At 44.5% G+C, this 72,089-nt stretch overlaps 1 long non-coding RNA gene across 2 annotated transcripts; it reads left to right on the top strand.

Annotated features, from left to right (window-relative positions):
* The first annotated feature begins 18,538 nt into the window (after positions 1-18,538).
* On the top strand, positions 18,539-50,649 carry LOC123333234. 2 transcript variants are annotated; one of them, XR_006550451.2, is made up of 5 exons: positions 18,539-18,729; positions 32,878-32,991; positions 34,643-34,697; positions 49,300-49,389; positions 49,730-50,649. It is a non-coding gene; the product is annotated as an uncharacterized LOC123333234 (long non-coding RNA). The 2 variants fall into 2 exon arrangements; XR_006550450.2 differs by lacking the exon at positions 49,300-49,389.
* The last annotated feature ends 21,440 nt before the right edge of the window (positions 50,650-72,089 follow it).

Below are 72,089 nucleotides of genomic sequence, written 5' to 3'. Positions count from 1 at the left end.
AACAAGTCTGTCCAGAGATTAGTGTGTCTGAGCCTTTGTTCATTCATTCTCTCATCCATCCACTTGCCTTATCTTTCTTTCTTTTTTTTTTTCATTGACTTTGAAGTTTAATGACTAGCTCAGGGACAATCACTACATTTTCATATTTATAGAAAATCAGTACCAGCTAGATTCATTGTGCATCAAGTAGCAGTTTATTTAACATAATGATTTTTCACTTATTACTTTATCTGGTATTTATCAATTTAAATTTTTAGTGAAGAGGAGGTGAGGAATTCATTAATAATGCCCCCCACTCTTCACTCTTCTTTGGTTTTTTAATTGTTTATTTTTAATTGAAGGATAATTGCTTTACACATTGGTTCCATTTCTGCCATACATCAACATGTATTAGCCATAGGTGTACATAGGTCCCTGACACATCTTTCTTGTGTACCCACTGTGTGCTGGGCACATGCTAAGCATTCCTGTTACCATGGAGAACAAGGTGAACATCATCCCTGCCCCTTGCAGCTTACACTCCATCCAGATGGACATCACTATGTAAAGATAAATGTGAGAACGCTCCCAGGAGGGTTTGGGTGGGTGGAGTGAGTGCAGGGGGATGCAGGTGATGGAGGTAATGCAGGGGATGCAGGAATGCAGAGGAGACAGAAGTTGTGGCTGGTTATGGTTGCTCAGCACTTTTTCTTCATTTTCCAGTCTAGCATCCTGCTTCCCTTTAGGGGAGGAATCTCTTTCCACCCTTGTGCAATCATGGTGAATTAAACCAAAGTGCCTGCCCCTCCTCAGCCACTCAGTTCCTCCCTCTCTTGGGACTTTGAATTTTGAACCCAGTGATGCAAAAAATATAACCCAGCAGTTGGGGAGCATTCATGCCAGTGGCAGAGTCCTGCTGATGCTGTGAACCCTTTCTGCTATTTAAACCCATAGAACTCTCCTGGTTACTATGATTGAGAATAAATCGCCAGGTTTTCCTTTGATTCTGTGAATTATCTGATAAGCTTCAAGAACTTCCTTTCTTGTGTAAGCTTAGCCACAGTCAGCTCCTATTGCTTGCCACCAATGACCTCTGATTGCTTCAGTTGCCCTCTTAGGCCCTGTTCATATATTTCCTGGTGCCAAGGTCAATGGTTCTGAAAATGCTGACCCAGAGCAGGGCCTCTAAACATTCTTATTACTTCTCTCCACATGTTTTGAAAACTCCATACACTCCTCATAGGATTTTTTTTTTTTTGAATTGTGCTTTGGTGCAAGGATTAGCAAAATTTTTCTGCAAAGGGCCAGATATTATGTATTTGAGTCTGGGAGAGCTGAATGATGTTTTAGATTTCTATGCTGAGTAATAGTTTATCACAAATGTATTAGCTTTAAACAACACATATTTATTATCTCCCAGTTTCAGTTGACCAGGACCTGCGCATGGCTTAGTTGGGTCCTCTGCTGAGGGTCTCATAAGACTGCAGTCAGGTGAATGACTGGGCTTCATTCTTATCTGGGAGTTAAACTTGGAAAGAAGCTACACTCAAGTTCACATGGTTTTTGGCAGAGTTAAGTTCCTTGTGGCTGTAGGACTAAGGCTCTCAGCTCCTAAGATCACCTGCAGTTCCCTGACATGTGGCCCTTGCTATAGGCAATTCACATCATTGTTTGTTGTTTTTTCAAGACCAGTAAGAGTCTAAGTGTCTCTCTTTCTCCATTCTGTTTAGACAGAGCTTTACACAGAGTAACATAACCAAGGGAGCAATATCCTGTCACCTTGGCCTTATCAATCAAGGGAGCAGCATCCCATCACCTTTGCTGTAATTGATTGGTCTGGAAGCAAATCACAGGTTCTACCCACACTCAAGGGGAGGGGACTCTACAAGGGTATGACTCATTGAGGGGCAATATCTTTGGGTTTCTTGACTTTGTAACATCTATTAAATTCTGCCTTTATAGTACAGAAGCATCCATATACAATATGTAAACAAATGAGCACACCTATGTTCCAATAAAATTTATTTACAAAAACAAGGTGAAGGCCAAGTTTGGCTCATGAATTGAATTACTCTGATTTTTACAGTAATATTGGTCATCTTCATCAAGAGTTTTTTTTTATATATATATAAGAATATTATTCACTATTTCATTTAACATTCTTTTTGTGATAAATCTTAGAATGAATTTCTTTCTAGTAGCTGTGTTTTTCTTTAGTAATTGGCTGGTTTTAATCTTAGGAACACTATGATTTGTAAGAAACAATATTGAAGTAAAATATGATGGCAAAAATATGTGAAACACTGATTTTTGAATTTGATCAGGTTTCCTTCTTCACTGTGGTTGCTAGGAATCTCAGAGCCAAAGTACAACCTTCCATACAAAATATAAAGGACTCCACTATATGCATTTTTCTATATTTCCCTTGTTCCTAGTGCCATTTATTGTTCTAATCTTGATTTCTCTTCTTTTGCTAACATAATCTGTGTCTTCTTGCTAAGCTGTATATGTAAAAGTCTTAAATCATCTCTGTGTAAGGTGGGGAAATGTTTTATAAAAGCAAAAAGAATCATCCTTTAGTATACATGTTTCATTTAAATATGAATAATCTCTGTATCCAGACTAGGGTGAATAATAATTCAGTGGAAGGACATTCGGGTTCTCCTCTTATTGATATTAAGCCTGAGGAGAGAGTTGAAAAATTTCTTCTCCAGGGAATATTGCTGGTTTCTTCTTATTTATTCTAAGCCTTGATTTGGAGATTAATATCAGCTCATGGACAGTGCAGACTGCCCTGTGCTGCACCTGGGTGGGGCTGGGCTGAGGCAGGGATACTGGCTCTGTTTTTCTGGACCCATGAGATCACGAGCTGTATCCTACAAGGGTGCCATTGTACCTGGCGCCTCACTGGTGGTTTCACATCTGGGCCGTCTCCCTCCAAGATTTCTTGCAGCCCGGGGAAGGCAGCTGTAGAATGGTTCTCTGGTGAAATCATTGGGCCCAAATGGAAGCTATCAGCCTCCACCTGCACACTCAGGTCCCAGGCTCATCTCCTGGAGTGGAGGTACTGAAGGACAAGACGGCTGCCTCAGTCAGCAGCAGTGATGCTGGGCCTTCTGGCCCAAGAGGCCTGAGGTTACTTAGCTCACATGACCTTCCAGAGAAACCTGGCCCTTAGAACTGGATTATGAGACAAGCTTTCTGAGGCCAAAGGATTTTGACTTCCCTTACAAGCCATGAATACCCCAGAATCTTGGGATTTTTCTTGGGGGCAATGTGTGCATCCAGCAAATATGTACTGATTGCTCTAGAGAGGTAGGGTAGCATGATGGTTAGGAGAAAGTGCTCTCAAGTGTTCTCAAGCTGCATGGTTCGAACCTTACCTCTGACCCCAATAGCTATGAGGCCTGGACACATTTACCTGGCCTCTCTTTGCTTCCTTACATGGAAAATGGGGATTAACACAGATGTTGACTCTGTCTTAAGTCCATGCTTTCTCTTCCCATTTGCCTTCCCTGGGAGAAGCTAGCTGCCATGCCCTGAAGGTACTCAAGCACCCTAATGAACAAATGCATGTGGTATAAAATCTGAGCTTTCTGCCAATGGCCATGCAAGCGAACCAACTTGGACGTAGGTCCTCGAGCCCCAGGCAAGCCTTCAGATGATTCCAGCCCATGCCTGCATCTGGACCATAACCTCACGAGAGACCCTGAGCAAGAATCTCATAGTTAACACATTCCCTGTTTCCTGATTCTCAGAAACTGTGCAAGATGATGAATATTGGCTGTGTTAAGCCACGAAGTTTTGGCGATAATGTGATATGTACAGGGCTTCCCTGGTGGCTCAGGTGGTAAAAAATCTGGCTGCAATGAGGGAGAATTGAGTTTGATCCCTGGGTTGGGAAGATCCCCTGGAGAAGGGAATGGCAACCCATTCCAGTATTCTTGCCTGGAGAATCCCATGGACAGAGGAGCCTTGTGGCCTACAGTCCATGGGATTGCAAAGAATCGAACACGACTGAGCAACTAACACTTAACACTTTCACTTGATATGTACTGATAACTAACATGGATTTTTTTTTTCTATCTTCAAGGCAGACATGGTTTCTGCCATCATGGAGGTTAAGTTCTAGTTCAGTTCAGTTCACTTCAGTCACTCAGTTGTATCTGACTCTTTGCAACCCCATGAACCACAGCACGCCAGGTCTCCCTGTCCATCACCAACTCCTGGAGTCCACTCAAACCCCATGTCCATTGAGTCGGTGATGCAATCCAACCATCTCATCCTCTGTCGTTCCCTTCTCCTCCCGCCTTCAATCTTTCTCAGCATCAGGGTCTTTTCAAATGAGTCAGCTCTTCACATCAGGTGGCCAAAGTACTGGAGTTTCAGCTTCAACATCAGTCCTTCCAAAGAACACCCAGGACTGATCTCCTTTAGAATGGACTAGTTGGATCTCCTTGCAGTCCAAGGGACTCTCAAGAGTCTTCTCCAACACCACAGTTCAAAAGCATCAATTCTTCAGCGCTCAGCTTTCTTCACAGTCCAACTCACATCCATACATGACCACTGGAAAAACCATAGCCTTGACTAGACGGACCTTTGTTGGCAAAGTAATGTCTCTGCTTTTTAATATGCTGCTAGTGGGGCATAGAAATGAGAAAGCTAACAACTACATTGCAGAGTGAAAAGTGCTATAAAAGCCTAGGATGGGGTAGGAGTATATAGGAGAGCTGGATGTGGTTTGAGGCTGATGGCCATTGCGGGAGGGGCCTACAGCCAGCAACATCTAAGTTGTGTCTTGAAGAAAGAGCAGAGTTAGTCAGGTGAGCAATGGAAATGGGGAAGGGCATCTAAGGAGAAGGAACAGCATGTGCAAAGGCCTGGAGGTGAGCAATGGCAAGTAGGGGCAGGGATTGGAAAGGGGCCAGATGACATTGGTTCTGGGCTCCAGGATAATGAAGTTTGGGCTTTGAAGGGTTTTAGTCAGGATAAGATTTGCACTTCTTTCTTTCTTTGACTGCACTTGGTCTTAGTTGCAGCACTTGGGATCCTCAGTCTTCGTTGTGCATGTGAAATCTTCAGCTGTGGCATGTGAACTCTTAGCTGCAGCATGTGGGATCTAGTTTCCTGACCAGGGACCAAACCCAGGCTCCCTGCATTGGGAGTGCAGTTAACCACTGGACCACCAGGGGAGTTTCAAGATTTGCATTTTAAGGAATATCAGTCTTACTATGCATGAAGAATAGTTTGGAGTAGGATTAGGAAAAAAAAAAATGGAACCTAACTATTATTTCTATTTACTTGTTCTCTGATGGCATTATGAATTACCACACGTGTATAGAGTCAAAAAAAAAAAAAAGAAATCACTCTGAATACATTGAATATGACTGTCTTTATTTAAAATAATTATGTTATTCCAAAAAAAGTCTAATATGATGGCATGGTATATTTGAATGTACCATAATTGATTTAAACTATCTCCTGTTGATGGGTGGTGAGATTAGTTTTTATTTTTCACTCTTGCACATACTACTAGGGTTGATGTGAAAAGGGTCTCTAAGAATCTTGCAAAACAAGTTGTATTTTCTGGTAGTCTTGAGTAAGGAATGAAGCTGCATGTCAGAGCCAGAGTATAGAGCAGAGGTGGTAGATAGAGCCCCAACCACCCAGCATATTGGTGACATCATCTCTCGTATTTTCTGAGACATTCCTGATTCGGAACATTCCACCTCATTGGGGCCGTATATCCTGAGTTTTTGTTTGGAAAATATCATCAGCCCTCCATGCCATGAACTTCATGCTTCAGCAGCCCTTACTGGCTTCCCACATCCCACACCTGCTCTGCTGGTCTACTTCCCTGCCTTTGCTCATTCAGGGCCCTCTGCTGGGAATGCTTGCCGCTCCTCTTTGTCCATCTACTTTCTTTTCACTGTTCTTCAATATCTCCTCCAAGAAGGTTTTCCTAATCTTCTCCTACCCCAGACTGGGTTGGGATCTTCTCCTTCATGTAGTCATAGTGTCTTGTGCTTACTTCTTTCACTGAACTTATCCTTTTATGGCTCTCCCACAATCCCTCAAGGGCAAAGGATCATGGATTAAAAAACAAAGTAAAACAAACTCTTATATAGTGACTGGAATATTTGAGGCATCGAGCAAAATTTTATTGAAAGGATAAAGGAATCAATGAGTCCTGGTAGAAAAGATGAGTAGATGAATTGTTCTAGGGCCACGGTTTTGCTGGACAAAACTAGCCTCTCTGGACAAGGAAACTGAAATTGCCAAGAGGGCTGAAGTTGTTGATGAGGGAGTGTGTGCTGGACAGGAAGAAAGTGAAGGCAGAAAGGCTGGTAGATTGAACACAGAGGAACCAAGGACCAGAGGGCTCTGTGGATTTGAAGGACAGGTGTGGTGAGAGTAAAGCCAGCACTGGGTTGATTGGTAGTGGTTCTTAAACTCATCTGTGCATGAGTATCATCTAGGGAATGTGTAAAAAGTACGGATTTCTGAGTATGTCTCTTAGTGATTCTGAACCAATAGGTATGAGGTGAGGTCTGGGATCTATATGTGTAGCAAGTATCCCAAGAAGTTCTCATTTGAGTGGTATGTGCACCACCCTTGTTTAATTTCTGAAATATGAGGCTTTGGGCAGAAAGTGAGTTGTCTGATTTTTGGATTTCAGCTATGGAGCCATCCTTCTGAAGCCCGTGTTCAGGTGTGGCCACAGGAATCTGTGATTGGAGCAGGAATGCAGTGGTGTTAGGTGGAGATGAAAATCAAGGGCTGGAATAGATTATCCATGGGACAGTTACCAGGAGGGCTTAGGGAGATGAAAGACTCAGCACCTTGGACCAAAGTCTTCCATGAACGAAAGGGAGTTTCCAGAGGGGTGGGAGATGATCTCCAGGTTGGGGTGGAAATTTGACAGACTAATAACTAACTACAGTTCTTGGCTGTGAAGACCAGTGTGAGCTATGGAGAGGAGCCTGACTAGAGCTGATTGGAAGAGAGGGGGCTACACTGGAATTGTAATGACTTGTAAAATATATCCCAACCCTGTCTGCTTCTCTGTGTTGTCACTACTTCCACTCTGAGCCATACCACCTTCTCCCTTCCGCTGCAGCCGCAGTAGCCGCCTAACGGGTCTTCCTGCTTGATCCAGCCCCTCCCAGCCCATCCTTTGCTAGTAACCAAAGACGTTGCACTACGAGTGAAATCAGATCATAGCCCTCTCCAACTTTAAAACCTTCACATGGCTTCTCATTACTCTTGGAAAAAGATTCCCCACTCCGTCCTGTAGCTTCAGTGGTTCTTGAACCCGGGTCCCCACCTCTCACCTATAGCCCTCTCTTCTGCTCCTCCATCATGTCTGCGTGTTGCTGGAACAGACCGAGCTCTTCCCATCCCACAGTCTTTGCACGGGCCATTCCGCTGGCCTTAAATGCTTTCTCCCATTTTGCCATGTCTTGCTCTCCCCCTTATTCAGAGGCCGAGTGACCATGCAATCTGGAGCCAATTTGTCTCCTACCCCAGTTGCTGTCACACAAGCCTGCTTTATTTTCCTCAGAGCATGAATGTGAAGTTACATGTACATATTCACATGTTCATTCTCTGTTTATCCCCACAAGAATGTCAACTCCATGGGAGAAGCCTGCTGTCTGCTTTATCCTCTGCACTGAGAATAGTGCCAGGCACTTCACAGGTGCTCAATAAAGATTCACTGATTTGAAAAAATATCAGCAACAAAAGTAGAACATGTCTAAATGAAAATGGTAAGTCTGTGGAGAAGTGGAGAGTCAGGTAATTATGCTCCATGCAACATTTTTAATCCATTGGCTCTTAGAAGAAAGCTCGTTCTCTTCTGATAAAACTAGACTTAGAGGAAAAACTTGTTAAAAGATATGACGGCTTGATTCAGGATGGGAAGGCCTTAGAGCACACGTCTCCAATCAGGTCTCCATCAGGGAAATTAGAGGGAAGGGACATGACATATGGTGGACACTTACTAAGGGCCCAGGCTATGCTGGGGTCAGGAAATAAAGGCACTTATTGTGGACTTACAGGGTGGCACCATGCGGCTCAGGGGTAAAGAATCCACCTGCCGAGCAGGAGACGCAGGTTTGATCCCTGGGTTGGGAAGATCCCCTGGAGAAGGAAATGGCAACCTGCTCCAGTATTCTTGCCTGGGAAGTCACATGGACAGAGGAGCCTGGTGGGAGATGTCCACAGAGTTGCAAAGAGTTGGACACAGCTGAGCAGGCACCCATTATGGGTTTACTGGGTGGGAGCATTCCAGTTACACGGGACATTCTTTCCATCCTCACAGTGACCCTCCAGAGCTGGCTCTGCCGTGGACCCATAGTACAGAAGAGGAACCGAGGTCTCAAGATGAGCACCTGCCTAAGAAACCACCGCTGGAAATGACTGGAGCTCAGATTTCAATCCTTTTTTCTCCTTGATTTCAAAGCTCTATATTATATAGTCTTACATGTAACATACATAGCTGCCATGAATCGCATGTTCACAAGGACCAGGCCCAGGGCTAAGGCTTTAGGTAAAGGCATGTTTATCAACCAGGACTGAAATCCAAATCCTCAGGTGCTTCTCACCTCAGGCCACATGGCCTATTGAATAGCTTGGCCATCCTCTCCCTTTGCTTTCTGGTTTATTATCTCGGGAGCAGAGATCAGTACAGTTGTGTGACTGACTCATCTGTTACCAGCGAAATAAAGGCGCCGGAAGGTTTTTGCTGATTTGAGAGGTGTGATGCTTGTTGCTCGGCATTGGAATGCTATGTTCCGTTTACAAGGATACTTCAGATATTTATGGCTTGCCCACTAATTATTTGATGCTTGCAGTGGAGTTATTTTTGGGTCCTGGAGTCAGAGAAAAATGGGGTCAAATCCTGACTCTATCACTTACTAGCTGGGAGACAAAGCCTTTCGAGGCCTCTTTCACTGTTTCTGCGTGTGGGGAAAACAGAAGTGGCCTGTGTCACGCTAGTGGTGATTGATTGTCATCATACACTTGAAGTGGTGCCTGTAAAGTGCTCTCAGTATGTGTTAGCTATTGGTAATATTTTTATCATCATTATCATATGTAAATGAGGGCTGTCCTGGGCCAGACTGTAGGAGAGAGAGGCCTGGGAATAGGATGATGGGGAGGACATTGTGTCAACTGCATTGGAGCCTTTAAACATTTAAGACCAAGGATCCTGACTGCTCACATTTCCTACATCTATAAAATAGCAATGGCAATCCTCTGTCTTGGGTGTGAAATTTAAATGAAAATACCTACAAGGGTAAAGATAATAATGACAAAAATTTATAAACCTTTAATATGTTGTAGGCAGTGTTCTGAGACTTTCTTGTTTGTTGTTTAGTCGCTAAGTCGTGTCTGACTTTTTTGTGACCACATGGACGGTAGCCCGCCAGTCTCCTCTGTCCATGAGATTTCCCAGGCAAAATACTGGAGTGGGTTGCCATTTCCTCCTCCAGGGGATCTTCCAAACCCAGGGATGGAATCTGCACTAACAGGCAGATTCTTACGCCTGAGCCACCAGGGAAGCCTGTTCTAAGACTTTAACGTGCATTAACTCAGTAGGTCCACAAGGCAAATAGTCTGAAGTTGATGCTGTTATAATCTCCATTTTGAAGATGAGGGACTGAAGAGGAATGTTTGTCTGGGATGTCACAGGGATTCATTAACTATTTCTTAGGTATTGAGAACTTTCAGGAGAAAAAACTTTTCTTTATCCTGTCTGCCTCCTGGTACGGAATAGGTGCTCGGTATGTTTTTATTGTTGAATAAGTGATATAGATCAGAGGTTGACTGACCTTTTCTGTGAGGGCCCCATAGCAGCTATCTTGGGTTTTGTGTTTTAAACACAAACTATGTTGGGTTTTAAGTTCTAACTTCTCAACTCTCTGTTGTAGCACAAAAGTGGCCATAGACTATGTAGAAATAAATGAGCATGGCTGTGTTTTGATCAAGCTATTTCTAAAAGCAGGTGGCAGGACAGATTTGGCTGTGGGCTGTGGTTTGCCCCACCTTGATGTAGATGCTGATAAACAGTACTGTTTATTAAATGCATCGTCTTTGCTAGGCTGTTCAAAGTAGCTTCATGCTCTATCTCCTGAGATACCAGTGAGGAAAGGGGACTCACTGGGTTTAAATAAACTGTCCAGGTCTGCCAGACTGCGAATCTTAGATAAAAGAGATCATGTCAAGGATTTTAGAATGTGATCCAGATGAAAGTATAAGTCTAGATCCTTATTACTCAAAATCTGGTCCATGGCCCAACAGCCGTGGGATCAACTGGGAGCTCCTTCAAAATACACAATGTCAGCTCCTAACTCTAATCTTAACACTACTCCAACCTACTGAATTAGAACCTACATTTTCCCTGTTTCATGTGGTGGATAATAGGTTTGTCTAAAGTCAAACCGTACACTTAAGAAGACTGCTTTTTGGTATGTAAATTATAGCCCAATAAAGTGATTGAGACAAAGAAAAAAAGAATCTACATTTTCCTAAGCCTCTGAAGTAACTCTCATTCATATTCAAATTTGAGAAGTAAAACAAGACAAAGATCCAAACACTGTTCAATATCCTGAAATGTTTAGCTTTTGTAAGATAGCAAATCATCATATGGCTAAGCTTTTTATTCACCTTGCAGGTGGATGGAAACTGTTGGCGTGTGGCCGATAGAGTAAGAGGCAGAAACGCCTGTGAGGAAAGATACACTTAGACGCTGAATAGGAGCTGTATTGTCTAACAGCTTTTGGAAGCTACTTGGAAAATGTAGCCGATAATTTAATAATCTTTAAGGTAAAGACATTAGAAATATGCAAAGTGAGCTGGTTGGTTTTGCCAGATGGGGTCAGAACAAGGTTGTCTACCCCCCAGAGATGACAATTCAGGTTTAAATTGCTCAGAAGCTCCAAATCAGAGCCAAGCGTGTGGATGATCTATTTGAATTTTTTCTAGTGACTGTGACAGGCCTAGTAGCCCCTGCACGGCCTCTGCTCCCTCTGGCTTAATGTGATTGACAGTCAGGTTAGCACACAAAGGGCGGTGAGGAACCGCTCAGCTAAACAAGCTCCTCGACCTCCAGTCTCTAGAAGAATGTTGACTGACAAGGACACAATTAAAAAGGGATTGATTTATTAAGCTGGAATGCTCCGTCTCGCCTAATCTCAGCATCTCTCTGCTTTGTGTAATCACCATTTCCAAACAAGAGTCAGCCTCCACAAATGAAACCCTTGTGGTCACCAGGGAGCCAAAGATGCTCTTAGTTACCGAAGGTAGCCCAGCCCTAGACGCTCATAAAGAAAAACCACATGAAAGAAGTCCTCTCCTGCACAGGTCCTGGATAAGGATCTGGAATTCAGCAGGGAAGGACGATCTAAACAAAAAGTAAGTGGTGGTCATGAAAACTGCAAATCTTGGCTCCAGGATGGAACCTGGTTAAAAAGAGTAAATGGGCAAGGAGCCTTATTTTTGTCTTTCATATAATGAAACTGTAAATTTCTGTTAGAAATCGCAGGGTCATCAAATGTCTGGAATGTTGATGGGGATGCCCGTGGGATTCAAGGGGAAAAAATAGTCTGAGGATTTGAATTCATTGTTCCCTTTGAACTGTTTCATTGAACTGATGTGGTTGAATCTCAGTTATGCGTGTGCAAATAATTATTTCTAATTGTTGGGATTTGAGGTTCACCCCATAAATAGCACCTCTCTTTTTCACCAGAGTTATGAACTGGTTGAGGACTAAAACAAAAGTCTTGGCAGCTGGAGATTGAAATACAGCACCATCTTTGTTAGTGATGAAGTGGGAAATGTAAGTTTATAGCTGTGTGTTCTATGGACGGGTAGATTTCTTGCTACTGAGTCCCCAACCTAAAAAGACTTAACTCCTTCAGGCAGAGCAGCTCTGGACAGGCCCTTGGAAACACCATACAAAGGGGCAGAGCATGCCCCTTTGTACCAGAGCATGCTCTGGTAGACAGCCTCTCTCCCAAGAGAAAATGTAAAGAAAGGGATGGGCTGTACATTCCTAACTCCTCTTTTCAAACTGAGAATAAAAACATCACTCTTTGCTGGGTCATATGGTAGTTCTACTTTTAGTGTTTTAAGGAACCTCCATACTGTTCTCCATAGTGGCTGTATTAATCTACATTCTCACTAACAATGCCAGAGGGTTCCTTTCCTCCACACCCTCTCTTACTGTTTGTAGATTTTTTTGATGATGGCCATTCTGTTCAGAGTGAGGACATGGAAACAACCTAAATGTTCATTGACAGAGCGATGGATAAAAAACATGTGGCTCATATATACAATGGAATTTTACTCAGCCATAAAAAGGGATGAAATTGGGTCATTTGTAGAGATGTGGATAGACCTAGAGTCTGTCACACAGAGTGAAGTTATGTCAGAAGAGAAAAACAAATATTGTTTATTAACTCATGTATGTGGGATCTAGAAAAGTAGTCGAGATGTACATATTTGTAGAGCTGAAATAGAGACCCAGATGTAGGAAATAGACATGTGGAAATGGTGGGGGAGGAGGGAAGAATTGGGAGATTGGGATTGACATATATACACTACCATGTGTGAAACAGACAGCTGATAGGAAGCTGCCATATAGCACAGGGAGCTCAGCTCGGTACTCTATGATGACCTAGAGGCCTGGGATGTAGGGGGTGGGAGGGAGGTCCTAGAGGGAGGGGATATCTGTATACTTAGAGCTGATTCACTTATGTGTGCAGCAGAAACTAGCCCCACGTTGTAAAGCAACTATACCCCAATTTAAAAAAAAAAAAAAAACCACTCTCCCCTGAGAGCCAGTGAAACAGAGAGAAACCAGGAATGAAGTGGGACCTCCCCCATGTGGAAGAAATAGCTTTCAGTGAGGAAGAAGGGCAATTGAGAAAATAGGCTGAGAGGATTGCACAACTGACCTGGGACACACAGCTAGGAGGCAGGGAGGCTTCAGGGCATACCCGGCTTTCCCTGGTTCTGGAGCCTGAAATGTGGACTAGGTTCAGCTGTATTTGTTGAATGAATAAAGTGAATGGTTGAGTGAAGAAGGCGACATTTGAGAATCACAGGTTGAGAAGTATGGTCTTGATGGGGGAGTCCGTGGGGCATTGTAGATCTTTCTCCCAAATCAGGGGCTGACCCAGGGGACAGCTTGCTTGATCTCCTGCCAGGCTAGGCCAAGTGCCTAGCAAGTGGGCTCTGGAACTGGCCCTGCTGGCCCAGGAGCCAACATCAGCTGGGTGTTCTTGGCTTGTCCACTTGGCCACCCCCATCCCCATGGGGTGGTCTCTGAGTTTGTTCTAGATTGCCAGGGGATCTGCAGATTGGCCTTCCAGATGGCCAAGGGGACAAAGCCCCACCCTCTCAGGGGTGGGATAAATGTATCTCTGCCCTCTCTAGAAATCTGACTCACAGATTAGGGAAAAGCGTGGCCAAGCAAAGCTGACATTCAACTTCCCCTATCTTGGTGGGGATTTCATAGTCTCTCATACATCTGGTCACCATGGTTGCAGATATCCCTTCCACCCCGGGTATGAAACACAAAACAGAGTCCCCAGTGCCTCATTTTCCCTGACTTGCTCTTCACATCTTACCATTTATTCATCATCATTGTTGGGGCAATAGGGTTCCCTTTATCAGGGGGTCCTTCCTCCAGGAGGGGCCCTTTTGCCTGGCCCAGAGCTCTGTTTCCAGCTTATCAGCTTTGCCACCTCCTCCTGTCCCCTCTTTCTCTGTCACACCAGCCCTGGTGTGGACTTCTGTGATCTTAATCTCTTTCTTTGGAAACTTCTGTCACTTCCAATCTCCCCCAGTTTTCTCCCTCCACCTCAGCTGTTTCTCCCAGCCCCCCATCGCCTTCTCAGCTTTCTCTTCAAAGAGATTGTGTGTCATTTTCTCCTTATTTGGTCCAATGTGACCTGACGGGGCGGCTGGAGCAGAATATTGGGGGTAGAAATATGTACTTAGTTTTCCACAGATTTTCTTTGCTTTCTTTTCCGAATGGGGCATTTGCAATCAATTTATGTCATTTAGCTGAAAGGTTAAGAATTTTCCACTTAAAAATCAACCTCCCCAAATGAAAAAATTTTTGGCACTTTTTTGTATAGTAGGCAAGTCTCCACATGCCTCTGTGCAGAGAGACTGCTCTGGAGAGGGTTTCCTTAGGAATTCCTGTGGACTGAGCACTGCTTCTGTTCAGGTCTTATGAACATTGATTTTATGGAGTGGACAGGAGGTATTGTTCTATTTCTGTTTTTTTGCCATACCACAGGGCATGTGGGATCTTAGTTCCCTGACCAGGGATTGAACCTGTGCCTGCTGCATTGGAAGAACTAAGTCTTAACCACCACCGGACCAGCAGGGAAGTCTCAGATCTTGTTCTTTTGTCTCCCTTAAGATACTCTCCCAGAGAAATGACATCACCATTGAGTGCTTCCACAGGTGGGCATGAGACTAAGGCTCACCTGTACCAACCCCTTCCAGGATAGGTTTCAATGGAAAGAAATGGGAACAGAACAGAACAAGGCAAAGCAACCCTGAATTATTTGTTAAGACCCTGACTCCAAACCTAGTTACAAACCTCAGTAGACCCAGGCTCCATCTTATGAAGACTTCTTTTTCTTAAGTGGCACCAAGTATGGAATCTAAAATATGACACAAATCAACATATTTACAAAACAAGGACAGACTCACAGACATAGAGAACAGACTTATGGTGGCCAAGGGTGGGGGAAGAGGGTGGGAAAGAAAGAGAGTTTGGGATTAGTAGAGGCAAACTACTGTAAATAGGTTGGATAAACAACAAGGTTTTACTGTATAGCATGGGGACTATATTCACTATCCTCTGACGAACTATAATGGAAAAGAACATGAAAAAGAAAATATATTTATATTGAAACATGAAGAAATTAAAACAACATTGTAAGTCAACTATATTTCAATTACATTTTTAAAAAGTGGCACCAAGGAGTCTTGAGGGGTTGCTGTTCATATTCCCACCCCATTCCTGTTACCAGTCTGGTGCCCCCAGATCCCAGCTGCTCTGTGTGCTGTCTGCTAAAACTTCACAACTGCCCCTTCTCTAGAGGTTTGCCTTCATCCTTGGAGTCTCTTTACTTGGGAGAATGCAAGCTCCCCCATTTGTCTTCTTCAACCTGCATCCAATGAGTAACCAATAGGGGTTATAAAAGATGAGCCCCTGTTTCAAAGTGGGATCAACTCTGACATACAGTTCAGGCTCCAGAGCTCCCTGTGGGCATCAGGCTTCAGACAGATCCAAGCTGAGACCCTATCCTGGCTTTGCTCACTTCCTTAGTAAGACACATGTGCCCAAATCCTTGTCTCAGGCTCTGCTTCCGAAGAACCAGATGTAAAACAGATAAGCATGCCAAGTCAGCAAAAGGATTTACCCCATCAGGACCCACACCTGAATCAGTGTCTTACCATGTTGGGGAGAGGGATGGTCATACTCACAGGGAGAAGTGGGGAGACCACAGTGCCTATTCTTATTCTGGTGCCAGAGCAGAACCAGTCTAGATGGCTTGATTCAGGCTTAAATCAAGTGACAGTGGAGGGAGCGGCAGGCCTACATTGTCCCCACTGACAGGATCAAGAGAGAAAGTTTCCCAAATAGGATGCAGAATATCCAAGAGAAAGAGATGGCTCTCTCTGAGGGTGGTTGGGCTTCAGGTTCCTAACCAGCTGCTGAGAGATGGAGCACAGTGGTCCTTCATTATTGTTCAGTCCCTAAGTCATGTCCGACTCTTTGTGACCCCATGGACTGCAGCACACCAGGTTCCTCTGTCCTCCATTATCTCCCGGAGTTTGCTCAAATTCATGTCCACTGAATAACAGGCAAATTTGGTCTTGGAGTACAGAATGAAGCAGGGCAAAGGCTAAAAGAGTTTTGACAAGGGAACACACTGGTCAGAGCAAACAGCCTCGTCCAACAACATGGACATCACCAGATGGCCAACACTGAAATCAGATTGATTATATTCTTTGCAGCCAAAGATGGAGAAGCTCTATACAGACAGCAAAATCAAGACCAGGAGCTGACTGTGGCTCAGATCATGAACTCCTTATTGCCAAATTCAGACTTAAATTGAAGAAAGTAGGGAAAACCACTCGACCATTCAGATATGACCTAAATCAAATCCCTTATGATTATACAGTGGAAGTGACAAATAGATTCAAGGGATTAGATCTGATAGTGTGGCTGATGACTATGGATGGAGGTTTGGAACATTGTACAGGAGACAGGGATCAAGACCATCCCCAAGAAAAAGAAATGCAAAAAAGCAAAATGGCTATCTGAGGAGGCCTTACAAATAGATGTGACAAGGAGGGAGGTGAAAAGCAAAGGAGAAAGGGAAAGATATATCCATTTGAATGCAGAGTTCCAAAGAATAGCATGCAGAGATAAGAAAGCCTTCCTCAGTGATCACTGCAAGCCTTTCCTCAGTGTTTACAGGAAAACAATAGAATGGGAAAGACTAGAGATCTCTTCAAGAAAATTAGAGATACCAAGGGAACATTTCATGCAAAGATGGGCTCAATAAAGGACAGAAATGGTATGGACCTAACAGAAGCAGAAGATACTAAGAAGAGGTGGCAAGAATACACAGAAGAACTGTACAAAAACGATCTTCATGACCCAGATAATCAGGACGGTGTGATCACTCACCCAGAGCCAGACATCCTGGAATGTGAAGTCAAGTGGGCCTTAGGAAGCATCACTATGAACAAAACTAGTGGAGGTGATGGAATTCCAATTCAGCTATTTCAAATCCTGAAAGATGATGCTGTGAAAGTGCTGCACTCAATATGCCAGCAGACTTGGAAAACTCAGCAGTGGCCACAGGACTGGAAAATGTCCATTTTCATTCCAATCCCAAAGAAAGGCAATGCCAAAGAATGCTCAAACTACTGCACAATTGTACTCATCTCACACGCTAGTAAGTTCAGTTCAGTCCAGTCGCTCAGTCATGTCTGACTCTTTGTGACCCATGGACTGCAGCATGCCAGGCCTCCCTGTCCATTACCAACTCCTGGAGTTTACCCAAACTCATGTGCCTGGAGTCAGTGATGCCATCCAACAATCTCATCCTCTGTCAGCCCCTTCTCGTCCTGCCCTCAATCTTTCCCAGCATCAGGGTCTCTTCAGATGAGTCAGCTCTTCACATTAGGTGGCCAAAGTACTGGAGTTTCAGCTTCAACATCAGTCCTTCCAGTGAACACCCAGGACTGATCTCCTTTAGGATGTATTGGTTGGATCTCCTTGCAGTCCAAGGGACTCTCAAGAGTCTTCTCCAACACCACAGTTCAAAATAATCAATTCTTCAGTACTCTGCTTTCTTTATAGTCCAACTCTCACATCCATACATGACTACTGGAAAAACCATACATAGCCTTGACTAGATGGACCTTTGTTGACAAAGTAATGTATTTGCTTTTTAATATACTGTCTAGGTTGGCCATGACTTTCCTCCCAAGGAGTAAGCATCTTTTAATTTCATGGCTGCAATCACCATCTGCAGTGATTTTGGAGCCCAGAAAAATAAAGTCAGGCACTATTTCCAGTGTTTCCCCATCTATTTCCCATGAAGTGATGGGACCATATGCCATGATCTTAGTTTTCTGAATGTTGAGCTTTAAGCCAACTTTTTCACTCTCCTCTTTCACTTTCATCAAGAGTCCCTTTAGTTCTTCTTCACTTTCTGTCATAAGGGTGGTGTCATCTGCATATCTGAGGTTATTGATATTTCTCCTGGCAATCTTGATTCCAGCTTGTGCTTCATCCAGCCCAGAGTTTCTCATGATGCATTCTGCATATAAGTTAAATAAGCAGGGTGACAATATACAGCCTTGATGTACTCCTTTGCTTATTTGGAACCAGTCAGTTGTTCCATGTCCAGTTCTAACTATTGTTTCATGATCTGCATACAGATTTCTCAACAGGCAGGTCAGGTGGTTTTGTATTCCCATCTCTTTCAGAATTTTCCACAGTTTATTGTGACCCACACAGTCAAAGGCTTTGGCATAGTCAATAAGTCAGAAATAGATGTTTTTCTGGACCTCTCTTGCTTTTCTGATTGTTAGGTAGGTAGAATAGGGAAAAGGAGTCCAAAATGGTGGTGGCTAAAAGACAAGGAAGGTCCGAGGACCAGAGTGAAGACTTCAGGCAGAACAAACAGAACAAACAGCACTCCTGGCTAAGCCCAATTTGCATAGGGCAGCCCCAGGTGGAGGAAAAAACATATAAAAGGAGGAGCCAAAGCGCTTTCTCTCAGACTCTCTCTCCTGCGTGCATGCGCGCTCTCTCTCTCTCTCTCTCTCTCTCTTTCTTTCTCGCTCTTTCTCCCTCCCTATGCACTCCTCCACTCCCTTCTCTTCAAGTCTTGGATTTTCCTGCTATCTTCTAAATAAAATGGAGCTGTAACACTGATTTGCCTAAGAGCTGTAACACGGTTTGTCCAAGACCCGATAGCTGTGATGCGCCGAGGGCTTTAATGTCCGTTGCTCCAATTCTTTGTTGTGATGAGACAAAGAACCAAGGAACATACACTCGCGTGACATCTATGGTGCCGTGACTCGGATTTAACCTGGCTGAAACAACCTCTACGTGGAAGAGGCCAAGCACAACAGGAGCCCAACTCAACAGAAAGCTCACGGGGCCCAGTCTCAGATTCCAGAAGACCTCCAGTTAAGGTAAGAGGTCCTCGCTCCTATGGCTGGAGGGACCTTTACAATCTCGTTTCTTGTTTCCTCGAACCTCCCGCAAACAGGCGAGCGGCAGGGGCACAATTGAGGGACTCTGGAGAGGCTACTCCTCAGCATGTCCCAAAGGCGCTATCTGCTGAGCCCCAGTAGCTGTTACACAAGCTGGTAGGAATTCTTCTGTCCTTTTTCTTCTCTGTGCCAAGGATCAGACCAATGAAACTGAGCACCGGTCAGATATTTAGCAAATTTTCCGGCGGGCTACGAAGGGGATTCCTTGGCATGTTTTTCCCACTGCTTTTTCCTCCTGTCCTTTAGCTCTTTCCCGGGACTCAAGCCCGACCAAAACTAATGAAACTCAGGCTCTGATGTCTCATTGCAGAAATTCATTGAGAGACAAAGCGATTTGTTAGGATCCAGAGAGAAGCCACCCTTCAGGGTGTGAACCATTGCTGAGGGCAAGGGCTGCAACCATGGAATTAGGCCTGGCTAGGTTTTGTGAAGGGATGGAATTCATATGCTAATGAGTGAGAGGATCATCCCAGCCATTGGGGAACCACCCACTCCTCCCTCTTCTGATGTTGTGCCTTGGAGCTGTCTTGCCACCTCTGGGTGTGTCTGTTGGCTTATATATTGGGGATTAAGGTTTACTTGAAGTTTACTTGAAGTTGACTTGTCATCTTGGACCCAATTGATTTTAATTAGTTTACATTATACCCTTGTGCTATGTCATTCTTTCAAAGGTTGTGCTCTGCCCCCTTCCCTCCTGTTTCATGCTCTTTTCCTGAGCCCCATCCAGACCCACAAGGTTTCTACAATCTTCTGGAGAGACAACCAGAAAATAGCTGGCCTTGGGAGGGAAATACTCTATAATATCCAACCCTTAATCCTACCCAATACTGGTTACACTGTAGATCTTGGGGATGCCCAAACTCTAGTCCGGGGGGTCCCAGTTGGTCATCACACCTTGACCTGCCTAGGGATCGGTCTTTGAAAGGTTGTCACGCCTCAACCTGTTCGGGGATCCTCTAGTCCCAGGGGTCCCAGGAGGTCGTCACGCCTCGACCTGCCCAGGGACCCAATCCTTGGGAGGCCGTCATGCCTCGACCTGCCCAGGGATTCAATCTCTAGGAGGCTGTCACACCTCAGTCTGCCTGGGGATCTGCACCCTGACCTGGGGATGCCTGGCTCTCAGGTTGCAACAGTTCTGGGTAAGATGAACTTATATCGTATCTATTCCTGTCCACAGTGGGCAAACTAGCAATGAGTTACAAATCTCTTAATTCTACCCAGCACTGGTCACACTGGAGATCTTGGGGACGCCCAAACTCCAGTCCGGGGGGGTCCCAGGAGGTCATCACGCCTTGACCTGCCTAGGGATCGGTCTTCGAAAGGTTGTCATGCCTCAACCTGTTCGGGGATCCTCTAGTCCCAGGGGTCCCAGGAGGTCGTCACGCCTCGATCTGCCCAGGGACCCAATCCTCAGGAGGCCGTCACACCTCGACCTGCCTGGGGATTCGATCTCTAGGAGGCTGTCACACCTCAGCCTGCCTGGGGATCTGCACCCTGACCTGGGGACGCCTGGCTCCAAGGTTGCAACAGTTCTGGGTAGGATAAGCTTCAGAAAGACTCACCCCTAAGGAAGTCCACCTATGGAAACAGAAAGAAGCCTATTACTTGTGGGACTGTGCCCGGGTCTCAGCAATAACTCAGGAGCCCAATGAGAATCCCATTGCCTTTCTGGAGAGGCTAAAAGAGGCACTTCAAAAGTTTACCAACCTGGACTTAGACTCTTATGAGGGACAGGTGATTTTAAAGGACAAATTCCTGTCCCAATGTGCATCAGATATCAGAATTAAGTTACAGCAACTACAACAGCAGGACCCTGCTGCCTCTTTAGATGAGATGGTCCAGACAGCCACCAATACCTTTTATAAAAGGGAACAGGAGAAGGAGGCCAAGGCCCAGGAGAAGGAGAGAAAGAAAGAGACAAGGCATGCCCAGATTCTGGCCGCCCTCCAGAGAAGCCCTATGGCAAACCCCGAGTCCTTGAGGGACAAGGCACGAGACAGATGCCTGATCTGTAGACAGGTGGGGCATTGGGCCAAAGAGTGTCCAAACCGTGACAAGTCTCCTAGAATGGCTTGCCACAAATGCCATCCACTGGGACATTGGGCGGCACTCTGCCCTCGGGACCCAAGAGCCTCAAGGTCAAGCGCCAAGCCTACCCTCATGATGGTTCAAGAGGACTGAAGCAGCCCGCTCCAGCCAGCCCGCCTGTCACAGATAACCATCACGGGGCTGGAGCCAAGGGTGTGACTGGATGTGGCAGGTAGGTCCAAGAATTTCTTGGTTGACACAGGGCTACCTACTCTGTCTTGATCTCCTACTCCGGAGCCTTCTCCTCCCAAACCTGTACCATTTTGGGTGCTACAGGAAAAGCAACTACTAAAAGATTCACCCGAGCACTTCTTTGTTGCTGGGATGGACAAATATTTTCCCACCAGTTTCTGGTGGTCCCTGAGTGTCCTACCCCCTTATTGGGAAGAGATATACTCACTAAACTGGGGACCACCCTTGTGATGGGAAGTTTTTCAGCCCCTAGAGCTCTACAGCTCCTGGTTACTACTGAAGAACCCATTACACCTTCAATAGAGAGGGACCAAAAACTATGGGAAGACAAAATTAACCCCCAGGTGTGGGACCAGGGGATTCCTGGACGAGCCCACCAAGCTGAACTGGTCATCATTGTCCTCCGAGATCCCACTTGGTTTCCTAACTGGAAACAATATCCTCTCAAAAGAGAGGCTCGGGAGGGACTACAGACTTTAATAAATAAATTCCTTGCTTGTGGGCTATTGGTCCCCACCAGTTCGCCATGTAACACCCCAATCCTCTCAGTAAAGAAAAAAGACGGAACCTGGCGAATGGTTCAAGATCTCCGGATTATAAATGAAGTCCCCCTCCATCCCACAGTACCCAATCCCTATGTAATCTTGGGAGAAATCCCACCCAGTGCCAAGTGGTTTACAGTCTTGGATCTCAAAGATACATTTTTTTGCATACCACTGGCTAAAGAATCCCAATACCTTTTTGCCTTTGAGTGGGAGGCCCCAGGAGAAAAACACCAACAGATGACTTGGACAGTATTACCTCAGGGGTTCAGAGATAGCCCCCACCTGTTTGGACAGGCCCTTAGCTGGGATCTCCTAGATCTGGACCTGGGACCTAATGGGAAAATATTAGAATACGTAGATGACTTACTAATCTGCTCTCCAGATGAGAAAAGTGCCCAACAACATGCAATTCAGGTTCTAAACTTCTTGGCAGAAAGGGGATATAAAGTCTCCCATGCTAAGGCACAGATGGTCGAGACAAAGGTCACTTACCTGGGAGTTCAGATTACACACGGGTCCAGGAGGCTGTCCTCTGATCGGGTACAAGGAATTCTCCAGTTGCCCTCCCCCACGACTCGAAAACAATTGCGAGCTTTCCTGGGGCTAACTGGTTATTGTAGAATCTGGATACCCAACTATGGTCTAATTGCCCAACCCTTATATGAAAGCTTAAAGGGACGAGATGATTCAATCCCACTGATGTGGGGAACTCCTCAAAAGGAGGCAGAGGCTACACTAAAACAGGCCTTAATTCAGGCACCTGCCTTGATGTTGCCAGACCCAGAAAAAGCATTCCAACTTTATGTCCATGAAAGAGAGGGAATAGCCTTGGGAGTGTTAACTCAAAGGTTGGGATCTGAGCCCCAGCCTGTAGCTTACTTATCCAAGAGGCTCGATCCAACTTCCCGAGGTTGGCCCCCCTGCCTTTGGAATCTTGCAGCTATTGCAATCATGATAGAAGATGCTTTAAAACTCTCCTTTGGGGGCAAACTAACTATTTTTACCAGCCACCAAGTAAAACAACTCCTAAATGGGAGAGGCCACTTATGGATGTCTGATCAAAGAATCCTCAGATATCAAGTAATGCTGATGGAAAATCCAGGCCTCACTATATCCCCTTGTGAGGTTCTTAACCCAGCCACCCTCCTCCCTACCCCCGAGGGCTCTCTCCCCTTTCACTCTTGTCTATAAACCTTGGACCACTGGACAAAACCCCGAGAGGGATTGTCAGAAGATCCTCTGACCAATCCTGAGGAAATCTGGTACACTGATGGAAGCAGCTTTGTCTTGGATGGAAGAAGAAGAGCCGGGTATGCAGTAGTCTCCAATTTTGAGACCATAGAGGCTAAGCCTCTGCCACCAAGTACTTCAGCCCAATTAGCTGAGCTCGTAGCCCTGACTTGAGCTTTAGAGCTGGGAAAAGGAAAAAAAATAGCCATTTACGCTGACTCCAAGTATGCCTTTCTGGTGCTACATGCACATGCGGCTGTTTGGAAAGAAAGGGGCCACTTGACCATCCGAGGGTCCCCAATCAAATATGGTGATCAGATTCTTCAACTCTTGGAGGCAGTCCATCTGCCCACTGAGGTTTCAGTCTCCCACTGTAAAGGACACCAAAAAGGGAACACGGAAGTGGCACGAGGGAACCAAGCAGCTGATCAGGCAGCTAGGAGAGCAGCATTACAGAACCATGACCTAATAGGGATTGCCACCTTAGTTCCACAGACTAATTTGCCAGAAACTCCTTCATATACTGAAGGTGAGACTCTTAAAGCTAAGAGCGAGGGCTTTCAAGAAGATCATATGGGGTGGTTCCAAAAGGAGGGACTCCTTTTTCTGCCTGGAAACCTCCAATGGAAGTTGGCTAACTCCTTACATGCCACTACTCATTTAGGAGAAAAGGCCCTCCAAATATTACTAGAAAGGTCCTTCAGAGGAACAGGCTTCCAAACAACTATAAGACAGGTGGTCTCCTCTTGTCCCACTTGCCAATTAAACAACCCCCAAGGAGCTCATAGACTCCAGCTGGCCCAGCCCGTCCAACGACATGGGGCCTACCCAGGAGAGGACAGGCAGATGGACTTCACCCAGATGCCAGTTTCTCAAGGGTATAAATACCTATTAGTTATGATAGATACATTCACAGGATGGATTGAAGGCTTTCCCACCCGGACTGAGAAGGCTGAGGAGGTGGTAAAAAAAACTGCTCCATGAAATCATTCCAAGATTTGGTCTCCCCAGGTCATTACAAAGTGACAATGGGACATCATTTACTTCTAAGGTCACCCAAGGAGTCTCGAAAGCATTCAGCATTACTTATTATCTCCATTGTGCCTGGAGGCCTCAATCTGCAGGAAAAGTACAAAGAGCCAATCAATTCTTAAAATCAGCGATAAAAAATATAACCCAGGAGACCTCCCTGGGATGGAAGGAGGCTTTACCAATAGCTCTCCTCTGCACCCGCATTGCCCCTAAGGAACAGGTTGGTCTTAGTCCTTATGAGATGCTATGGGAGACCTTTTGTTTATATCAATGACCTCTTCCTAGATCCAGAGGTTCAGACCCTCCAGTCTTATACCATGGCCATTGGGCAATTCCAACAGGATATACACTTGTGGGGTATGAACCAGGACCCAAAAGATTCTAAAGAGTCACCACTATATGCTCCAGGGACTCAAGTCCTAATTAAAGTCTGGAAAGATGGGTCCCCAAAGGCTCAACTCCAGCCCACATGGACGGGCCCCTACCCTGTAATACTTTCTACCCCCACTGAAGTCAAGGTACCAGGACATGACTCCTGGATTCACTACTCACAAGTCAAGCCATGGAAGAAAACAGAAGAGGACACTCAATACACCTGTGAGCCCCTGGGAGATCTCAGATACCTATTCAGAACTACCAATGAGTGTCATTCTAATGAACACCCCCAAAATCTGGTTTCTGGGGATAAGATTTCTCAGGATAACCCTAAGGAGCCAACACAGCTTGACAGAGACTGTACTCCAAAACAGACAGGAGATAGATCTTCTGATCCCTGAACAAGGAGGGACTTGAGCCATCCTGGCGATGTGAATTTAAAATTGACTAATGTCCTTACTAGTCCTTGTTATGCTATATTGATGATGCTTATGCTTATTCCATGTACTGTCAAATGTCTAACCTGTTTTGTCTCTGCCCAAGTCAACCAGCTACAACATGCAGTGCCAGTTCAACAAAGATATAAAACTACAGATGACCATGGAAAATATCACACACCCTTGGACACCGCTATAAGGACTCTGAGGATTGAGACTAGCAAGAGGGGGAGGCCCAATACCCCTCACCGTCCCAGTTCAGCAGGAAGTAGCCAGAAAGACCTCGATGCCCCTATTCCCAAAGAATTGGGCCTCCCATCTCTTGAGGGGGGAATGTTAGGTAGGTAGAATAGGGAAAAGGAGTCCAAAATGGTGGTGTCTAAAAGACAAGGAAGGTCCGAGGGCCAGAGTGAAGACTTCAGGCAGAACAAACAGAACAAACAGCACTCCTGGCTAAGCCCAATTTACATAGGGCAGCCCCAGGTGGAGGGAAAAAACATATAAAAGGAGGAACCAAAGTGCTTTCTCTCGGACTCTTTCCCACGTGCATGTGTGCACGCTCTCTCTCTCTCTCTCTTTCTCTCTCTCTCTTTCTCCCTCCCCACGCACTCCTCCACTCTCTTCTCTTCAAGTCTTGGATTCTCCTGCTATCTTCTAAATAAAATGGAGCTGTAACACTGATTTGCCTAAGAGCTGTAACACGGTTTGTCCAAGACCCGATAGCTGTGATGCGCCGAGGGCTTTAATGTCCGTTGCTCCAATTCTTTGTTGTGACGAGACAAAGAACCGAGGAACATACATTCGCGTGACATGATGATCCAGAGGATGTTGGCAATTTGATCTCTGTTTCCTCTGCCTTTCCTAAAACAAGCTTGAACATCTGGAAGTTCACAGTTTACATATTGCTGAAGCCTGGCTTGCAGAATTCTGAGCATTACTTTTTTAGCGTGTGAGATAAGTGCAATTGTGTCATAGTTTGAGCATTCTTTGGCATTGCCTTTCTTTGGGATTGGAATGAAAATGGACATTTTCCAGTCCTGTGGCCACTGCTGAGTTTTCCAAGTCTGCTGGCATATTGAGTGCAGCACTTTCACAGCATCATCTTTCAGGATTTGAAATAGCTCAACTGGAATCCCATCACCTCCACTAGTTTTGTTCATAGTGATGCTTCCTAAGGCCCACTTGACTTCACATTCCAGGATGTCTGGCTCTGGGTGAGTGATCACACCGTCCTGATTATCTGGGTCATGAAGATCGTTTTTGTACAGTTCTTCTGTGTATTCTTGCCACCTCTTCTTAGTATCTTCTGCTTCTGTTAGGTCCATACCATTTCTGTCCTTTATTGAGCCCATCTTTGCATGAAATGTTCCCTTGGTATCTCTAATTTTCTTGAAGAGATCTCTAGTCTTTCCCATTCTATTGTTTTCCTGTAAACACTGAGGAAAGGCTTGCAGTGATCACTGAGGAAGGCTTTCTTATCTCTGCATGCTATTCTTTGGAACTCTGCATTCAAATGGATATATCTTTCCTTTTCTCCTTTGCTTTTTACCTCCCTCCTTGTCACATCTATTTGTAAGGCCTCCTCAGATAGCCATTTTGCTTTTTTGCATTTCTTTTTCTTGGGGATGGTCTTGATCCCTGTCTCCTGTACAATGTTCCAAACCTCCATCCATAGTCATCAGCCACACTATCAGATCTAATCCCTTGAATCTATTTGTCACTTCCACTGTATAATCATAAGGGATTTGATTTAGGTCATACCTGAATGGTCTAGTGATTTTCCCTACTTTCTTCAATTTAAGTCTGAATTTGGCAATAAGGAATTCATGATTTGAACCACAGTCAGCTCCTGGTCTTGTTTTTTCTGACTGCATAGAGCTTCTTCATCTTTGGCTGCAAAGAATATAATCAATCTGATTTCAGTGTTGGCCATCTGGTGATGTCCATGTGTAGAGTCTTCTCTTGTGTTGTTGGATGAGGGTGTTTGCTATGACCAGTGTGTTCTCTTGCCAAAACTCTATTAGCCTTTGCTCTGCTTCATTCTGTACTCCAAGGCCAAATTTCCCTGTTACTCCAGGTGTTTCTTGACTTCCTACTTTTTAAAAATATGTTTATTTATTTAATTGGAGACTAATTACTTTACAATATTGTATTGGTTTTGCCATACATTGACATGAATCTACCACAGGTGTACATGTGTTCTCCATCCTGAACCCCCCTCTCACCTCCCTCCCCATACTATCCCTCTGGGTCATCCCAGTGCACCAGCCCCGAGCATCCTGTATGATGCATCAAACCTGGACTGGAGATTCGTTTCACATATGATAATATATATGTTTCAATGCCATTCTCCCAAATCATCCCACTCTCGCCGTCTCCCACAGAGTCCAAAAGACTGTTCTGTACATCTGTGTCTCTTTTGCTATCTCGCATACAGGGTTATCATTCAGCTCAGTTCAGTTCAGTTGCTCAGTTGTGTCCGACTCTTTGCAACCCCATGAACTGCAGCACGCCAGACCTCCCTGTCCATCACCATCTCCCGGAGTTCACTCAAACTCATGTCCATTGAGTCGGTGATGCCATCCAGCCATCTTATCTTCTGTAGTCCCCTTCTTGTCCTGCCCTCAATCCCTCCCAGCATCAGAGTCTTTTCCAATGAGTCAACTCTTCGCATGAGGTGGCCAAAGTACTGGAGTTTCAGCTTTAGCATCAGTCCTTCCAATGAACACCCAGGACTGATCTCCTTTAGAAAGGACTGGTTGGATCTCCTTGCAGTCCAAGGGACTCTCAAGAGTCTTCTCCAACACCACAGTTCAAAAGCATCAATTCTTTGGTGCTCAGCCCTCTTCACAGTCCAACTTTCACATCCATACATGACCACTGGAAAAACCATAGCCTTGACTAGACAGACCTTTGTTGGCAAAGTAATGTCTCTGCTTTTTAATATGCTGTCTAGGTTGGTCATAACTTTCCTTCCAAGGAGTAAGTGTCTTTTAATTTCATTACTGCAATCACCATCTGCAGTGATTTTGGAGCCCAGAAAAATAAAGTCAGCCACTATTTCCATTGTTTTCCCATCTATCTTCCATGAAGTGATGGGACCAGATGCCATGATCTTAGTTTTCTGAATGTTGAGCTTAAAGCCAACTTTTTCGCTCTCCTCTTTCACTTTCATCAAGAGGCTTTTTAGATCCTCTTCACTTTCTGCCATAAGGGTGGTGTCATCTGCATATCTGAGGTTATTGGTATTTCTCCCAGCAATCTTGATTCCAGCTTGTGCTTCTTCCAGCCCAGAATTTCTCATGATGTACTTTGCATATAAGTTAAATAAGCAGGATGACAATATACAGCCTTGATGTACTCCTTTGCCTATTTGGAACCAGTCTGTTGTTCCATGTCCAGTTCTAACTGTTGCTTCCTGACCTGCATATAGGTTTCTCAAGGGTTATTGTTACCATCTTTCTAAATTCCATATATATGCATTTTTATACATATTATGTATTGATGTTTTTCTTTCTGGCTTACTTCACTCTGTATAATAGGCTCCAGTTTCATCCACCTCACTAGAACTGATTCAAATGTATTGTTTTTAATGGCTGAGTAATACTCCATTGAGTATGTGTACCACAGCTTTCTTATCCATTCATCTGCTGATGGACATCTACGTTGCTTCCATGTCCTGGCAATTATAAACAGTGCTGCAATGAACACTGGGGTACACGTGTCTCTTTAGATTCTGGTTTCCTCAGTGTGTGTGCCCAGCAGTGGGATTGCTGGGTCGTATGGCAGTTCTATTTCCAGTTTTTAAAGGAATCTCCACACTGTTCTCCATAGTGGCTGTACTAGTTTGCATTCCCACCAACAGTGTAAGAGGGTTCCCTTTTCTCCACACCCTCTCCAGCATTTATTGCTTGTAGACTTTTGGATTGCAGCCATTCTGACTGGCGTGAAATGGTACCTCATTGTGGTTTTGATTTGCATTTCTCTGATAATGAGTGATGTTGAGCATCTTTTCATGTGTTTGTTAGCCATCTATATGTCTTCTTTGGAGAAATGTCTGTTTAGTTCTTTGGCCCATTTTTTGATTGGGTCGTTTATTTTTCTGGAATTGAGCTGCAGGAGTTACTTGTATATTTTTGAGATTAATTCTTTGTCAGTTGCTTCATTTGCTATTATTTTCTCCCATTCTGAAGGCTGTCTTTTCACAATGCTTATAGTTTCCTTTGTTGTGCAGAAGCTCTTAATTTTAATTAGGTACCATTTGTTTATTTTTGCTTTTATTTCCAATATTCTGGAAGGTGGGTCATAGGGGATCCTGCTGTGATTTATGTTGGAGAGTGTTTTGCCTATGTTCTCCTCTAGGAGTTTTATAGTTTCTGGTCTTACGTTTAGATCTTTAATCCATTTTGAGTTTACTTTTGTGTATGGTGTTAGAAAGTGTTCTAGTTTCATTCTTTTACAAGTGGTTGACCAGTTTTCCCAGCAGCGCTTGTTAAAGAGATTGTCTTTTCTCCATTGCATATTTTTGCCTCCTTTGTCAAAGATAAGGTGTCCATAGGTGCATGGATTTATCTCTTGGCTTTCTATTTTGCTCCATTGATCTATATTTCTGTCTTTGTGCCAGTACCATACTGTCTTGATGACTGTGGCTTTGTAGTAGAGCCTGAAGTCAGGCAGGTTGATTCCTCCAGTTCCATTCTTTTTTCTCAAGATTGCTTTGGCTATTCGAGGTTTTTTGTATTTCCATACAGATTGTGAAATTATTTGTTCTAGCTCTGTGAAAAATACCATTGGTAGCTTGATAGGGATTGCATTGAATCTATAGATTGTTTTGGGTAGTATACTCATTTTCACTCTATTGATTCTTCCAATCCATGAACATGGTATATTTCTCCATCTATTAGTGTCCTCTTTGATTTCTTTCACCAGTGTTTTATAGTTTTCTATATATAGGTCTTTTGTTTCTTTAGGTAGATATATTCCTAAGTATTTTATTCTTATCGTTGCAATGGTCAATGCAATTGTTTCCTTAATTTCTTTCTGTTTTTTCATTGTGAGTGTATAGGAATGCAAGGGATTTCTGAGTGTTAATTTTATATCCTGCAACTTTGCTATATTCATTGATTAGCTCTAGTAATTTTCTGGTGGATTGACTTCCTACTTTTGCATTCCAGTCTCCTATAATGAAAAGGACATCTTTTTTGGGGTGTTAATTTTAAAAGGTCTTGTAGGTCTTCATAGAACCATTCAACTTCAGCTTCTTCAGTGTAACTGGTCGGGACACAGACTTGGATTATCGTGATATTGAATGGTTTGCCTTGGAAACAAACAGAGATCATTCTGTCGTTTTTGAGATTGCATCCAAGTACTGCATTTTGGACTTCTTTGTTGACTATGATGGCTACTCCAATTCTTCCAAGGGATTCCTGACCACAGTAGTAGATATAATGGTCATCTAAGTTAAATTCACCCATTCCAGTCCATTTGCGTTCGCTGATTCCTAGAACGTTGACGTTCACTCTTTACATCTTCTGTTTGACCACTTCCAATTTGCCTTGATTCATGGACCTAACATTCCAGGTTCCTATGCAATATTGCTCTTTACAGCATCGGACCTTGCTTCTATTACCAGTCACATCCACAACTGGGTGTTGTTTTTGCTTTTGCTCCATCCCTTCATTCTTTCTGGAATTATTTCTCCACTGATATCCAGAACATATTGGGCACCTACTGAGCTGGGGATTTCATCTTTCAGTGTCCTATTTTTTGCCTTTTCATACTGTCCATGGGGTTCTCAAGGCAATAATACTGAAGTGGTTTGCCATTCTCTTCTCCAGTGGACCACATTTTGTCAGACATGGTAGTAACATAATACTCAAAATTCTCCAAGCCAGGCTTCAACAGTACCGTGAACTTCCAGATGTTCAATCTGGTTTTAGAAAAAGCAGAGGAAACAGAGATCAAATTGCCAACATCTGTTAGACTATCAAAAAAGGACTAGAGTTCCAGAAAAACATCTATTTCTGACTTATTGACTATGCCAAAGCCTTTGACTGTGTGGATCACAATAAACTGAAAATTCTGAAAGAGATGGGAATACCAGACCACCTGACCTGCCTCTTGAGAAACCTACATGCAGGTCAGGAAGCAACAGTTAGGACTGGACATGGAACAACAGACTGGTTCCAAATAGGAAAAGGAGTACATCAAGGCTGTATATTGTCACCCTGCTTATTTAACTTACATGCAGAGTACACCATGAGAAATGCTGGGCTGGATGAAGCAGAAGTTGGAATCAAGATTGCCAGGAGAAATATCAATAACATCAGATATGCAGATGACACCACCCTTATGACAGAAAGTGAAGAAGGACTAAAGAGCTTCTTGATGAAAGTGAAAGAGAAGAGTTAAAAAGTTGGCTTAAAGCTCAAGATTCAGAAAACTAAGATCATGGCATATGGTCCCATCACTTCATGGCAGATAGATGGGGAAACAGTGGAAACAGTGACAGAATTTATTTTGGGGGACTCCAAAATCACTGCAGATGGTGATTGCAGTCATGAAATTAAAAGATGCTTACTCCTTGGTAGGAAAGTTATGACCAACCTAGACAGCACATTAAAAAGCAGAGATATTACTTTGCAAACAAAGGTCTGTCAGTCAAAGGTATGGTTTTTCCAGTAGTCATGTATGGATGTGAGAATTGGACTATAAAGAAAGCTGAGCACTGAAGAATTGGTGCTTTTGAACTGTGGTATTGGAGAAGACTCTTGAAAGTCCCTTGGACTGCAAGGAGATCCAACCAATCCATCCTAAAGGAAAGCAGTCCTGAATATTCATCAGAAGTACTCATGTTGAAGCTGAAACTCCAATACTTTGGCCACCTGATGAGAAGAACTGACTCATTTAAAAAGACCCTGATGCTGGGAAAGATTGAAGGCGGGAGGAGAAGGGGATGACAGAAGATGAGATGGTTGGATGGCATCACTGACTCAATGGACATGAGTTTGAGTAAAACTCTGGGAGTTGGTGATGGACAGGGAAGCCTGGCATGCTGCAGTCTATGGGGTCACAAAGAGTCAGACACGACTGAGATGACCTGATGTCCATTGAGTCGGTGATGCCATGCAACCATCTCATCCTGTGCTGCTCCTGTCTCCTCTTCCCTTCAATCTTTTCCAGGTATCTCTTGATTTCCTACTTTTGTATTCCAATCCCCTATGATGGAAAGGACATCTTTTTTGGTGTTAGCTGTTTCATCTGTTTTGGAGATAAGGGAGGGAGTGGATCTGGGGTTGGTGAGAAGGGATAGGGCAGGTGTGCTAGGATGAGAAGAGAAAGGTGAAGAGAAATGATGCTCTCCTCCTCAATATCTATATTTACCTACATCTCTCTCTCTTCTCACTTACATCCTGGACTTCACATCCTTCTTACTCTTCCTTACTGTGAAGTCTCTGTTGTTCAGTCACTCAGTCGTGTCTGATTGTTCGCAACCGCATTGACAGCAGCACACCAGGTTCCTCCATCCTCCATGATCTCCCAGATTTTGCTCAAACTCATGTCCACTGAGTCGACAATACCATCCAAGCATCTCATCCTCTGTCGCCTGCTTCTCATCCTGCCTTCAATCTTTCCCAGCATTAGTAAAGTCTTAAGACCATCTTTTGCTCCTCTCAGCTTCACTTCCACTTTCCTGCCTGGCCATATGCTTGGTGTTCATTTAACAAATATTAATATTTACAAAGTGCCAGCTAGGTTTCAGGCACTTTTCTAGACACTGGGGAGTCACCAGAAACAGCTGCTCTTGGTCATTGTCAATGCAGGAAGACACTCAGTAAACACACAGTTAGCTAAGAAGGGTAAATTCAGTTAGAGGTAAGTGCCATGAAGTAAATACAAGGAGAGGCTCATTTACTCATTCTGCTAGCATGTTTGTTTTGGCTGGGAGTCTCGTCTGCCCCATGAAGCTGCAGGTGTTTGAGGGAGGAGGTCTTAACTGACACTGCTTCCTCCAAGATGCTGGACCCAGTGTCTCACTCACTATAAGGAGCCACCACCACCATGTTCATTTTAGGACAATGATTGTACTTGAGCTTTTGGCCTTTGGACAGACTTGGGTTTCAATCTTCTCACCCTTGGGTTTTCCCCTCTGTGTGATCTGTGTGCAGTGGAGCAGATGTGGCCTCCAAGGGCCTGTATTGGAGCCTCAAGCTGCTTGCTGGTGTGGGACCTACACGTCGGGATGCTCACAGACTCAGTTCCTTCTGTGTGAGACAGGGGAGGTGAGTGTGCCCACTTCACAGGGTTATGGAGGGCGGAATGAGACCATCTACATGAAATGCTCCCTCAAGGGAAGGTGTTGGGTGATGGGTCAAGTCCTCATTCAGCATCACTGGTGAGACCAGCCTCAAGAGGAGCCAGAAAGAACTCAGGACCCAAGGCTCTTTCAATCTGGATGGCTTCAAGGTAGTCTTGGCCATTGCTTTTGTGATTGATTGAGGTCCTGAGAATAGGTTTTTAGGGACGGAAGAGGAAAGAGGCAGGAGAAGGGGTCTCTCCCCTAGCCTTCCCACTGCCGCAGACCCAGGGTGCATCTTTTCAGTCCTCAAACTGATATTCTCCAGCTGGCCCTCTGTCGCTCCTTCCTTAGGCTTGAAATCCCAGTTTCGTCTTGGTTTGTTTTCTCTCTCTCATCCTGCTCCTCTACTTGAATGTGAATCTCCCACATCCTGTGGTTCATTTTCTCCAACCCCCATCATTTCATTTCCTTTGCCCTGTCCCTGCTTCCAGTCCCGGATCCTCCTTTCACATTTCTGGTGGCTGGTGTAACTTCCTCATGGGCATCTCCCACCCCTGCTTCTGCTTACAACAGCCCATGAATCACACTTTGAGACCCCACTGCCTAAAAGAAGAAGAGTTCCTACTCCTTATATTGGAATTTGGAGGCTCCCCCGCATGACTCTGCTCTGCTTCCCCACCTCGATACCCCAAGAGCCAGACTGCTGCTCCCTGAACAAATGCTGTGTTTCCCCTGTATTTCCCCTGAGCATCTCTTCCTGCTGCTCCCACTGTAAGGTTGCCACATTGGCCCCGTCCTTCAAAGCCGGGTTCAGACATTGCTCCTGATGCCACAACTGGTGGGGAACTCGCCCTCGCCAGGCATATTCACACCTTTCATAGAACATTCCTAACCTGCTGCTGCTCCTGGAATTGGCGCACTTTGCTGCTAGTGAGGAAACAGTATTATTGGTGGGGTATAATCATCCCTACTGTCAGGCACTATATGATGGCCCACATCTGATATGTGAGGTTCCTCCAATGACAAATGAGGCTCAGATGAAATCACCTGCCTGCATTCATGCAGTTGGAGAGAGGCAGAATACAAACCCATAGTATTTCTTAATCCAAACTCACAGGCACCATGCTCTCATGCCTCCAAGCAGAGGCTTGCTGATTGAATGGCGTTGAATAGCACCACCTGAGTGCGTGGGGCTGAGGGCCAAGTGCCCAGTACAGAGAGCATCGCCATAGGAATAGAGAAGTCTGGACCTTCTGTGAAACTATTGGGCTGTCAGGTGGCCCCCACCACCTGGTCATGCCAGCAGCTGCCAGTGGGGAGGCCTCACCGGGCAGCCAGAGAAGGATGCAACCTCATAGGAAAATTGATTTAGGATGATCCCTGCCAGAAAAGGCCCCTCGGTCACCAGCCCCCTCTTAGGTCATATTTCAAAGCCTGGCTCATGGCCACCGGCTGTGAGATCATGGCTGAACCATCTGACTCTTGAAATTCTAAGGACCAACTTGGGAGTTTTATCGCATTTCTGCCGCCCAGGCATGAAGTCAGCTGGACGGCGCGTGACGGGGAGCGTTTCTCTTGTAATTAGCCAGGGTGTGCGGTTTTTCTTTCTTTCTTTTTTTTCATGTTCTGCCTAGATTCAGCGTGCTGTGAGCGTGCGCTCCCTTGAGCTACCCCGCCGCAGTAGCGGAGGTGAGTCATGGCTGTAAAATCTGCAAAACTCATGAGGGGATGGAGGGTGGTGGAGAAATAGAAATTATTGTTATCATCTTTCAGGCTTGCTCAACCTCATTACTGCACGTTCACCAGCTGCAGTGCCTTCCAAGCCCCGAGCCAGAAGTGATGGCTTGAGTACGGAAAGGATCGGTTCTTTATGGGGGCAGAGGCTCCGTATGCCCCTGGTTCTTTTGAGGGACGATAGGGAAGGTTGGATGCTTAATACGGCTGCTCACCAGCTGGAACCCATGAGGATTTGCTCTGAAACACTTGGGTGTGAGCGGCCACACGTTTTCTTTATTTTTCTAAAGCATTTAAATCGGGCTTTGTCCCCCACCTGCCAGGGCTGGCAGGAAACTTATTCTTAGTTAATGTGTTTTGGGGAGGTGTGGTGCTAAGGGTGCTTTCTCTCATTCTTGGGAACATAGGAAACCCTGGGAATTAGGGAACTCAGCAAGACAGGGGCAAGTTTGAGGTGTTGGGTCCATGGCTGAGAAATTCTGGCTCGTGGTCTGCAAGCACCATTTTGAAGGTAGCTACCATGTTCCTCCATCACAAGCCTGGTCTGGGGTCTTGGCAGGGCTCTCCCGAGGCAAGTGGGCTGACATTTTCCCTGGGCACACCTCTCAGTCATTCTCACCCCCCACCATTCCGGGCTGAAGGTCTCCACCCTCAGGGGCGTGCAAACTACTGATCCTTTCCTGTCTCAGTCTCAGGGAAGACATGTAGCCCCTTAGGCTGAGTCACCTCTCGTCTGTCTTCCTACCTTTATTGAAACAGGTCCCCTCTGCACAGTTTTCTCATCTCTTTAAGCCTTTTTTTTTTAAATTAAAATTTAAAAAATTTTAACTTTATATTGGAGTATAGTTGATTCATGATGTTGTGTTGGTTTTCCAGTGTACAGCAAACTGATTCAGGTATACATATATTCATTGTTTCTCAGATTCTTTTCCCATACAGGGGTTATTATAAAATATTGAGTAGGGTTCCATGTGCTGTACAGTAGGTCCTTGTTGATTATCTATTTTAAATATAGCAATGTGAATGTGTTAATCCCAACCTTTGAATTTATCCCTCTCCACCTTTCCCTTTTGGTAACTAAGTTCTTTAAGCCTTTCTTAAAAGCCAAACAAACCAACCAATCAGCCAGAAAAGCAGAAAACCAAAGTAAACAAAAATTATGTTAGATTTTTTTCCCCTTGGTTGTTTGTTCAGAAAAAGAGAAAAATGAGCTTTTCATTCTTTGAGTCTTCTAGCAAGAACAAGATGGAACCACTTCTCTGAATTTGTCATCACTTTAGCTCTGTGATCTTGGGTTACCTACACTCTCTGAGGGTGACTTTCTCCTTTAAAGGTGGGGTATATGGCCCCTTGTAGCAGGGATGTTGTGAGGATGATGTGACATAAGTCAAGAGTTTAGGGTAGAGTTGGGCTTCCCAGGTGGTGCAGTGGTAAAGAACCCACCTACCAATGAGACAAAAGAGACTCGGGTTTGATTCTTGGGTCAGGAAGATCTCCTAGAGTAGGAAATGGCAACTCACGCCAGTATTCTTGCCTGGAAAATCCCATGGATGGAGGAGCCTGATAGGCTACAGTCCATGGGGCCACAGTCAGACATGGCTGAGCGACTGAGCACATCTTTCCCCATTGCCCAGCTTTCCCTAAGGTTTACTTCTGGGACTTTTCTACCCTACCTACTCTTGGCTTCAGTGGGGTTTACATGTGAGCCAGCCTGTTAAAAAAAATAGGAGTATGCTACAAGGAAAGTTTGGGGCTCAGGTAAATCTCAGGTCACAGGCAAGTGACTTTCTCCTGGGTGATCAATAGACGACTTGTAGGCCCCACACTGACACAATGGCTAGGGTGGCTCCTCTGTCCTGTCCACTCGGGATGCTCACTTCCATGGTGGCCTATTGTCTGTGGGCACCGTCCTTCTGAGCATGGCCTGGAGACTCCAGTGCCTGCCTTTTCTTGACCCAGTTTTGGTCCTTTCCATTTCTGCACTCCCCACCCACCCTCATCTCCTGCAGTATCAATCCTGAGATCTAGTCATTCTCTTATGAACCAGGTGACCCTCATGTAGGGGTAGGCCTACCTTGTCTCCCACCTTCTTTGCAGTTTTACGGCTATAGCTTCAACTCTGCATTCTTCCTCCCTTAGGTCTTCCTTTTGGAACGCTGAGAACCTGTGTGTTGGTGGTATCTCATTTAACCTAATGGTAAACTGATGAGTTAGGTTGGCCCTGTTTCTGAGAATCCCCCAGGGTTTCTGAACCTCTTCTCTCCACTCTTATCTATACCTTCCTTCTTTGACAGTTGCTTCTTCCATTCCCAGTGGAGGTCCCAGTGTCTCGATGCCTGGTATCTAGATGCAGCTTTGTTTATTGAGACCCAGATGACTGTGGAGTGGCCTGTGGCAAAGATAGCAGGTGGGGAGGGTCAGCCTGGAAGATTGTGGAAGCCTCCGTTCTGCATGTGCGGTTTCCTGTCTGCACATTCCTCCCCTCCTTTGTTCGTGAGGACTTCCTCGAGTCATTTCTCCAGCCCTAGGCTGTGTGTTCATGTCTCTTGAGAGACTTCTGCGGCATCCTGGAAACTCATTGCTTTTTAGCGATGAGCCATGTGGAACTGCCTGTTTTGTGGTCACAGATGATTGCTGACCATTACACATGCTGCAGCCTGGTACATGTCAGATATCTGGTCTTGTGCATCCATCTCACCATTAGAATGAGAGCTCCCAGTGTGTAGAGACTGGGATTTGTACCTGGTGGCATCCCCAGGAGCTAACACTGTTATCTAAGTGTTTGTGAAATAAATGGATGATTCAGCCTGAAGGGAAGATTCGCCCAGATCCCCCTGCTCAGAGAGCAAAGGTTCTCAAGCTTGAAAAGGCATCCAAATTTCTCAGAGGACTTGTTAGAGCACAGATCACTGGGCCCCACCTCAGAGTTCTGATTCTAGAGGCCAGATAATAGCATTTCTAATATGGTCACAGACAAGGTAAATTCTGGACACCATGCTTTGAGAACCATTGTTCTGTTTTCTAATTTAAAGGTTTATTTATTTATTTTATGGTTTGGCTGTAGTGGGTCTTTGTTACTGCACGGGGACTTTCTCTAGTGGTGAGCTGGGGCTACTCGTGGTTGTGTGTGTGGGCTTCTCGTTGCAGTAGCTTCTCTTGCTCTTGGAGAATCGGCTGTAGGCAAGTGGGCTTCAGTAGTTGGGCACGCAGGCTCAGCTGCACCTTGGAGTGTGGGAGCCTCCTGGACCAGGGATTGAACTGGTGTCCCTTGCACTGCAAGGTGGTTTCTTAGCCACTGGACCACCAGGTTAGTCCTGAGAACCATTGTTTTAGGTTAATAGTTTTCTCCTGGATGGGAGGAAGGTTAGATGTAGGTATTTGAAACAAACAAAACATCACACAGCCATACTAGATTGAACAGTGCTCCTTGCTAATTCATGTCTATCTGTAGCCTGTGAATGTGATGTTGTTTAGAAATAGGGTCTTCACAGGTGTAATCAAGTTAAGAGGTCATACTAGATTAGGGAGGGCCCTACATTCATTATGGCTAGTGTCCTAAGAACAGGACAACTTAGATTTATTGACACAAAGATAGAGACACACAGGGGAGAATGCCAGTGAAGATGAAGAGAGAGGTTGGAGTGATATGCTGCTGCTACTGCTGCTAAGTTGCTTCAGTCGTGTCCGACTCTGTGCGACCCCATAGACAGCAGCCCACCAGGCTCCCCCATCCCTGGGATTCTCCAGGCAAGAACACTGGAGTGGGTTGCCATTTCCTTCTCCAATGCATGAAAGTGAAAAGTGAAAATGAAGTCGCTCAGTTGTGTCTGACTCTAGCAACCCCATGGACTGCAGCCTAGCAGGCTCCTCCGTCCATGGGATTTTCTAGGCAAAGTACTAGAGTAGGGTGCCATTGCCTTCTCCATGGAGTGATCTATCTACCAGCTAAGGAAGACCAAGGATTTCCAGCAACCACCAGAAACTAGCAGAGAAGCATGGAACAGGCTCTCCTTCAGAAACTTTAGTAGGCACCAATCCTGCAGACACCTCGATTTTGGACTTGCGCCTCCAGAACTGTGAGAGAATAAATACATTTCTATTGTTTTAAGCCATCTTAGTTTGTGATAATGTCTTACGGCAGCCCCGAGAAACAAAAATCCCCTAAAATGCAAGAAAAAAGGCAAAAAATAAAAACCAACCCCACAACCCATCCCCTCAAAAAAAAGCCAGTGCCAAAAACCCCCACAAACCAACATGAAAAGCAATGACTTATCCTTTCTTCCTCACTGAGATACTTTAGTGAGTACTGGAAATCACCTGGAGGATAAGATCCCCAGGTGAAGCCCTGTAGACTTTTCCTACCTGGACAAGGTTGGGGGTGGGTGTCCAGCCCACCCCAAGGGACCACATCCATGAAGGGGCATCATACAGGGCACCTATCCTGTGTGTGCATGGGTGCCCAGTCATCTCTGACTCTTTGCAGCCCCCTGGATTGTAGTCTGCCAGGCTCCTCTGTCCATGAAATTTTCCAGGCATGAGTACTAGAGTGGGTTGCCATTCTCTTCTCTGGAGGATCTTCCCAATCCAGGCATCAAACCCACATTTGCATTGACTGGCAGATTTTGTTGTCGTTGTTGTTGTTGTTGTTTTTACCACTGAGCCAACTGGGAAGCACCTCTACTGGTGAATGGGTTGAAGCAGATTCCCAGTTTCCAATTTTCAGATTCTGTTTTTGTACTTTGGATGTGTGTCCTGGAAATCTACATTTTAACAAACCTCCTAGGTAATTAATTCATGGCCAGAGTTCATTTAATGAAACATAGGTGGGAAGGGGTGGAGTGGATGAAGTTTTAAAGTAGGAAAACCATATCTTAGACCTCCCCAACCAGGAGTTCTTGATTTTTCTTGCCATTGATCTTTGGCAATTTGTTGAAGCCCATAGACCCTCATCAAAATAATATATATTGCTACTTCCTAAATGACTAAAGCAAAATACATAGGGTTACAGAGGAAGCCAAATATATTGAAATATACAATAAGACAATTAAAAAACACCAAACTTCTAAAATTAGTACTATAAGGGGTTCCTTATTAACCTACTATGTATAAGAATTAACAGCAGGGCTGATAGCTACTATAATTTCAAGGCGGTGATGAGTCTAAAATCATATCTTGAAAAACTGTGACAACTATAAAGTGATTAAAAAATCTGTGATTTCTATTCATGCAAAGTCACAGGAACGGCTTATGCTCCTGTGGTTTGTGGTCCACATTCATAACTGAATACATTTCAGTTTCAATTAGTAGAAAAAAGATGAAAAGTTCCCACAAGTTCATGGGCCCCCTGAACTCTGTCCACAGATCCTCTGAAAATTCATGACCTTTCTCTGGAGTCTAGTTCTTCATCTTTTTCCTTTCTTGCTGGTCCCACCCCAAAGCCCCTTGCCCCACAGCCCAGCACCTGTCACCCTGCAAGCCCACAGCAAACCCAGACTTCCTCCTTTTAGCCCACATTAAACCTGCCCTTAGTGGCTACACAGTATGGTAGGCCAAACACGGGTGTGGGGGCCAGAAGGTCCACTGGTTCAAGTACTTCCCTCCCAGTTTATTAGCTGTATGACCAACACTCTGAGCCTTGGTGGCTGCGTTTATAGTACCTGCTTTGTGAGGCTATAGTGAGGATTAAACAAGATGTATATAAAGTGTTTGGAACATGGTAGGTGCCTAATAAATATTAAATGTCATTTGATTAAAAAAAAACTTTTAAGTGTTTCCCCAGTTAGGAGATATTTAAGCTTTAATGAGGATTTGAAGCATTTCATCATGTGTTGGAGAAAGAGGATTGGGTGGGAGGGAGTGAGCATTCTTCAAGTCACTCCTGGCTGGAGCTGGACAGACTCATTCATGGAACAGTATTTCAAAGAAATGGCTGAGCATGGCTTCTCCTGGTGCAGTGCTGGAGCCAGGGGAGCTCTGGGAAGACCCTGCTGGAATCTGGGCTGAGCATCAGGCATTCAGGCCTCCCAGGCCTACCCAGATGGCCATTGCCATGGTGATGATGGCTAGTGGGAAGTAGGTGGGCATTTGCAGTGGCTTGGCCACTCCTGGGATGTGGCCAGTGCCTTGCCTGGTGTGAGGCCGGGGTGTTGAGAGGACAGGCAGATGGGCGGGTGAACGTTCCACTATAGTGTCCTGCCTGCTCATGCCTGGGCCTGTTCCTAATAAAGCCTGAGTGTGTGTGAGGGCCGGTGACAGATATAATGGGGCCTCTGCTTGCCAAGTTGTCTCCTCTGGCTGCTCTGGCCTGTTGGGTGGAGGTGTGGGGAGGGTTGTCTGCAGAGCTCCAGGACAGGCCCTCCTGCACCCCTTCTTCCCATCTCCAAAAACAGACATAAGAGAGCTAGAGCAGGAGATCTCTGTGGAGCAGGAGCTTGTACCGAGGGAATGTGTGTGTAGGGGGTGCATTTACTGAAGTCCGCCAGAGTTTGTGTTAATAGCCAGGGCAAACCACAGTGGTGTCTCTTGTGGTGGGGGAGATGGTGAGTGGTCATTTGTTCTGGCCCACGCAGTCCAAAAGTCAGGCTCAGGCCCATCTTCCTCCTGTCAGCGCTAACGGTGTTCTTTGTGCAGGAACCTCAATATGCAAGGGAAGCAAGGGATTTAAGGTCAAGTGTATAGCTTGAGTTTAGAATGTTTTTCTGCCAACTGCTACCTGTGTGACTTTGGACAAGGTCCTTAACCTCTCTGGGCCTCAGTTTCTTCACAGAAAAGACCCAACTAGAAACTTAGGGACATCCTGTCAGAGAGAAAGTGGAAAAGGAGATACTTCCCTGGTGGCTCAGATGGTAAAGAACCTTCCCCGCTATGTGGGAGATCTGAGATAGATCACTGGGTCGGGAAGATCCCCTGGAGAAGGAAATGGCAACTCATTCCAGTATTCTTGTCTGGGGAATTCCATAGACAGAGGAGCCTGGTGGACTACAGTCCATGGAGTTACAAAGAATCAGACATGACTAAGTGATTAACACTTTCACATACCTCTCCCCTCTCCTACCATAGCTCATAAAAATCTCCTGAATGTCTGAATTCTGGGCTCCAGCTTCCTTATATGTGGTCTCTGTTCTGTGTCATATGGACCCAGTATGAAGCCTGGTCCTTCTGGGAAGTTCCAGGACAGCCTGCTTGCAGAGCAGCAAGAATAAGAGGAGTAACATTGACCAGAGTGTCTTGTTGCTGGTTTTTTTTTTTTTTTTTTTTTCATCTTGGTTTTGGCAGGGGAAAAAGACATGAGGGTTTGCATGATAGAAATCTGATCAGCTTCAAAAGGGTGGTACGCATTATACCATCCCTAAAATGTCCCTCGGCCACCCTCCCCACATGAGAGGGTCTCACTGGCTCCTTGCATCACTCCTCGTTTAATTAAGTCCTTCCCTCTCTTTGCTCTGGAGAAGAGAGTGGCAACCCACTCCAGTATTCTTGCCTGGAAAATCCCATGGACAGAGGATCCTGGCAAGCTACAGTCCATGAGGTTGCAAAAGAATTGGATGTGACTGAGCAACTAACACTTTCACTTTTCTCTCTTTGAGTCCTTTCTTTGTATCATCTGTTTTCTCTTCTCTTAATTGATCTCAGCATATTTGATCTCTCTTACATCTTACCCAAAGTCAAGATTCTTTGTTCTTCTCTGTTGTCTGGGTCAACATATCTGGCCCTGTGGTTCTCACCTACCTCCACCATTTTGAAGTGTTTTCCCATACAACTGTTACACCTCCAAGTGGAAGTTTTGTACTTCAGGTTACTAAAAGTAATAACTCATCAAGTCACATGAAGATTGCATGAAATAATGTAACCAAAAGTATTTTTTGAAATGGAGGGTGCATATGAAGTCATTCATTCAATTATTCATTTATGCCATGAATCTTTGTGAAGACTATCTCAGCATCCCCAGCATCCAGTAAACAAGACGCTGTCAAGGAAGTCATGGTCTAATGAACTGTTAGAAAACAATTGCAGTAATGAGTAGTAAGTGCCGTGATTGTGCCACATCTCATGTGTTATGGTGGGACAAAGAAAGCAGGGATAGATGTATGTTGCCATAAATAGAATGGAGTAGATATTTGAAGTGTCATATAGACAAAGCAAGCTCAAGGTAGCCTTCTGAGCATTTTAGAGAGGAAGAGTTTCCTATTTGATGGATCAGGACCTTGGGTTCATATCAACTATCTGCATGTTCTCTGTGTGTCCATCTGTGTTCAAAGTCTGAAATGTCATCCATGAGATAGGGTATTTGACTCTTAGAGTCAGCTTTCTCATCTGTCAAATCTGTATGATAATCCCCCATAGGGTTTCCGTACAGACTGAAAGAGATTCATTAACTTATTCATCTAACAAATAGTTATTAAACAACTACTATGTACTAGACAATGATTTGGACTATAGAGTTTTACAGGGAATGAGATAGCAAATGGGTTCTCTTCCTCTCAGCTAGCACTAGTGGTAAAGAACCCACCTGCCAATGCAGGAGACATGAGAGACCTGGGTTCTATCCCTGGGTCAGGAAGATCCCTTGGAGGAGGGCATGACAACCCACTCCAGTAGTCTTGCCTGGAGAATCCCATAGATAGAGGAGCCCGGTGGGCTATAGTACATAGGATTGTAGAGTTGGACATGACTGAAGTGACTTAGCATGCCTGCACACCTCTCAGAGTGAACATCCTGCTGAGGAGATAACATCTACTGGTGCCCAGCCCTGTTAACTGGCCCCTAGAAGCTATGCAGCATCTTCACTCCAGCCTTTTCTTTAGATCCCCTTCCTTATTCACTGTCGCCTACACGTTGCATCAAAATTCCATTGCCTTAGAGTCCTTCAGCTAGAACTCCTGGGAGTCTGGGAGAAGGGGGCAGGCTTTAGAACCATGGGCTAGCAAGCAGCTATGACAAAATACCATAGCCTGGGTGGCTTAAACAGCAAACATTTGTTTCTCACAGTTCTATAAGTTGGGAAGTCCAAGGTGAAGGGGCTGCAGATTCAGTAAATGGTAAAAGCCTGACTTTATGTCCTCACATGCAAGAGAGAGATCTGCTTGCTTGTCTTTTAGGGATCCCATTCATGAAGCTCCACCCTTATGACCTGATGACCTCCCAAAGGCCCCACCTCCAAATACTCTCATATTGGGGTTAGGCTTCAACTTGTGAGTTTTGAGGAGGACACAAAGAGTCCATAGCAGGGAGGAAAAGTGGGGAGCAAACTAAAGATACTGAAACCAATGAGCAAATCTCTCTTTCTCTTTGCTCTCTTCTGCCAAAGGCACTGGGGAGAAACCCAATTTTTTAATGACTTCTTTTTTTGGTTCAGGATTTATTACAAATATGCTTCCTTTGTTTCTCCTATAATCATGTCATCGAGTGGGCCCGGAGAGAAATGTCAACAACGCAGCCCCTAAGGAGCCCTGGTGGTGGGGAGAGTGGAGGGCTGGCAGGCTCAGCAGAGGACACATTCATTAGACTATGGGAGGGGTGGGGTGAGCCGACCCAGCCCTGAGTCTGGCAGAGTTCACAACCAAGTGGTAGGGAGCAGAGTGCTCTTGTGGCTCAGGGAAGTTTCCCCTCAGCCATTGGGCTGGTTTTCCCTGCTCCTTTGTCAAAACTGGGCTCTTCAGTTCTGGCATTTTTTCCCCCCTTTTGGATTTTTTGTCTTATTACAAGTAAGTATAGTGAATTTAACGCCTTGGGAAACACTGTTGCATTTGAGGCATGGAGTTGTAGGGGTCCATGGGACCTGTGGTAGGAACCCAATACCTGGACTCTTAGAGGCAAGGCTTGAGGCTTTGTGGTATGTGCAGTGGGATGGGTTGGGATAGTGATGCCCACAGGCCAGCCATGCAGGAATGGGACTGGGTTTCTTGACTTCCAAGCTGGGTGGCAGTCCACATAACTCCAAGTTCTCGGCTGACAAAGACACAACGTCCATGGTGCCCTTGAGAAGCACACAGCACAGCTGTTGACTCTTCTTTATATTCCTCTCTGTCTTCCTCATTTTTAAGTACTTGGACTAAAGTGCCAATTTCCTTAAGAGCTAGGACTGGATCCAAGGAATATACTCTGGGCGAGGGGGGTGGGGATGGGGAACGGATTTCGTCAGGAATTCTGCTGTGGAGACAGACACAGGGGAGTTAGATGGTCACCGCAAGGCTGGAAGGAGGACTCTGCTCCTAAGGGCCTGGGTGGGGACCTCTTAGGAGTGGGTGGGGAAATGGAGGGAGACCTTGCTGCTCTGGATAGAGGGTCCCTTTATTTACTTATCCCCTTTCCTTACCCCCTCCCCACTCCCTGGGTTGCTCCTTCTGGTGCCTGTGTTAGGGTTACAAAGATGAATAATGATGGGATTTTGGAGTAAGACTTAGGTACCTGAACCTCACCATCCTCTCATTTGTGCCTGTTAGTTTCCCCATGAAGAGATTGGAACTCCTTGGGGACAAGCACTGGAAGGAAAAAAAATCCTCCTCTAGTAATAGTTGGGCAAGTACCTGATACCCCCTTCCTCCATATACTGCACCCCCATCCCTGGCAATAGCTATAGAAGGGCTTTCTGTGTTGGGGTACAAGGCTGAGGCCTGGAAGCTTAAGCAAGCTTCCTATTGCCTCCACCCAAAGCCAGGGTAGATCTGTCAATAGTACGTTTGTGTGTCCATCCAGTGGCAGACACGGTGATGCTGGAGCAGAGTGCATGAGATGCTCTGAGGCTTGGTCTAGCGTGTAGGCAGTGCAGGAGGACATGTCTGTCATCAACACTGTCCTTAAGCAGACGTGGTGGCCCTGCCCACAGGAAATCATGGCCCAGGGAATGTCTCATCCCCAGTGTCACAAGCTGGGAGCTGACCTTGAATCCTTTCTATTTCAATCTGGTACTAAATCATCACCACCCGACTAGTTACCAAGTCCCATTGATTCTACTTCTAAAATATCGTCCAGATCCATCGCTTCTCCTAATCCCGTGAGCCACCTTCCTAGTCCAGGTCACTGTCACCTCACTTCCAGTACAGCAACTGCATCTTTCTACATCCCCCCACATCCCTCCACCCCACCCATCATCCATGCATCCATGTCCACATTGCAGCCCAGGAAATTTCCATTGGTTAATTGATTCCCCTACTGAAACTCTTCAATGTCACCATATTACCTTTGGGGGGAGGGGGGAATAAAGTTCAAAATGTTTTTGATTGGTGACTTTTCTGGTAGTCCAGTGGCTAAGACTCCATGCTCCTAATGCAGGGGCCCCGGTTTGATCCCTGGTCATGGAACTAGATCCCATATGCCACAACGAAGCCCCAGCACAGCCAAGTAAATAAATATTAAGAAATATATGTTTCTGATCATTCTCAGAACTCCTGTTAACATTTATGATCTCATCTTTTGCCTCATCTATTCCAGACATGGTGAACTGCCTTCTTTTTCTCCAAACGAACCGTGTTCTTGTCTTTTTTCACGCTGTTTCCTTTGTTAAGGAACTTTTTCCGTACCCTTACCATTTCAACTCCTACATGATCTTCTTCACTCAGCTCTCACTTTCTCCAGGAAGCCCTCCTTCCTGTTGTCTGAGTGGGTGGTCCTCTCATGTTTCTGTAGCCACCTATCCCTTTCTGAATATGTTTTGTCACTGCTTATTTACTTGAAATCTTCCCTGGCTATTGAGAGCATCCTCTGCCATCAACAGGCACCTCTTGTCTTCTGCTCAGCTAAACACTTGGGTCTCTCTTCCATTCCATACCATGTGGATTCACTTCATCTCTTTATGAGTTTGCCTAAAGCAAAAGAAAAGGGACACTGGACATCATAATGGATGATGTCCACAATAGCAATTATTTCTTTTAACATGGAGACATTCCACACATTATTGGTTGTTTTATTGGCTCTCAACAAAGCCAGGGGTGAAATGAGATGTCAACTCTTCTAGAGTCTTCAAGCAATGAATCTAGCAGGGGTGGGGGTCAAGAGTGTTAGGGAGTGCTTTTTTTAAAAAAAAAAAAAAAACAAAAAAAAACCTATATCTGAAAACTCTGGAATGGAACACCATTTTACCTCCTTTCTTCTTTGTTATGGTGGGAACCTTGGGAAAATCCTGGCTAATGGTTTTCTCTCTCTGGAGCATTGATAGTTCAGCCAGGCTTTCAATAGGAGCCGTTTATCAGATTATTCACAGTGGAGCCAGTTGGGAGAGCCTGAAATGTTGTGTTGTTGATTAGGCAAGAATCTGCACATTGTAGATAGAAAGATGCTTCTCTTAGGCAATCAACACTCCCCGAGCACCTGTCCCACGCTAGCATGTGCTGGGTGCTGGGATACAGAGTGATTCAGTTCTATCCCTGCCCTTGAAAGTCTTACCAGTCCCTAAATTCCATAGGAATGGCACAAACAAAATAGCAAAACTTGAGACAAAGGAGAGAGCACAGAGACACATGCAATAAACAGAAATGGGCAAGAATGGTGGTTCCCATGTACACAGACAAACTGAATGACAGGATGTAATTGCCTTGAATAAAGTTCCCTTGGCAGGGGCAATGCCGTAGCATAATGTGAACTTAAAAAGTACACACAACCTAAAAGTTGAGAGTTATATTTTATTCGGCAGAAATTCTTAAGACTTCAAGTCTGGGAGATAGCATCTCAAGTAACCCTGAGAGAACCACTCTAAAGAGGTGAAAAGAGGATCTGTGTTATATAGAAGTTTTGCAACAAAGGGCAGGTAGCCTGAACATCAAAAGATTATTGTTAATTAAAGAAAACCAGATAACCCAAGTTAAGGGATTTAGCACTTTTCTATGTATGGGAAGATGCAAGAGTCTGGGCTCACTGAAATCATTCCTTTGATATATACCTCAGCTATTTGGGGCCTGTATCCTGTATTTTTCATATCCTGAGCTTCTCAGGGCTCACTGTAGGGAGTGGCTATAGTCTGATGGTTTCTGGAGGACAGGTATTCTTCTCCTTCTTGAGTTCCCTTAGGGCTCACATTCAGTTCAGTTCAGTTCAGTTGCTCAATTGTGTCCAACTCTTTGCGACCCCATGAATTGCAGCACGCCAGGCCTCCCTGTCCATCACTAACTTCTGGAGTTCACTCAAACTCATGTCCATTGAGTTGGTGATGCCATCCAGCCATCTCAGCCTCTGTTGTCCCCTTCTCCTCCTGCCCCCAATCCCTCCCAGCATCAGAGTCTTTTCCAATGAGTCAACTCTTTGCATGAGGTGGCCGAAGTATTGGAGTTTCAGCTTTAGCATCAGTCCTTCCAATGAACACCCAGGACTGATCTCCTTTAGAATGGACTGGTTGGATCTCCTGTAGTCCAAGGGACTCTCAAGAGTCTTCTCCAACACCACGGTTCAAAAGCATCAATTCTTTTGCACTCAGCTTTCTTCACAGTCCAACTCACATCCATACATGACCACTGGAAAAACCATAGCCTTGACTAGATGGACCTTTGTTGGCAAAGTAATGTCTCTGCTTTTATAATATGCTGTCTAGTTTGGTCATAACTTTCCTTCCAAGGAGTAAGTGTCTTTTAATTTCATGGCTGCAATCACCATCTGCAGTGATTTTGGAGCCCCCCAAAATAAAGTCTGACACTGTTTCCCCATCTATTTCCCATGAAGTGATGGGACCAGATGCCATGATCTTCGTTTTCTGAATATTGAGCTTTAAGCCAACTTTTTCACTCTCTTCTTTCACTGTCATCAAGAGGCTTTTAGTTCCTCTTCACTTTCTGCCATAAGGGTGGTGTCATCTGCATATCTGAGGTTATTGATATTTCTCCCGGCACTCTTGATTCCAGCTTGTGCTGAGCTGCAATCGCTGATAACTGTGACATCCTTGTTTACTGACATGGCAGGAAATATTTTCTCAATGGGGAAGCTCGAGGTTTCCCCCATAATCTCCATCAGCACCCTGATTCTTTGTACAGTCACCTCTTCCTTTTTAAATATTTTTATTTATTTATTTGGCTGTGCCAGGTCTTAGTTGGGGCACATGGGATCTTTAGTTGCAGCATGTGAAATCTTAGTTGCAGCATATGGGATCTAGTTCCAGGGATTAAACCTAGACCAGGGATTGAACCGAGGCTCCCTGCTTTGGGAGTGCAGAGTCTTAGCCACCTGACCACCAGAGAAGTCCCCAGTCCCCTCTTCCTTAATGTGAAATAAAGTGTTAAATAAACACATTCTCAAGTCCCCCAGTCCCCAGTTTGTCTACCAAGCATAATGTAAGCCATTCTGTAGCAAGAACTTCCTCCCTTTCTTTGCTAATTTACAAGTTGCCAACTGTTGGTTCTTAGTTAGAAACTGAAGGACACTGAGCTTGTCAGAGGCCTGGGCACAGACAAACTCAGATGCCTGGGTTCATGCCGACACACACGCACTTGTGTGCATGCGCACACAATCCCATACACCCTGTGGCACTGTATTGTTGTCCAGTCCCCTTACATCAGTGGATAGGAATGTCTGCAAACCCTCCAGGGACTGCACAGGCCTGTGGGTAAGACCCTTCCTCCTCCTAAATGCTTGGCAGGCTTTTGCAAAACTGACTTAACAAGGGCCTCATCCAAGACAGTGGGACAATGGGGATCTCAACATTCTTTCTGGCGGCCTCTTTTGCATGGTAAGTGACCTTGGATTGTAAGTGCCCTGTTACTGAGCGAAGAGTTTATGTGCTAAGAAGACAGGAAACTATGTGGGTGCGGAGTGATGGATGGGGTGTTTGTGGGTGAGGAGTACAGAGGGGTTGCTGTGAGGGCATGAGTGCTGAGCTTGAGGCTGTTTGCAGGGATACTGGGACGTGTCTGAATAAACCAGTGGAGACGGAAATCCCAAGTTTTTGTTGTTGATAAATTTGCCTCAGAAACAAGGAAATGATAATATTAATCATCACAGCTCTCATTTTTGCTAGCTTGGGTTTTGAGGGGGCAAAATTAATATCTCTTCTTTCCCTTTGGGTTCAGAGCCAAGGCAAAGGCATGAGGTGGATGGGGCTGAACCGTCACCTTTATGACTGGAGCACTTTTGAGTGACTGCCCACATGGGCCTGTTGACTCCCCAAACCCAGACTGGACTTCGGAGGAAACAACCTGTGAGCACACTGGAGTCTGCAAACAGCACACTCTGTTAGGGCGAAGAGGACGCAGAAGAGAGACCAACTAATCTTTGCTAGTCTTTGACACACCCACACCACCCATTTAAGGAACAGACAGAGGGCTCTCGTTTGCCCACCAACTAACTCATGGTCTCCCCAGGGAATAATGAGAGGTGGAACAATAGGCCAGGTGTGGTCAGGGGAACCCCTCTCACCACCGTGAACACACAGAGTGGGGAAAACATGTCTCCTCTGAATGCTCCCCCATTTTTGTCATTGTCAACCTGAGGCAGGGGGCTGTTGGGCCCCCCAGGGTAAAACAGTTGGAAATTTATTCTCTACTGATCAAAACTCCAAGACAAGAACAGCAGGACAATTAAGGGATGAGGCTGGACCCTGCACAGACTCACAAAGTCAAGAGACATCTTCAACCACACAGGTGAAGAAAAGGCTCCTTGGAGGCCAAAGAGGAGTCACGTCAAGAGATGTTCTACTCAGATGCCTTTTTGATAGGATCCGTCTTGGCTAAGAGATGTGTGTGCACACATGGGAGGATCCTGAGATATATTAAATATGGCCTGTGAACCAGGCAAATCAGAATGATTGGCCAAAGGAGACTCAGAAGAAATATCCCATAAAAGTAATTCAAACTGCCATGAGGGCTCAACCTAGCAACTCAGGGACTCTCCTTCTGAGCCTGCCCGTGTGTCTCTCCAGATGTACTGTATGTACTCTTTTACTTTTACTCCTAAGTATTTACTCCTAATAAATACTTAACTTGCTTCACTACTTTCTGTCTTTGTGGAAATTCTTTTCTGCAAGGGCCAGGCTGCTTGTCACTGACCACTGGTCTAGTAGCTAGGATCTGGTGCTCTCACTGCTGCGACCCAGCCCAGTCTCTGGTTGGGAACCCAGGCCCTGCTCCAAGCTGCTGCAGGCTGAGACTACTCGACATCATATCCATAGTCAGGGTAGGGTGCTGCTGTCTCCTCACGGGAGCTGAATCCTTTCAACTCCCGCTTCAAGGGGCTGCTCTTCCCATATGGTCTCTGCTCCTCTGGTGTTCTGTTTAGGTTGCTGGGGGCAGGGTCAACTTGACTCTCAGAAATTTCTGAGTTGAAGCAACTCATGTGAATTAAATCAGTAAAAAATATTCCCTTTCTTACTTCTTGTCCCAAATTCCATCTAGTACAGCTTCAAATACAGCTCCAAAGAGGTTCTTGTCCAGTGGAGAAGCGAGACTGATGAAGGAATCTGTCAGGATGGAGCCCTGACACAGAGCCTCTGAGGTGGGAGAGAGAGTTGGTACTGTGAGGGGCTTATTGAAGGGGCACTGACTGCTTCTGGAAAGGAGCTGCTGTCTTGGATTTGGTGGGTGTGAACTCCATGCAAGGCAGAAATGTGGCTATGCATGACAGCAAAGCCCCTCTTTCTTTCTCTCCTTTTCCTTCTCCCCTCTTTTTTCTCCTTCCCTACCCCTAAACCTCTCTCTTCCTTACCCTTCCTGAATTAATAACCCCACTAGGACATTCTGAGACAAACAGCCAAGTCAGAAATCACTTCGCCTCTCTGACAGCCCAGCCCATCCCTACAAACTCATATCTCATGGGCAGCTACTCCTGTGTGTCACCAGGGCCACCAAGAGACTTCCTATCTATTCCACTACCAGAGACATTAGTTGCTAGCATTTTTGGCAAAGGAGCTTGACAATCGCCTTGGGAAGGAAAACGGTGTGGGGGGCGAGTGGAAAGAATGTGACTTTTGGAGCCAGGCAGACCCTGGGCTCTCCTCCAGCTCTACCACTTAATACCTGGGTAACCCTGGGCGAATCACTTAACCTCCTTGACTTTTGGTTTCCTCATTTGTAAAATAAACAGTGCAAAGAGGATAATAGTCATCTTACAGAACTATTTGGAAAAGGTAGGCAAGTTGATGCGTGGAAGCATGCCTGCAAGACACATGGTAGATAGATTTTGACATTTGGGGAAGATTGCATTGTAGGCTAATTGCAGAGTTTTATGGGTCTCTTCCTCTTGAATACCCTGAAATAACACAAATCAGGCAGCATTTGCTCTACAGAAGGAAGTTCTTAAATAGTCTTCATTAGGATTTCTAATAAGTTAACCTTTCTTTTTGCTCCAAGTCAGTACCTGTTTCCTTCTTGGTGGTAGCTTCTCACTAAGGTCATTTTGTAAAACACTCTCTCACAGGATCTTTTCAGTAATTCACTTACTACACTGGCCCTGGTCTGTAATGCATTTCTGTTGTATTGAGGTTGCCTTTTTGTGGCCCTGAGATTTATAATGTGTACAGAAATACAGAGAACTCAGGAACCTGGCCAGTCCATGTACCTGGCCGGCCTATGTGACCTTTGTTATGGACCTGCTGTGTAGATGGCTCAAAGTCCCTTTGTCCTTCCATTTTTGAGTTGGATAGAGCTCAAGCTGGGCCAGTCTATCCATAAATCCTTCTTTGAGGCCAAGTGTGTGAGAGAACATCTCAGTATTTCCTGTAGATGTTTCCCTTAGGGTATCATTCAAGGTTATGGGGTGTAAGCCACAGATTTGGACAGAAAATGCATGTATTGAGGAGATATTGAGTAGCTTCCAAAATTGGTGGAAAACCAGAGAACCAAGTTTAGGAAATAAGTGTATTCCAGGGAAGTTATTGAAGCAAGAACACTGGAGTGGTTTGCCTTTCCCTTCTCCAGGACGAGGAGGGGGCTAAAGAGGATGAGGTGGTTGGATGGCATCACCGACTCAATGGACAGGAGTTTGAGCAAACTTCAAGAGACAGTGAAGGACAGGGAAACCTGGCGTGCTGCAGTCCATGGGGTTGGAGAGAATCGGACATTATTTAGCGACTGGACAACAACAACAGGGGGCTAGGCCACAACTGAAGCCTCTTGTTAGCACCCTGCCACTATGTCAGCACTGCTGCTACTCCTGGACCCTGAGGGTTCTGGCACTGATCCTCAATGTAGCTAGATAAAAATCCTCAGCTATCTCCATGTCATTGGGTTGCTTGCTCAGTATTCACAGGCCTGAGTTGGAACAACCCAGTGACTGATCCCAGGTTCTGTGCCTGGTTCCAGAGAGGGCGGAGGGGCTTCTTTGGCTTTCCTTGTGGGATCGCATAGTAGCGGGGTTTCTCCAAAAGTAGGAAGGTGGTTTAAAGATGAATGTCTGGTATGCTTGAAAACTAGACAGCTTTGACTTACTGTCACAGCTTTTGGTTCAAAAGACAAAGAACCTAAGTGAAATGCTCTGCCCATCCTTAAAACTTGAGTGTAACTGAAAAAGCACTGACTTAGATTCAACTTCTCTGATCCTCTCAGTTTCTTCTTTTATGGAATGGGAATTAAAATAACTATCCTGCATACCTATCTCAAGGTTGTTGTGAGAATCAACAACATAGCAGACTATTAAATACTATATCAAAGGAGCATCTATCTGACTATTTTCCCCTCTTAGCTGGTAAACCACTTACAAACAACCTCTACAGTATGGGCTATTTGTTGTCTGGAGTGTGGTGATATGCCCAGGGGCATAAGAGATCTCATTCTACAATTAAAGTGTCCAAAGCTCAAAAACAGGAAATATGGAGCAAGTTCCCTGAGGTTATACACTGATAAGGGGCAGAGACAGGATTTACACCCAGATCTGTCTGACTGTGGGCTTCCCAGGTTGCTCAGTGGTAAAGAATCCACCTGCCAATGCAGGAGACATGGGTTCAATCCCTGGGTCGGGAAGATCCCTTGGAGAAGGAAATGGTAACCCACTCCTGTATTCTTGCCTGGTGAGCTACAGTCCACGGGGTCGCAAAGAAACGGACACGACTGCACACACATGCATGCATGCCTGCCTGCCTGTCTGTCTTTAAGTTCTACCTTCTTTCTAAGAGGCCTGGTTTTAATTTCCAAAACTGGATGAATTAACTAAAAGCTCAGGAAGGAGATTCTCATCTAAGAAAGAAGTGGGAGGAACCATAGATGGAGGGGAAATGGAAGCCCAGTCCTTGAGTTCTTGGAATGATGCTTATTCCATAAGAGCACATGGAGATATCAAAACTGGAAAGCCCTGATGAAAATCACAATCAATCTACCCAAGAAGCCCATGAACTATTGCACTGAATGGCTTTCATTTTGTAGATGAGGAAACAAGCCGAAAGAAGTTAGATAATTTGCCCAGAGATACTCAGCTTAGTTGGAAACAGAACTCAATATTGGTTTGTTTAAACAAGAAGTTGATTTCGTAAAAGATATTGACTGGCCCTAAAGAAGCAGGCATGGGACAACATTCTACATTCAGCAGCTTTTCCTGCTAATGTCACAGTTGGGTTGCTCATGCCAGAACTTCTCCTATTGTTGCCTCTGGGAGCTGGATGTATCTGGCACTATTCTTTAAGCAGATTCTCCCTGGTGCCAATTTCCTTGCAACATACAATTAACAGAGGCTTCTGATAGTCTGAGCCCAGGTTAATGCCTGCAACTTAGCTGCAAGGGAGTTCAAAAAAGTAAGTTATAGAGACAAATTTCTTTTTCCCAGCAAGATGAGTTATCTCCCAGACATAGGAAGTGTTACAAGATGCTGGGGGTGCAGAGGCACTGCTCATTCTTAGCTAAACTCCTAGTTCCTAGGACAGGGCTCAGCACATAGTAGGTGTTGTGGACTGAAAGTTTCTGTCCTCAACAGAAACAATGCCTTCGGTTGAAGCCTTAATTCCCAAATGTGCTGGCATTTTGAAAGGACCCAGGGAGGTAAATAGGTTTAGATGAAATCATAATGGGATCAGTGTTTGTCTAAAATGAAGAGATTTTTGGACTCCAAAATCACTGCAGATGGTGACTGCAGCAATGAAATTAAAAGACGCTTGCTCCTTGGAAGAAAAGCTATGACCAACCTAGACAGAATATTAAGAAGCAGAGACATTACTTTGCCAACAAAGGTCCATCTAGTCAAAGCTATGGTTTTTCCAGTAGTCATGTATAGATGTGAGAGCTGGACTATAAAGAAAGCTGAGCGCCAAAGAATTGATGCTTTTGAATTGTGGTGTTGAAGAAGACTCTTGAGAGTCCCTTGGACAGCAAGGAGATCCAACTAGTCCATCCTAAAGGAAATCAGTCCTGAATATTCATTGGAAGGACTGATGCTGAAGCTGAAACTCCAATACTTTGGCCACCTGATGCGAAGAACTGGCTCGTTGGAAAAGACCCTGATGCTGGGAAAGATTGAAGGTGGGAGGAGAAGGGGACAACAGAGGATGAGATGGTTGGATGGCATCACTGACTCGATGGACATGAGTTTGAGTAAGCTCTGGGAGTTGGTGATGGACAGGGAAGCCTGGCATGCTGCAGTCCATGGGGATGCAAAGAGTTGGACACAGCTGAGTGACTGAACTGAAGAGGAAGGGATCCAGGGCTCTTGCTCTTTCCCTAACATGTAAGGATATAGCAAGACATCAACCATTTGCAGACCAAGAAGGGGGCTCTCACCAGGAGCTGAATCAACTGGCACCTTGATCTTGGACTTTCAAACTTCCATGACTATGAGAAAGAAAAGTCTGTTGTTTTAGCCACTCAGTCTATTTTGGCCATCTGATACAAAGAGCTGACTCATTGGAAAAGATCCTGGGAAAGATTGAAGGCAAAAGGAGAAGGGGTAGCAGATGATGAGATGGTTAGATAGCATCACCAACCCAATGGACATGAATTTGAGCAAACTCTGAGAGATAATGAAGGACGAAGCCTGGTGTACTACAGTCCACAGGCTTGCAAAGAGTTGGACACAACTTATTGACTGAACAACAACAAGCTATTTTGTAATAGCAGCCTGAGCAGACTAAGAAAATAGGTGTGTCATAAGTATTTAATAACTGATTGACCAAATAGTTCTGTCTGTGACTTTAAAGTCCATGCCCTCAGCCCTTACACTCTCTCTATAGATGGTCCTTGACAAGATTTAGTGGAAAATATGCAATTGCACATTGGTGAAATTATATAACTTTTCTGTCCTGTATAAACCATCTTTCTGTATGCATACTATTCACTCATTCAACAAAATGTGCAGTTGTGGTTTATGACTATGAATTCTGAGAAGGAAGGACCATAACCATCTTATTCACCATGGTATCACCCATTTTTCATAGAGTGCTGTGGAATAAGGAATTGTAACATAGATGAGTAGATTGATGAATGAATGACTAAGAGGCAGAGCTGTCCAGACATGGAAAGAATGGCTCTGGTAGGTAGGGAGAGATGGTGTTAAGGATGGCTTCCAGGGTTTTTGGCTTGAACACATGGTTGGATGGTTCCTGCTACTTCCTGAGATAAGGAGCATGGGAGGATGAACACGCTCTGGAAGGAAGATCAGGAGTTTCGTTTGGGGCTTGCTGAGCTTGTGCATCTGTGAGACATGAAAGTGGGGATGTTGAGTGGGCTGCTGGATATATGGGTCTGGAACTTAGAAGCAATGTCTGGAATGAAGATATAAATTTGGGAGTTGTCAGCATGTAGCTAGTAACTGAAGTTACAAGCATAGACATGAAAACATATGATAGGACAATATATAAAACTATATATGACTCTATAAATATTTAAGTAGAAGGTTATATACATGTGCAACTGTGCAGACAATGGAATGAAGTTATTGGTAGTATTCAGGAATGAAGAAGATGTAATATCAGCCTGAGAAGTTAATTACTAATCAATGTTCAGTGGATGCCAAATGGCAGAAACCATACATTGGAGGTCGGTATAGTTTAATTTCAAGTTGGTCTGTCTGTAAGGACAATATAAACAGATCAGTGGTGTGCCCATATCTCCTGGCCCCTCCTGCAAAGTTACTGGAATGTTAGATATTTTGGGTAGATGTTAGCCATGGCATAGGCACTTCCTTTGTGTCAAGCCTAAGAACATTCTGGAGAAGGAGCACAAAATCAAGGCATGGAAAAGTCAGGCTGAGAAGGTCTGGGGGCTTGCAGAAGAACTCTGCAGGGACTGAGTCTTAGGAACAGGAGGCTGTGACAGAAGAGAACACCCCATACACCTCTTCTCTGTTCTGTGAAAGGTATTTTCAAGGACAAGGCAATCAAGAGATTAACATCGGCCTTTCCCAGGCTCCCAGCCTGGGAATGGGCAGAGGGCACCTGGGTTATAAGTTCTTACACTCTATAGTTCAGCAATTACAGGCCATCCATCCATCACTGAGATTAAGAGGAAGAGGTTTGGATTCAGCATTCAACAACCCCCACCCACCCAATTAACGTGCTGGGTAACCTCTGGCAAGTTCCTTATTCTCTCTGAACCTTCTTGAACCTCAGTTTCCTTTCCCTGCTAAAAGGACAATGACAGTACCGTTGGCCTTTGAGCAACTAAGGGGTTAGAGGTGCAATAGAAAATCCGGGTGTAACTTTAGAGTAAGCCCTTCATATGGCATCCACAACTCAACCAACTGTGGATCATGTAGTACTGAAATATTTATCTAGTGGGGGAAAAAAATCCACTTATAAGTGGACCTGCACAATTCAAATCCCTGTTGTTCTCTGGTCAACTGGATAAGACACAAGGTGTTTGGACATAGTGGATATCTAAACAAATTTTCATTGATGACAAATTTGAAACTCCACTCTGCCACCCTGTTAGAGGGGTAGCCATTGGTGGGTTAAATAGAGAGGTGATGAAATTTGATTTACCATTAAGAAAAGATAATCTTAATGCCATATGAGGAATAAGAGTGGATACCGGGGGACTAGGTAAGTGGCTCTTGTACTAGTGCCAGCATGGAGTGATGGTGGTTTGGGTCAGGGTAGTAGTGAAGCAGGGTGATAGGTTTCCAGATTGCTATAAAGATTTGTATTTAGTAGAAGCTTTATAAATGATATACTTAAGGGTTATTACTTTAATTCTTAACACTAGTCAATTACAAAAACATATTTGGAGCTATGACAAAGCATGTACCTTTTAGTTATTTATTGTTTATATGTGTGTGTGTTTAGTTACTCAGTCATGCCCAACTCTTTGCAACCCCATGGACTGTAGCTCACCAGGCTCCTCTGTCCATGAGATTTTCCAGGTAAGAATACTGGAGTGGGTTGCTATTTCTTCCTCCAGGAGATCTTCCTGACCCAGGGATCGAACCCATGTCTTCTGTGTCTCCTTCATTGGAAGGCAGGTTCTTTACCGTTATGTAGTTAATATTCACTCCTATGTGGTATTTACTATGTACCTGGTGTTGCACTAAGCACTTCATATACATTAGTTTATTTATTAGTCCTAACACTTCTATGGGCTTCCCTGGTGGCTCAGATGGTAAAGAATCTGCCTGTACTGTGGGACACCTGGCTTTGATCCCTGGGTTAGGAAGATCCTCTGAAGGAGGACATGGCAACCCACTCCAGTATTCTTGCCTGGAGAGTCCCCATAGACAGAGGAGCCTGGCGGGCTACAGTCCATGGAGTCACAAAGAGTTGGACACACCTGAGCGACTAAGCACAGCACAACACTTCTATTATTCCCATTTTACAGAAGAGGGAACTGAGGCTCAGAAATGTTACACAGCTTTAGTAAGTCGTAAAGCCAACTGGATTAACACTCCCACCCCATGTAGTCTGGACTAGTATTAGATTTGGAATAAAAGAAAGAAGATGATTCTTAGAATTAGTTTGGGACAACTCTTGCTTTTATGTCTCTGGCAGTAACTGACTTGAAATATCTTGCCTGGGGATTGAATACAGCTCCTTCACAGAATTCAACTGTCTCCCTGCTACACTCCAGGGCCATTTAGGACACATCCTTTTTGATGATGGTTATATGAACACTTGAACTAGTGGGCATTTGGGTTGAAAGTCTCTTGGAAAACTTCTTGTAGTTCTCTAGGGTATATGCTTTCACCGCCAATCAAAAAAAAAAAAAAATGAAAAAAATTAAAAGACTTAAAAAAATTGCCTGACTGTTCAACTGCCAAGAGCCCAATTAGTCAGTGCAGACCTTACAATAATACCAAATCAGGGAGGAAGTCTGATAAGAAAACACCACCTAAGAAGATTTTTAATTGGCAGCGAAAAAGAGCTTGAGAACAATAGCTCGACATTGCCAATTCCCTTCACATTACTCACTAAATCAATGTCTTTTCCCATATGGAATACTCTACCCTCCTCTTGACCCACCCGTTTATATAATTACCTTTTGGCACTTGGCTGAAAAGTTAGCTCCTGCAAAATACCTTTCCCACTTAGCCTCAGTTTGTTAGGATTTGATGGATTGAATCATTAATTCTTCACTCACTCAGGGCAGGCCTTTTGAGTACTAGATACTCAGCTGGTCACTGAGAACCCCGTGCACCATTCCTGGCCTCTCATTTCAGCACCTTCTGTGATGATGGAAACAGCCTGTGTTTGTGTTCTCCAACATGGTAGCCACTAGCTATGTGGCGCTACTGAGTGCTTGAGAAGTGCTGAGTGCAACTAAAGAAACGAATTCTAAAATGCTATTTCAATTGGATTAGTTTCAATGTAAACAGCCTCATGCGACAGCACAAGTCTAAACTGAATGATGGATCATGAAGAAAGGGTTGTAGCCAAGTCTTTGGGGGCTGTGATGGACATCTGTAAGAGGTGGAGGGAGACAGCCAAGGTGGGGCTGATCAGCTCTCTGGACCAGAGTCAGGGTTGTTCAGGGGGACAATGTTGTACAGCTTTTGGGTCAGTTGTCTGGGTTCAAGTTCAGGTGTTTTTCACTGTTATCTCCATGAGTTGTTGTTATTTAGTCACTAAGTCATGTTCGACTCTTTTCGACTCCATGTATGTAGCCTGCCAGGCTCCTCTGTCCATGGGCTTCTCCAGGCAAGAATACTAGAATAGGTTGCCATCCCCTCCTCCAGGGGATCTTCCTGACCCAGGGATCGAACCCGAGTCTCCTGCATTGTAGATGGATTCTTTACCACTGAGCCACCAGGGAAGCCCAACTCCATGATTACAGGCAAGTTACTAAAATTTTGTTTAACAGATGAGGAATCTGAGGCTGAACTAGGGCAGAGGTAGGTGGGAGCTGGAGAACAGGCAGATTCAAGGTCTGGCCAGTCTCTCGAGCAGTCCTCTCCTTAGCAAGCATGACAAGGCTCATGCACCATCACTTTGCAGGACCATTCTCATTGGAAATCACATTCCAGTTATGTTTCTTGCCTGTGTCATTTCCTGTTACTCACTTGCTCACTCCAAAATAAAATCATTTTTTTTCCATCCGATTACAAAACATTTTTGTTCATTACCCAAAAAAGTACAGAATCATGGAAAATTATAAAGAAGAATCACAAATCCCCTCACCCAGATTTTTAGGAATTGGATGGATCTGCAAATATTCCTAAAGAGTCACAAACTTACTTTAGTGGGATGTACTGTACATTATGCTCTGTAATTGCTGTTTCACCCAATAATTTACTGTGAACATTTTACTATGTTTATGTAGAACTTCATAAACACATTAATGACTACACACTACTCCACTGTACCATTGTGATGGACACAGAGTGTTTTTAATTTCTTTCCATTCTAAAACATGGTTATGATTATACGTCTTTATGTGTTTTGTGATTATTTTTATAGGATAAAAATGAACTATAGGATAAAGATAAAATGAATTAAAATTTTGATACATAATGGGGATTACATTGATTCTGTACAGCACTTTGGGTAGTATGCACATTTTAAATGTTAAATCTTCTAATCCACGAACACACATATTTCCATTCATTTGTGCCTTTAATTTCTTTCAACATTTTTAGTTTTCAATGTACATGAGTTTTACCTCTTTAGTCAAGTTTATTCCTAAGTATTTTACTCTTTTTAATGATATTGTAAATGAAATTGTCCTCAATTTCTTTTTTTGGATAGTTTTTAATTAGTGTATAGAAGTGAAACTGATTTTTATATGTTGATTTTGTATTCTGCAACTTTATTGAAAGTATTAGTAAATTTTGCCTCTGGATAGAGAGCTGATATTACCTGGGTGGGGAGTAGAGGGAGCTTTTCTGGGATGGCAGGGAGAATGGGTCATGTAAGTATAAGCTGTCTTCAAAATTTATCAGTCTGTACTCTTGAGATTTGTGTTTCACTGTGTATGTATTTTAACTAAAAATCAATATAGTTGTATACATACAAAATGGAAATACTAGTATAATAATAAACCTGATGCTTCTATTAGCTTGAAATATTATTAAAACATGGCAAATTTTGTCTCATCTATTCTCTTCCTTACCTTTTGGATTGTTTTGAAGCAAATATTTCAGTATATATTTCTGAAGATAAGAGTCAGAATTTTCCTTGGTTACTGTCTATCTTTTCTGTCCGTCTCTGTGACCAAAACCACCATCAGAACCACTACCATCTCTTGCCGTCTTACTGCACTCTTGCTTTCAAATTCATTCTTCATATAGGAGCCTAAGGAATCTTCAGAAACCCAAGGAGATTATGTCAACCCTTCCAAGCCCCTCTTTAAAATTCCCCAATGATTTCCTAATGTTCTAAAGGTAAATACTAACATCTTTAAATAGCTGTATTAGTGTCTGTCACAACACAACCAATTACAACAATCAAACACACACACTAAAGGACTCTGAGAGACCCGTTTGTTGTCTCAGTTTCTATGGGTCAGAATTCTGAGTGTAGCGGGCCAAGTTCTCCGCTCAGTCTCACAAGGCTGAAATCTAGGTGCTGACTGAGGCCGTGTTCTCACCTGGGGCTCAGGATCCTCTTAGACTGAATCCGGTGGTTGGCGGATTTCATTTGCTTGTGTCCACAGGACAGAGTTTCCCATTTTCTTGCTGGCTGTTGCCCAGGGGTTCCTCTCAGCTCCTAGAGGCTGCCCTCAGGACACAGTCACAAGCCCCCACCACAGGCAGCTCATAAAGATGGCCAGTTCTTTTTTTCCAGGTCAGCAGAGGAGTGTCTGCTGCTGCTGCTGCTGCTGCTGCTGCTGATCTTGATTAGATCAGGCCTTCCCACGATAATTATCCTTTAATTTTTTTGAAGCTGCTGCTAAGTCACGTCAGTCGTGTCTGACTCTGTGTGACCCCATAGACGGCAGCCCACCAGGCTCCCCCGTCCCTGGGATTCTCCAGGCAAGAACACTGGAGTGGGTTGCCATTTCTTTCTCCAATGCATGAAAGTGAAAAGTGAAAGTGAAGTTGCTCAGTCGTGTCTGACTCTTCGCGACCCCATGGACTGCAGCCTACCAGGCTCCCCCATCCATGGGTTTTTCCAGGCAAGAGTACTGGAGTAGGGTGCCATTGCCTTCTCTGATCCTTTAATTTTACTCAAAGGCAATTTATTGGGAACCTTAGTTATATCTGGAGAAGGCAATGGGACGGGGGAGCCTGGTGGGCTTCCATCTATGGGGTTGCACAGAGTTGGACATGACTGAAGTGACTTAGCAGTAGTTATATCTACAAAATCCTTTTGCTCTTTAATGTAGCATAACTTTAGGAGTAACTTTCCATCATATTCATAGGTCCTGCCTACCTAGACTCTAAAGAGAGGGATTACAGGACACTGGGGGCATCCCCTGTGGCTAAGTGGTAATGAATCTTCTTGCAATGTGCAGTGCAGGAGATGCAGTAGATACAGGTTTGATCCCTCCTCCAAGATCCCCTGGAGGAGGCATGGCAATCCACTCCAGTATTCTTGTCTGGAGAATCCCATGGACAGAGGAGCCTGGCGGGCTACAGTCCATGGGGTCTCAAAGAGTTGGACACAACTGAGCACATCAAGAACAAGAGGACCTTGAAGTGTTACAAACCATCTTAGAATTTTACCCACCATACAACCCCTTCATACTACGTCTTGGAGAGTGTCTCTGCCTCCCACTCTGGTCTCATCTTGCCCCACTCTCTGCCTATCTTTCTCTGTTCTAGCCCCTCACCCCCTGGCAGTTTTCAGAATCCTAAAAGTCCCCCTGCTCTCTATGGCCTCAGGGCCTTTGCATATGCTTTTTCTCTGTCTCTTCTTCCCCACCACTCCCTCAACTAGTCAAAGCCTATCATTCCTTCAGGTCTCAGATCTAAAAGAACTTCCCTACAGGACTAACGTCACTGGGTCAGGTCTGCCTAAAATGTGTTCTTAGTATACTGAGTTCCTTTTCACAGAGCTCAGCTTGCGGTAGGCTTTCATACATGTGATTATTCAATCAATGTCTCTCTCTTGCCCACCCACCCCCGCCCCCCCAACCCCGTACTGTAAGCACCTTGAGGGAAGGGACTGTGTATTTTTTTGCTCACTAGTTTATCTCTAGCATCTAACACTTCACCTGACACTCAGTTGAGCTCAAGAAACATGCTTATTATATGAAACCAGCCTCAATTTACTCAGCTGTTGTATGAGGGGGTTGGTTTAGCTCACCAGTCATTCTCCAGTATTCTGTGATTCCAAGGTCTGGTCCAACCATCTCAACTTACAGTCAGAAAAGTAGCTTCAAATATGAAGTGATTTCCCACATTCGGTGGAGCAGAGGAACTGTAGTCTCCACCCATTGTACACAATGGCTCTTGGGCACTCGGGCAGCCAATTAAACATCCATGGCTTCCTTTTCTTCTCCAAACTGCAGGACGCCTGAGTGAGATTCCCTATTTACACACTGATTGGCCCCTCTGCCATGATGACTGTCCATGTGTGGACACAGCCTTTGGGTGGTTTCTGTTGGTCAACTCGATGTGACCTACTCGGTGAAAAAAAGACTGTCCCTCCTCCTTGTTGGCAGCCCATTGGGGGATGCCTGGAGCAGAAGGCATGGCGGGTGGGGAGGGCTGGTTTGTCGCTGTTTGCATTGGGCAAGCGCTGGCCTCCTTGCCAGACAGCTGTTTATGGCTCCCTGGCCTGTGATGGACACTGAGCGGCAGACCACCCGGACAGAGGCCTGTTTCCTATTTGCTTGTCGCTGTGCAGCCTGTCCACCTCGGCTGCCTGAGGATCACCAGATGCCTGGAGGGAGTCTGGAAACAGAAGCGTTTGTCCCCTGGATTATTCCCCTTGGCTCTGGATTACTGATAGAACTCGGAGAGTGAAAAAGTTGGCTTAAAGCTCAACATCCAGAAAACTAAGATGATGGCATCCAGTCCCATCACTTCATGGCAGATACATGGGGAAACAGTGGAAACAGTGAGAGACTTTATTTTTGGGGGCTCCAAAATTACTGCAGACGGTGACTGCAGCCATGAAATTATTATACCTGTGGTGGATTCATGTTGATATATGGCAAAACCAATACAATATTGTAAAGTTAAAAATAAAATTAAATTAAATAAAAAAAAAAGAAATCTTCCTACAATAAAGCTTTCGATCTGTAAAAAAAAAAAAAAAAGACACTTACTCCTTGGAAGAAAAGTTATGACCAACCTAGACAGCATATTAAAAAGCAGAGACATTACTTTGCCAACAAATGTCCATCTAGTCAAAGCTATGGTTTTTCCAGGAGTCATTTATGGATGTGAGAGTTGTACTACAAAGAAAGCTGAGCACAGAAGAATTGATGCTTTTGAACTGTGGTATTGGAGAAGACTCTTGAGAGTCCCTTGGACAGCAAGGAGATCCAACTAGTCTGTCCTAAAGGAGATCAGTCCTGAGTGTTCATTGGAAGGACTGATGTTGAAGCTGAAGCTCCAGTACTTTGGCCACCTGATGTGAAGAGCTGATTCATTTGAAAAGGCCCTGATGCTGGGAAAGATTGGGGGCAGGAGGAGAAGTGGATAACAGAGGATGAGATGGTTGGATGGCACCACCGACTCAGTGGAGATGAGTTTGAGTAGACTCTGGAAGTTGGTGATGGACAGGGAGGCCTGGCGTACTGTGGTCCATGAGGTTGTGAAGAGTCGGATACGACTGAGCAACTGAACTGAACTGAAGAATTTCAGATATGTCTCCCTGGATGCCATTTGGTGTTCTAAGAAAAGGAGGTGAACCGGGCCTTTCCATGCAAAGTGGGTACTTAGTCTGACTTCCAATAGCTCTGAAATCTTTAGGCTGGAAGCTAGAACAAACCAATACTATAAAGCTGCCACTAGCCAGTCCATGGGCCAAACTTTGCATAGTTTGTTGTACAGGCTTCTGCATTTTATATGTATATTTATTGTTCTAGATAGGTATCTGCCTATATATGTATTTATGCATATATGTGGGGCTTCCCAGGTGGTGCTCGTGCTAGAGAACCCACCTTCCAGTGCAGGTAGATATAAGAGACATGGGTTCGATCCCTGGGTCAGGAAGATCCCCTGGGGAAGGGGATGACAACCCACTCCAGTATTCTTGCCTGGAGAATCCCATGGACAGAGGAGCCTGGAGGGGCTACAGTCCATAGGGTGGCAAAGTTGGACATGACTAAAATGACCCAGCATGAATGCATGCATATATATAATATATCCATGTATGTATATATCATGTGCTTATTGTTAATTGTTAATTTTGTGATTCCAAATACAAAGAGAAATTTAAAAAAAGAAACTTGAAAGAAATTTAAAAAGAATAAAGCTGTCACCAGTTATTTTCCCTGTAATGGTAGAAGAAGAATTCATCTTTGGAGTAAGGCTGGCCTTTTATTTTGTGAAAAACATAACATACTGCAGTACACAATGGTCAAATTAAAATCCTAGTCTATAGTGAAGAAATTTGAAACAGTATAGCTCAACTACTCTGCATGACAATGTAGCATAATATAACAAATTGCAGCTGTGGAAAGTATTACATATCTGAGGGGAATCGGGGGCTTGGATTTCAGGACACTGGTGATGGTGGGAGGTGGGCTGGTCCTCAACATGATGGAGGGCAGAGGAGCACGCCAGTATCCAGTGGGAGGCTGGCAGAAGGGCATGAGTGATGGACCTCAGGAGCAATGATATCGGATGTCCACTTTTAGATGTCCTCTTCTCTGACTCCACATGATTAAGAAAAACATTCTGGAAAAAGATGTTGGGCTGCTCCTATGATTGGAGGAATAGACAATCCAGAATTAAAAGAGCAGAAACAAGCACATTCCCTGAAATACAGAAGCAGATGTTTAGGTTCCTTCTCATTTGGGTGGGCTTTTCATGTGAGCCAGTGCCTTCATTTTCACTCTGTCTCTCAGTACAAGCTTCAAATTTCAGGTAGGACAGAAGCTGATTGCTTCAGCTTGTAAGGTACTTTTCCTTGATCAGTTGGCTGTGCTGGGGATAAAGAGTGGTATAGATTTGGTGGTTGGGGTGTTGTCAAAAGGGCTTCCCAAGTGGCGCTAGTGGTAAAGAACCTGCCTGCCAATACAGGAGATTTAAGAGACATGGTTTCCATCCCTGGGTCAGGAAGATCCCCTGGAGGAGGGCATGGCAACCTATTCTAATATTCTTGTCTGGAGAAGCCCATGGACAGAGGAGCCTGGAGAGCTACAGTTTATAGCGTCGGAAAGAGTCAGACATGACTAGACTTAGCATGCATGCAAGTGTGGTCAAAAACTTGGCAGCTGCTTCAGCTTGGTTTCCCTATAGCAAATTAGAAATTTTGTTTAGAAACTACCCTCCTCCAGTACGTGTGAGAAAATGAGAGCAGGTACCTACTGACAAGAACTCTTCATATCTTTAAAATTATATTGTTTAGTTGTTCTTTAGGTTGGCACTTACAGAATGAAACTAAATTTTAAAAAGCATTTCTAGGAACTTCCCTGATAGTCCAGTGGTTAAGACTCCATGCTTCCAATACAGAGGATGTGGGTTTTATCCCTGATTAGAGAACTAAGATCACAGCATGCTGCACAGTATGGCCAAAAATTAAAAAAAATTTTTTTTCTAAATTCATCCACTTTTATAGTGAATAGTGCAGGCACGTGCTTTGTGTTCTGTGGTAAATATTAATACACTGGTTGTATCTATTGTTATCTCATCCTAACCAATTAAAATTAAATATCAAGTTTATTTTGTATGTATTCCATACCAAATAGTGTGTGGTCCTTTTTATCTCATGAAGGCTACTATTTTTACATTATTCAGAACTTTTTTTGGATATAAGTGCATAATCTAAGGTTTGGTACAAGCCAAAATCAGGGTTTGTTGGCACATGTGAGTGAAAAGGTCAGAGGTTGTTTGCTTCAGGCAATGCTTGATCCATAAACTTAGAAATTATTGGAGATCTTTTTTCTTCATTTCCTTCTGATTTGTGTGTGTGTGTTAGCTTTATTTTTTTTAAAACACTCTAATAAGTGAGCCACTTATTAGATTGCCACTAAGACGCTACCATATACATCCTTCTACCATAAGAACCCCAGTGTGGGGGGCAGGGAAACAGCTTCTGTGTTTCAATATGCATATATAAGGAAAGGGGAAAATCTAGAATGGGTCTTCTTCCTATCTCTGATCAATCACTGTTGTAGGAGGGTGAATCAGTAGGGTCTAACCTGATCTCCTGCCCCATTTCTGTGGTGGTGAAAGTTGGGGGGTGGGTGCCATGATCATCAGAACCATAGCCAATGGAAGAAGCTACATTCCCTGTGGAAAATGTGGTTCTGGGAAGTCAAACAACAGGTTTTCACTTCACTACATTCATAGCTCCTGAATTATAGATATGAAAGTGATCTTAGAAATCACTTGATTGCCACCTTAATTTAAAAAACAAGGAAACAGAACAACAGAGTTGAAGAGACTCTAGTTATTTATTCAACAATGCTATGCTTTGCAGATGTAATTGTGACCAAGAAAATTCTAGTCCCTACCTCCAAGAAACATTTTGTCAGTAGGAAAAAATGTCAGACAAGAGCCTATTAGAACAGCATGGTAGATGTTACTGAAATTAGAAAGAATGAGTGTGTTATGGGAGCACGTAAGAGGGGTCACTAACCCAATTTGAGGGACTCTCTATGAGGAGGATATGTCAAAGACTCAAAGAATGCACATATTATCTAAAATAATGCTAGCTGCTATAACAAGCAAACCCTCACCTTTCACTGCCATGATAGAAGTTTCCTTCTCCCTTATGTAACTGACAATGTGATTGGTCTGTGGGTGGCCTTCCTTACAGTGATTCAGGGTTCCAGATTCCTTCCAGCTTACAGTTCCACCATCCCTTAAGACCTGGGGTCCTTACGTATGGTTGTCAGATGAGGATATAAGGAAGAGAAGATATACCTACTTGTTAACCACTTTGGCCCAGAAGTGACATGCATGCTCATTGCTTGTATTCTACTGGTGAGATCTAGTCATATGGCCCCACCTAGATGCAGGGGGCTTAGAAATATAGTTGCTGAGTTTGTAGCCACCAGTAATAACTTTACACTATGGAAGGTGAACATGAAGCTTTGGTGTCCCCGACTTAGTAAGTTAGCTAAGCAATAATAGGGAAAAGGCTTGATGGTCTAGCAAACGTGGTACATTTTTAAAAGGCCCAGAGGTGAGGAAATATCAGGGTCTGATTGAGTAAAGCTGCCAGATTTAGCAGATAAATAAACCCTCAGTCAATTTGAATGTCAGATAGAAAACATCAGATAATGTCAGATAACATTCCAAATATTCCATGGTACATACTTACACTAAAGATTACTCATTGTCACTCTGAAATTTATGCTTAACTCAGCACTGTGTATTTTATCTGACAAACCATTTGTAGAGAGAGCAGAGTCTTCAGGAAGACTGGCATATAGAGTTTGGATGGGTGGAAACAGGGATTATGAACCTGGAGATGAAAGCACAGGCCAGGTTTGTGAAAGTCCTTGTGAGCCATGTTACAGATTTATCCAGATAGCAGAGAATAGTTCTTACAGTGTTTTAAACAGGGGACAGAGGGTGAGACAAGCTCAGATTTGCATTTTAGGAAATTCCACTGGTGCTGAATGATATGAATTACAACGAGGTGACAGAGGGGGTGACCAGAGGCCAGGAGACAGTGGCAAAAGCAGGATCAAACCCAAGTTTATGTCTGAGTCCATCAATTCATTATGCTGCAGGGTTCTTAACAGTTTAGAATAGTGGAAATGTAACCGAGCAGGACCCTATGGGGCCTTCCCAGGACACAGTACCCTCCTCCCCCATGTCTGTCTGCCTCTTTTTTGTAGTAAAACTTTATCTTCCTAGGCCTTCCCAGAGTTCCAATGAATAAATTTAAATCAGAGAAGTGAGAAAGTGCATAAACACAGGAAGAGTCAAGAAAGACAAAATAATTTAGCTACTAAACAAAGTCAAGGACTTTTAGTTCCTCAAGGTCTATAGATAATATTCTCAGCTATATATTCTTAGTCCTTTGAGCTGTTGTGCAGATACTGAAACTCCGCACAATTGCACTCATCTCACACACTAGTAAAGTAATGCTCAAAATTCTCCAAGCCAGGCTTCAGCAATACGTGAATCGTGAACTTTCAGATGTTCAAGCTGGTTTTAGAAAAGGCAGAGGAACCAGAGATCAAATTGCCAACATCCGCTGGATCACGGAAAAAGCAAGAGAGCTCCAGAAAAACATCTATTTCTACTTTATTGACTATGCCAAAGACTTTGACTGTGTGGATCACAATAAACTGTGGAAAATTCTGAAAGAGATGGGCATACCAGACCACCTGATCTGCCTCTTGAGAAACCTGTATTCAAGTCATGAAGCAACAGTTAGAACTGGACATGGAACAACAGACTGGTTCCAAATAGGAAAAGGAGAACATCAAGCCTGCATATTGTCACCCTGCTTATTTAACTTATATGCAGAGTACATCATGAGAAACGCTGGGCTGGAGGAAGCACAGGCTGGAATTAAGATTGCTGGGGGAAATATCAATAACCTCAGATATGCAGATGACACCACCCTTATGGCAGAAAGTGAAGAAGAACTCAAGAGCCTCTTGATGAAAGTGAAAGAGGAGAGTAAAAAAGTTGGCTTAAAGCTCAACATTCAGAAAACTAAGATCATGGCATCTGGTCCCATCACTTCATGGCAGATAGATGGGAAAACAGTGGAAACAGTGGCTGACTTTATTTTTCTGGGCTCCAAAATCACTGCAGATGATGATTGCAGCCATGAAATTAAAAGACGCTTACTCCTTGGAAGGAAAGTTATGACCAACCTAGATAGCATATTTAAAAGCAGAGACATTACTTTGCCAATAAAGGTCCATCTAGTCAAGGCTATGATTTTTCCAGTGGTTATGTATGGGTGTGAGAGTTGAACTATAAAGAAAGCTGAGTGCCGAAGAATTGATGCTTTTGAACTGTGGTTGGAGAAGACTCTTGAGAGTCCCTTGGACTGCAAGGAGATCCAACCAGTCCATTCTAAAGGAGATCAGTCCTGAGTGTTCATTGGAAGGACTGATGCTGAGGCTGAAACTCCAATACTTTGGCCACTTGATGTGAAGAGCTGACTCATTGGAAAAGACCCTGATGCTGGGAAAGATTGAGGGCAGGAGGAGACGGGAACGACAGAGGATAAGATGGTTGGATGGCATCACCGACTCAATGGACATGGATTTGGGTGGACTCCAGGAGTTGGTGATGGACAGGGAGGCCTGGCATGCTGCGATTCATGGGGTTGCAAAGAGTCAGACACGACTGAGTGACTGAACTGAACTGAACTGAACTGAAACTCTCACAAGATAGAAGAAGTTAACTATAAGTTGCTAACAAGCATGTAGACCCCAGATGGTTGGAACCAAAACGTTGATGATGTTGGCTCCTGATTACCTTGTTGTCATCATTCAGTCACTCAGTCGTGTCTGACTCTTTGCAACCCCATGGATTTCAGCATGCCAGGCTTTCCTGTCCTTCATCATCTCCTGGAGCTTTCTCAAACTGATGTCCATTGAATCGGTGATGTCATCCAACCATCTCATCCTCTGTCGTGCCCTTCTCCTGCCTTCAATCTTTCCCAGCATCAGGGTCTTTTCTAATGATTTGGCTCTTCACATCAGATGGCCAAAGTATTGGAGCTTCAGCTTCAGCATCAATCCTTCCAATGAATATTCAGGACTGATTTCCTTTAGGATTTACTTGTTTGATCTCCTTGTTGTCCAAGGGACTCTCAAGAGTCTTCTCCAATGTCACAGTTCAAAAGCATCAACTCTTCTGCTGTCAGCTTTCTTTATGGTCCACCTCTCACATCCGTACATAACTATTGGAAAAACCATAACTTTGACTATACAGATCTTTGTTGGCAAAGTAATGTCTCTGATTACCTCACCACCCACCAATCAGAAGAATGTCCTTGAGCTGATCATGCAGCACACAACCCCCTTTCCTCACCTTATCCTTAAAAACCTTTCCCTGAAAGCTATCTGGAGTTGGGGTCTTTTAAGCTCTAGCTGTCTGGACTGACTCCTTGCTTGGTGCCCTGCCATAGACACGGCACTTTCCTTCAGCACAAACTGGTGTCAGTAAGTTGGTTTCACTGCTTGGAGGTGACGCAAGTTTGGTAACAGAAGCAGAATAGGCCGGGAGACCTGGCGGCCAATTCTGAACAGTTGTATGGTCACTAGATGTTTCTAGGTCTCCCTGTCCCCATCTCTAATTTCCTCTGGAGTTTGAGGATTCCACCTACTCTATAGAATGAAACTATCTCTGCTTTCTGGCTCCATCCACATTCCCAAACTCTGAAAGCCTGCATGCCTCACAGTCAAATAGCAGACCCGGGCTGGCTCTGGCAATTCTATAGTTATCAGAATCTTCACCATGCTTTTCCTCCATCAACAGTTTGGTGCTATCAGCTCCAGCTGCCCCTGGCGAATCCATCACATTAAGCTGCAAGAAGTCACACCTGTCAGGCTCACACTGTTTATCTCAATAATTTCCCCACATAAAGCACAAACAGCGGACTATTTATTTTCCTTCCTGACATACATAAGGCTGTTAAAAGTCTGAGCCTGCTGGCAGTTTACATGAAGCTAACCTTAATTGCATACTAGAGCGCCATAAAAGGATGATCAGGCCTCATTAGCTCGGGACCAATTTTACATTTTTCTCCTCTGACCAAAACTGTTTAAAAATGTAGGGTACTATCTCCTCCCAGGCAGGCATAAATTTCAGTGCTGTCAAAATGCCCCTGCTGAATTCCAACTGTTCTCATACTTGAAAAGGTTCAGTGTGTCAGCCTGGGATGAAGAAATGTTTTATCTTCCTTGGATCCCTCCCTCCCTTACTTGCACCCAACCCCCTTCCCGGAAATGAATGAAAATCTCACTTTTACAGCCAACTCTCAGATATCCCAAATGACATTCTCCCGATCAAATTTTTTTTCCTGATGAGGGGTTACTCAGAAAT

The sequence above is a fragment of the Bubalus bubalis genome, chromosome 4 (assembly GCF_019923935.1).
Source record: "Bubalus bubalis isolate 160015118507 breed Murrah chromosome 4, NDDB_SH_1, whole genome shotgun sequence".
Lineage (NCBI taxonomy): Eukaryota > Metazoa > Chordata > Mammalia > Artiodactyla > Bovidae > Bubalus > Bubalus bubalis.
Note: the sequence above shows the minus strand (reverse complement) of the source record. Positions and strands in the feature narration are given on the sequence as shown.